At 43.9% G+C, this 71,833-nt stretch overlaps 1 protein-coding gene across 1 annotated transcript; it reads left to right on the forward strand.

Annotated features, from left to right (window-relative positions):
• Positions 1–30,266: 30,266 nt before the first annotated feature.
• On the forward strand, positions 30,267–48,802 carry MINAR1 (membrane integral NOTCH2 associated receptor 1). Its single transcript, XM_018069915.2, has 4 exons — positions 30,267–30,408; positions 37,063–39,418; positions 40,834–41,088; positions 44,930–48,802. Exons 2-4 carry the CDS (start codon positions 37,109–37,111, stop codon positions 45,125–45,127), a joined length of 2,763 nt encoding a protein of 920 aa, XP_017925404.1. The 5' UTR covers positions 30,267–30,408; positions 37,063–37,108; the 3' UTR covers positions 45,128–48,802.
• The last annotated feature ends 23,031 nt before the right edge of the window (positions 48,803–71,833 follow it).

Genomic DNA, 71,833 nt, shown 5'->3' on the forward strand with positions numbered 1-71,833 from the left:
AAGGAGTGGAACAAATTATACCATTTTGAGGGTATGTGCAATGGATGGCTTGGGACATGATTGGCTTTTGGGAAGAGGCAAAAACGAGTGAACAGCTCTTGGAGACGATTTTGTGAAGAAAATGCCCTCAACCCTCGCCCCCAGCATGGCAGTAATTCTTCTCCACCAGCACAACTGAGCAAGAATCATTATTTTCCTCTTCAGGGACGATGAGTAGAAGAGCAGCAAAAACCCTGTGTACTGTCTTCTGTCTGATTAAATTTTAGTCAGAGAACTTCCTACTGTCCACAGCCTCTCTGCCTATCACTTGCAAAATAACAGAGTACAGTGATTTGTCCAGTCTCCATTCCTCTTAATAGAGTACATCATATTAAAGGATCTAATGAGTACTGGGAGCACTTCTACATAACTCATCAGTATGCTTATGGAGTGCATTTTCCCTCACCTTTCTCCAGGGTATCTGTAAAAGTACGGATACACAGTCTGTGCTCATCATTAAACCAGAGGTAGTAAGTATTATTGCTTCTCATGGGATTGTGAAAGTATGGGCTGTGTAAACTCATTTGCACCAGCCAGAGGTTAGAGGTCTATTTCTAAACTTTGTCTTATCACTGTCTTATCACTGGAGTTAATATATGGTGATAGGTGCTGATAGCAGAATGATTGATTGACTGAGGTTAATTTGTGTGCTGACTGAGCGATATGGTAGGAAGGGAAGACATCCATCACAGGAATGTGTTCTATATATATATATGTATTGGGATCAGCTGCTCAGCTTATCAGGAGGAATAGAAATTTGAAGCTGTGTCAAACAAAACTAGAATTATTTGTGTCCCTGTCACTGCTGCTCCTTGCCTTGGCTGGGTCAGCTTGTACAGAGTGTGGGACTTGCATGGGTTGGGATGTGACGGGTCTGTGCTCGAAGGGTTTCCTGGAGTGGGATTTGTCTCATCCAAAGTGTGCAGAGCTGCTCTGTGCTGCTTGTGGTATAGGGGCTCACAGGGTCTCACCTGGTCTACCTTTGCCATGCTCCTGCATAATCAGTCACTCTGCACTAGCAGCATGCAGGATGACTCTCCAACAGCCCCAGTCCAGCTTTCCTCTGCTGTCAGAGCAAGATTATGGGTGTGGAAGCAGTGACTCCTCTTTCTGCAAAATGAGTGCTCCTCATCAGTCAAATTTGTGTGGCACATGGGCAAAAAATACCCAAAAAACTGTCTGAGGCTCCAATGATGCTGATACTGAACAACAGACTGCATTTTGCTTTGCTGTGCCCTTCTGGTAGGGAAACTGGGCAAAGCCTCATAATCCTTGGAGCTGTGATGGCATGTCCCTGGCAGCTGGAAGTTGCTGGTGGTGTCTTTTCCTTCTGCTTTTCCCTCCAAGAATTTCCAGGTCATGAACAGAAATTCTTAAAGCCACCTACTGTCTTGTAGAGAAAAACAATTCATTACTCCTACCTGGCCTATGAGTGAGTGCTACAGGAACAATTGATGCCATGATCCTTCATCCTGGGGTGTTGCTGGAGAGCTCGGCAGGACTAGTCCTTTGCTTGGGGCATCTCTGCAGAAAAGCTCACAGTGAGTTCAGCTCTTGGCGACGGAACAGAACAGCTCCTGGGTGGGAGAAGCATGGATCACGCCAGCCAGAGCTGTTTGTTCTCCATGGGAAGCAGCGTTAACAGAAATTGGAATTTACAAGACCCTGCTACACAGTTATTTAAGTGTATATTAGTCTCTCCCCTTCTCTGCCTCTTTTATGGGTTGGCGCAGTCCCTGCTCTGCTCGACTCCAGAGGAACCAGATGACCACCACCATCTGTAATAACTCTAGCAGCAATAACAGGGCTGCTGCAGTTTAGCAATTGTTAACTATGTTCTTTATTGAATTTTGTTATAGCTGTGCAATTAAGCTCAGCTTAGAACGTTACACCTAATGTGTTTATTAAGAAATCTAGTGAACCAAAACAAACATATCCATACCTGATCTGACAAACTTGTTTTCCACCAAAGTTAATTAAAGAGGAGGATTCCTCCTGACTTAAACATCTTCTTGCCTTGCACCTTAAAAACAGCTAATTTTGAGCTAATTGGATTGTTAACCATTCTCAACAGAGAACAGTTCTGACTGCAGGGGTTTCCCAAATGTGTGGGGACATAGTGGGCACCATGCAGGTTAAGCAGGACCAAGCCTGGTGCAGGGCAGCAGGACAGGGGATATTTTGATGCATAGATTGGGCTGCGAGGGGGAGGCTGGTTCCCTGAAACCAGGAGCTGAGACTTCTGAAGAAATCCCTGGGGGATTTTGGCTTGGGTGAACTCAGTGCTAATCTGGAGGTTATTGTTTTCTTATGAACTACTTTGCCTTCATCTTGGGGGAATTTTGCAGTCTGTGCAGGACTGTTCAATTTAGCAGGCAGGCTGGGTTTTGATGGCAATGACGCTTTCAGGTGGATGATATTGCAGGTACTGTGGGAAACTGTTGTGTCAAGGTGGAGCCAGTTTCACAGTGTTCAGCAAATTCTGCAAGCTCTTTAAAAAAGTGCATATGTCTAGAGAAGGAGGTTTGCAATATCTGTATTAAGGTAATAGAAGGCAGTGGGGAAGGCTTCCAGGCAAGTGTGTTCCTTCCTACTTTTTTATTCTTTTTTTTTTTTTTAACTACATCACTGTTTTAATAAAATATAAGGCTTCTAGGAAGAAGTACTGTGTCTCACTTATAGACCAGAGGATATTGATTTCCTTAAATCCTCCAAAGGGCAGATATGCCCAAAAAGGTAGTGAGTGGAGGCAGGGTTGAACGCCAGTACCTGAGCTGCACTGGCTTCCCCAGTGCTGTCAGAATGGGCACAGGAGAAATGAGGACTGTCTCCTGAGGGGACTCAACCAAAAGTTGAGGGGGGAAAACACCCTTTAGCAGCTTTTTTGGCACTGCTTTTGTGGTGGTTCCTGTGGGCCTGTGGTGGCTGAGCCCTGGGAGGTTGCCCAGGCTGTGTTGCCCTGTGGCTCAGCAGCACGAGCATCCTCTCCCTGTGCCAGCAGTGCAGCCTGTCCTCCCCCTGCACGGGGGCCTGGGGGCAGCAAACCACTGGCTGCAGGCAGGTTACAAAGAAAACTGGAGTTGTAATTGAGGGTGTTTTTCAGTGATCCCATAAGCTTTCCCGTGGCTGTGTGCTCTCTGCAGAACTGTGAGGGTCCATCTGGACTGGGCACTGGAGAGGGCACCTGGGAGAGCAGGGAGCAGCTGTGCAAGCTGCCCGTGTGTCAGAAACAAAGCCCTCTTTTCTTTTAAAGAGGGCTTTTGGTGAAAGCTACTGCAGTTTTTCAATGGTAGTATTTCCAGGTATTTCTTTATGGGGATGGACAGAAATAAAAAAATACTGATTACTAAGCTTATGTATTGTCTTTTCTCTTGATTGTCATTTCAATTAAATATCAACTCTTAGGACAAAATGCTCATACTTTCCCCAAAAGCTAATAGCAGAAGCAGAATAATTAAGAGAAATAATAAGAGACTGGATTATAAACTGTACCAGTTTTCTTGTGTATTTTTTAAATCTTGTATTTAACCTTCTGCAAATATAATTTAATTGTCTTCTATAAATTTCTGGACATCTCCATGTATGGCTAATCTTCTCAGAGGGCTTCTGAGACAGTGACTCTAATGTTTGCAAGCAAACTGTTTTCAACAGACTAGTGAACAGACACTGTCAACTCTGTCCCTTTGTTCAGCTTAATACTGCAATCTCTTTAAAAGCCATTATTGTGTCTGCTGCCTGTTAAGTAAGGGTGATTTTTTTTTTTATAGTGAGAAAACTGTTTACTTATGTTTGAATGTCATCTAAGATTAAAAACTTTATTCAATTACCTTCTGAATGCTGAGGAGCATGATCTGATGACACACAACTAGTAATGCAAACTGATTTGATTTTGTCTTGACTGAGATATTCATCACAGGAGGTGAAAAAACCAAAATATTCTTCAGCAGTAAATGAATATTCTTCTCTCTCTCATAAAAGATCAAATGCTTGTGGTATTCATATATTTTAAGCTTGTTAAGATTCAAATTGTTGATAGTCTTGTAAAGTTTTCTATTGCCCTCTGCGAGGAATAGCTGTTTATTCATTATTTCTGTAATGAAAAGTGAGGACTGGCTCATCAACGTTGATTTCCATTTCACAATGTCTGAACCTCTGGTTTCTGGGAGGGCAGAGCCATGAGTCACTGCATGGCTGAGCCTCTTTAAAACAGTTAAACCTTAAATTACATCAGGACTGGACCTTCTTCTGCCTCCTATTAGAAAGCCAACTTCTAATTTTACAAGCTGTTGCTCTTTGCAGGTGCTTCCCAGGCTGGTTCAGCACCTCCTTGCCCTGCTCCCAACCTCCTCCCTGCTCTTTTCACTGTACCCAAAGGCTGCATGACTAGCCACAGAAAGTACAATTAAACCAAATTATTTTCAGCATCCCTGGCTGAGCAATGCTCTGGAAATCCTGGTTTGACTGTACAGCTACATCTTGGCTATATTGTTCCTGTTTGGTTCCTGCAGCAGTGTATGGAGATATTAAAGCACAAAACATATTTTGAGAGGGTAGAAGACCCCGATAAGGCTGCTTGTGCAGGACTCATCCCTTCTGTAATATCTCTGATCATTTGTGTGCTGCTGGCTGTTCCTGCAAATAGCTGCTGAACCTGAGATCAGGATACTTTTGATTAGGGCATGCTGGGATGGAGACAGAATGTGCCTGCCTGATGTTTCCAAAATAGGAAACCTTCCTAGCACTGCCACATTATGGCCTTGAGATGGGAAAATTATGTATTGGCTTCTCAGGAATTTTCATATTGTTTTTTCTCTACAGCTCTTGAGTCACTTCCATTTAATAACCTTACTTAGGGTGGGTTTGGGGGAAGTTTGTGCAATGCAATGCAGCTCGATTTGAATTTTATAGCAGTTTAGTACCACTTGGTGTGCGCAGCCTTTCCGGATTTTATTTCTTTAATAGCCATACAGACATTTTCATGCTGACAAAGTATCTGCCACTTTGCCAGTATGGGGAGAATTGTGCTTGCGGTCTTGGAGCTGAGGAGTCACTGTGCCTGGGGAAAACTCGGGGCGGGAATTTGCTTCTGCAAGGCAATGAGAAGGTGCCTTTGTGGAAAGGTCTCCCAAGTGGCAACACAGCCAGCTGCAGTCCAGACCAATGTCATTCCTGTTTGGTATTGGACTTGCCTGGCACGGGCCAGGGAAGTTGTGCTTTGGGCTTTTCCACAATAGGTTGGGTTTGACTGGTGCCAGGACTATATTGATTAATAGCCATAAATAAACACTGAGTTTCCCTCACTGATGGCAGGAGAATGGTCCTGGTCCTCTCCTTTGCCAAGGGACGTATTTTTCTAAGCTACACATCAGTGCTGCTGGTCCTCATGTGGCAGGTGATTTGCCACACGTCCGTCTTTGGTGCCTCAGCAATATCCATACTGTAAAGTTGGGGGTGGTTTGTCTGGACCTCCTCTTTGTCACTACAGAGTAAACCTCACGTTGTGTAATTTGCAATGATGTGACTGAGCTTGCAGAGGAGAGACAGAGGATGGACTGAAACTATGTGAAGAAACAAAGCTGTGCTGCAGCTGTGGAGACAAATGGAAGAAACTGGATGGTTTAAAACATAAAATTTCCGTGGAACTTTCCTAAAACTAAGGACATACACCACTGTCCTTATCTACTTCAAAGGACAATAAATTGCTACATTCTCTTAAAAAAAAAAAAGCTCATTTTGCATGTAGGTTTATTAAGTACCTAAGATGTGAGAATTGAATTTTACCAACCATAGAAACCCAGCAGTGGCTTAAATTTTTAAGGTTAGTCTAAGATAAAAGATGGGAGGGTGAGAACATATCATGGAAAAACTGTTTTGTTGGCAGTCTGTTCCAAGTGGGATACAGCTATCAGATAGGGAATGCTGAGCTGGGACTCACCAGGAAGGATCTGTTGGCTATTTGTTTTCAGCCAAACACAACCTGAGGGGAATTTTGGTGGCTGGTTTATTTGGTTTTGGTTGTTTTGGGATTTTTTTTGTGCTTTTGGGAGTTTCTTGGTGGGATATTTTTTGGGGGTTTGGGAGTTTCTTAGTGTGGTTTTTTTGTGGTTTTGGGAGTTCTTTGGTGTGGGTTTTTTTGTGGGTTTGGGAGTTTTTCGGTGTGGCTTTTCTGTGCTGTGATTTTTTTGGGTTTGTTGGTTTTGTTTGTTTGGGGGCGAGGTTGTGTGTGCATGTGTGTGGTTTGGTTTTTTTTTTTTTAAACAATATTACTGACCTCAAGGTAGTAGTTTTATAGCCACTGATGGAAAGGACATGTGCATGTCTGAATAATGGCTGTCATTCAAGCTTTCCAAAATGTGAACAATGAAGTGGTGTGTTTATCCCTAGTGGGCACCTCACTCCTCTCTTTAATGTGATGTGAAGGTTTTGAGTGGCTTCTACACAGAAATTCCTGATTTGGTGTATTTTAGGACTCAATTTCTCTTTTTCATGGCTACCTTGCCATCTACTCTGAGATGGGCTGGTCTCTGCCTTTCCAACTGGGGAGCTCTCATGTCAGACCACAGAGGTTCATTAATGCCTAAATGCAGGAGTGAATTTAGAGTTGGGTTTTTTTTTTTTCTTTTTAGTCCTACTTTATTAATTCAGTCCTGGAGGTCACCCTCTGCCCCCTGTGCAGTAAAGCCCAGCCTTATTGGAGCTGGTGTCTCCCACCCATGTTACCATCAGAGTTTGCAGTTGTCCTGTCTGAGCCACAATAAAACCAACAGTGCCAGGCAAGGTTGTCCTTGAGCTCAGTCCATGAGAGCTGATCCTCCTTCAGGACTGATATCCCCTCTGGTCACCTCCTTGGTGAGTTCCTCACCTGCTATTAATTCTTGTAGTATCTCTTCTTTTTTCTGGTTCCAACCAGCAATTTCCCATGCAGTTTTATTTCCAAGTTTCTTACAGATGTCCAAATAGATTACACCAACCACATTTTTCCCGTTGAAAACCAGTTATCTTTCTACACAAAGATATTGGATTCAGTCTGGCATGAGGTTCTCTTTGTACACCCGTGATATATTTTATACAGCTTTCCATTAAATACCATATCTTTTAATTATTGTTCCCCTCATAACTTGTTCAGGAAATCTTGCACACTATTGCAGTCAGATTAATGGGCTTCTCTTAAACATAGTTTTATATTTGCTGTTTCCTAGCACACACTGCCATTTATGCCTTGATAGATTTATTTTTTTTAATTATCATTATCCTAGGGAATTACCCAATTCTCCTAACTTGAGTACGTTAAGCTCTGGCTTTTACTTCCACTTCAGATGGGTGTGATTTTCGTTTCTATTAACTCATTTGTATTAGTCATCCTACTTGTGTCCCGGCACTCAAAATCCACTTTTTGGAGTGCAAATTGAAGTTAAGTATTCATTTAGTTTTGGAACCATACAGAGTTATATTTATTTTTTTGTTCCATTCCTGCCATGCAAGAGTTCCCCCTCACTCCCCTCAGTGATGTTGCATTGAAGAGACCTCAGTCTGAAATGGTGGCCTTGTATGAGAAGCAGGGCATGCAGTGACTCTTCCCTGGTATAATCCTCCAGTTCTTGGTGATTTGCTTTGAACTTGCCAGGAGGAGCCCTGTGCCTTTTTGCCATCTGTTTTATATGCTGCACAGCATCTTGATGCTTGCTCTTGTTTGTTTGGGCAGCAGCGTTTCTATTACCCTGGGGCTGGCTCTGGATCCTGCCAAAGTCATCTAGATCCTGAAGGCTCTTGCTCAGTGTTGTTGTATTGTCACACACATCCCTTGGTTCTTTCTCACCTGCCATACTCAATTCCATATTCAATTCCCTCGAAAAGCTGAAGTTTCATTAACTCCATCACTGCCTTGAACACTCTGCTCGCAACATCCCTGGAGTGTTTCTTCACTTCCCCTCCCTGTGCTCAGGGATCTTAGCCCTGCTTTGGGTGGGGAAAAGCAGCTCTCTGCGAATCCTCCTTGGATTCACCTTGTTTGAGATGTGGGAAATTCCCAAGTCTGTTGTGACGTTAGTATCACTCTACATCTGGCATTGATTTTCTTCCTTGTATTTTGATGCCCTGCATTATTATCCATGCAGGGCTCTAAGGCCTTTGCAAGCAGTGCCCTCTGCCCACATCGATTGACCAGACCAAATGGATGAGTGACACGGTGTAGTAAAATATCTTCTTTGGGTGAATAGTTCTCAACAGATTCCTTAGGAGGCACCTGTACCATGCACACATCATGCTTCCATACTCCTTCCTACAAACCATCCCTTCAATGATGAAGAGGGAGACACCAGATGGGAGTGATAAGTTCAGAAGAGTAAGGGAATGGAAGTGACCCTGAGGAAGGCTGGTGAATAGGATGTGCTCAGGGAAGGGGGCCTGTGTCTGAGCTGGGGAGGAGGGAGGGATGACTTCAACTGGGGAAAGGGAGAGAAAACAGAGTCCTCCTGCTGGTGTTTTCTGTAGGTTGCTGTCATGGGAGGTAAAGAAGAGCTTTAGAAAATCCCAGCATCCACTGGACTACTGAGAACAGGACATTTTCTGACTGACCAGAGTTTCCCAGTCCCTATGCTTGGCCAGAAAACAAGTTTCTGTTAAATGAGGCGCTGGCACTGTGCCTCAGAGCAGAGCAAGAAATGCCTTGGGGTTTCACCAGGGAGAAGAGGAGGGAGAAAAAAGACATTCTTCCTGATCTGATATTCAGTGCTTGTTCCGTGTTTCTTAACACACTCTGGGAGATGCCATTCCCTCCACACTGCTGTTATTTGCTTTATAGTTATCATTTATTTCTATTTATGCTATCTAAACTGCTCCTGCCCTGGGCACAAGTACAAGACACATTTTAGAAAGGGAGGGGGGTAATCTAAACTGTCTGAGCTTTTTCTGAGCAGGGACTGGCCTTGAGGTGACAGTGGAGGCTTGCTGGGTCAGGCCAGGCATGGAAGTGGGATGGATCCAGAGGCAGGAGCTGAACCCTGGGGCTGCAGCCACCTCCTGTGTTCTCCCCAGTCCTGATGGAAATGCAAAGACCTTCACGACCTCTCCTTGATATGACCCTTTTCTTCTGGGATTTGCTTCTGTGTATTGATTCACAGCTCTTGCTCCCCATGAAGTGTGAGCCTCCAAAGGCTCTCTCCCCGGTGCCAGGGAGGAAATTTGCTGGTGAAGGGCAGGGATGCAACCTCTAATGATGCAATTATTGACCAAGGTGTCAGGTGTTGCAAAAACTCTTCAGAGGCCTGACCCCACTGAGAAAGAGTCCAAAATTTCCTGTCAGATGCATCTGAACACCCTGGGAAAGGGCTGGGAGCTGAGCCTGGGGAGAGATTTTATCTCCAGGAAAGACCTTTTCCTGCATGAAGGAGAATCTGCTGTTGCTGCATCTTTCTCTTTGGATGGTTTTAGCAGATGCTTTTCAGACCCAATCTAGACACAGGATTCTGTTTACTAGCAAAACTTATTTTTCTTAACAGCAGTTTAAAAAATGGTCTTGATTAATGTAGTTTGCTGCTCACAATGGCAAAAGGTTAGTGTTATTTAAGACAAGAATTTCAATTTTGTGTAAGGCTGAAATCTGCCCTGAAAGCAATGTGCTTGCCATTTTTTTCCCCTTTCATATTGGAAAACATGAGAATGCAGCCTGAAAAAGGCCAAGATCTCATTGTACTTACAGGTTTTTTCTGTGATCAGAAGCAAGTCCTTTCAGCTCAGGCAGGGAACTGCTTTATATCTAAGCCCAATTTATGTCGAGGTGGTTGTACAGTGCCCCAAAACATGTTTTTACTGGTACTTTCAAATAATTAATTGATGGGTTTGTTGATGTTATTTCATATGTTAAAATTCGTTAGGTTAAGGGAGAGCAACCAGTTTCACAGCAGTGTTAATTAGGAGAACAGGAAAGAAAATTGCAACACGTGTAAAGTCATGTTAGCCTCCTGGGGATGGATCTGTTCTCAGTAACAGCAGTATTTGTGGGGCACTTCGAGGGTTGAAGAGCCAAAATAACCACAACTGTAAGTCTTTCTGTGCTCAACAGGATGATAGTAAAATATATGATTGCGAAACATTATCTTGGAACTGCTTTTTAGTTGTTTGTTCACAACAGTTTTTCTGCATGAGGAGGGTTTTCCTATTACAGCTGGTGAGGCTATGATGAAAAGACACTTTTTATTTTAAGTAAATAAAAAAAAAGTGGCTCTAATCTAGCTCAGGGTTTTTTTGTTTTGTTTTGGTTTGTTTTTTTGGTACAGGAAAAAAATTCTCTGCCTGCTGGACCTGCTGATTGAGGATTCTGGGGAAGTGGCGCATGAGGAGGGTGGGTATACAAATTGCCTTGAAGAGGTTGTTTGGGTAGAATAACATTAAAACAAGTCCCTGAGCAAAATATTACTTAAAAACATGTAAATAAAAAATGCAGAGGGTTGCAGACTGGCTGCTACCCTGTGATGTTAGTGGTAGGCGGGAATAGCACTGTGGGTTGTAATGCTTCCCGAAGACTCCCCTCTGGACCAACCTGCCTTGGAAACATTGTTATCTTCTTACTGCTCTAAGTGCAGGGATAATTCATCTGTGTGTTTTTCTTTCCTTTTTTTTTTTTTTTTCCTCTCTCAAACTTCGCTAACCCTGCAAATTAAAAAGGGACCCATGAGTAATTAGGCTTTTCTTTTTCCTTTGTTAAGCGAATAAGTGATGGTGACAGCTGAAAAATGCAAGTGGTTTTTCTATCCGAGTCTACATACCTTGAAGGTCCCCAAGTGTAGGAGAAAATGTTCTGAGATACAGATTTTCTTGGATTCCCCACGGAATATTTTTCTCTGGCTTTTCAATTGTCTCTGTCTACACAGGTTATAAATCTAGTTCAGTAGAAGCAAGACAATTTTTAATGGAATTTTTTGTTAAAACTAATTAAACATCTGCCTCCCTCATCACCACAAACAGACAGAAGATTAACTATAAAATAATGGCCAACTTGGAATTTGAACAAGGAGTTTTGGAAGACTTAATAACTTGCATTCACCTTTTGCTTTATCAGTTACTGTGTCTTCTGTCTGTTACAGGAAACTAGTGGCAACTTAGGTGTCCTTGGTCATTTGCAAATGGTCTATAGAACAGACTTCACACTGGCAAGCATTCAAGAAATGGAAACTAATTGATTAAGACCACCAGCTCCAAGAGTGATTCCTAATTCCTTAATCATGTCTTCATCATCTGCAGTTTGCAGATGAATCTTGACTTCACGCATCACAGTTCTGTCAAAAATCACACCATCTGTTATGGAAATGCTGGGAGGCACTTGACAATTTTGGATCAGACACCTTTATTTCCTTCTGACATTTTGATGCAGGCAAGGCACCTAATTAGGTTTCGAGAGCAATCGCTGTTCCTGTGGATAACATCTTCCCACAGGAGGTGTTCACAGGGCCCTCTGCCTCATTAGGCTTTCAGTGTGGACAACAAGAAGCTCTTGGGTTTCACTGCACCTTCTTGGCTGTTCCTGCTGTTTGCTCCAAAACCCACATCAGTGGGTTTTGATGCTCTTGAGTCAAAACTCGATGTTGAGTCTTCAAAGCAGGCTGAGCTGGAAATGAGTAGCCTTCTCTGACAGATGGTCCATATCCAACACTGGCCCTGTCCATATGTCTCTGTCCCTCTCTGCTTTCACACTTCTCATGCCCACTTGCTCCTCGGGAAGGGATGGCTGATGGTCCCCTGAGCCTGAATCTGAACTGGGCTACATGTGCTTGTTTTCCCAACTAGCACCATGCTTGTCCCTTCCCCTGCTTTGAGCCATCTGCAGAAGCTGTTCCTCCAGAACACCTGGCACCTGGGGTTATGGTTTGTGGCTGGATATGAAATGCTGACTGAGTAGTGTCATCAACAGGACCCTTGTCCTGGCACTGCCTGACAAGGGAAGGGTAACTCCAGCCCCTGAGAAGTTCTTGGGCTCTTGTGATACTGGGAATGCCTTTGGAGCACAGTTAAGTTTCTTCAACCAGACTCTGTTCACCTTTTTTGTTTTCAATTGTTCAAAATTTTCATTCCTTTTATTCTGTCCTGGTTTCAGTTGTGAAAGTCTTTCAAGTGATTTTGGCAAGAAGTCCATGCGTGCACTGGCTCGATATTCTCCCATGTTTAACCTTTCGATGTAGCTTTTTTTATTTCCATTTCCTTCTTTCTTTTTCTCTTTTGGCACCTCAACCTTCATTTGTTAAAGAAAGAAACCTTTAAAACCAAATAATATTTCTTGTCTATAATGGCATGAATAAATGAATATGAGCTCTGTGATTAATGTGCCTTTATAGTGTATCATCCTAGAATGGGGGGAAAATGCTTTGTACCTGTTTTCCAGAGAGTGTGCAGCGAGCTGGAGACAGCACTCAGTATTTGGGGAGAAGGTAACAGAAATAAAAACCATGAGGATGCTGTGAATGCTGAAGGTTTTTATGAAAAAAGAAAAATAATGTAATGAGCCTTGGGCTTGCACAGAGCAGAAGGTTTTTCCCTCTCATTTGACATAGCTGTCATCTTCCGAACTAAAATTGTGGTTCCAAGCCAGGGGTGTAAGTCCTGCTGCTTCAGCACCATCATTGCCTGCTCCCACTGTGCTGGTGGATGGGTACCTGATGGCAGTGATGTCCACAGATATTTTGGTATAGAAGTGAGGCAGTGAATTAATGTGGAAATAATTTTCCCATCCCATTGGTACATCTGAGTGGCCCTATAAGCACCAAGAGGATGCTCTGGGGATATGAGGAGTGTCTCCTCCCATGACAGTTTAACTGCCCCAAGTACTTAGGCTGGTGCTTGCCCTCCAAAGGACTGATGTTTGTGAGCAAGCAAAAACAAACCAGAAAGGGGCACTTTGACACTGACAGAAACCAATAACGTGGTGCCAAACCAGAGTAGATCCAAACCCTACAAAAACAAAGGCTGGAGCCAAGATCAATGTCTCTGACATTCAGCTGCTTTTAGCACAGAAATCACATAAGATATTCACTTAGTAGGAGGAAACAAGGTTAAAATGGTTAGCTGAGAGAATAATTAGGCAATCTCCACTTTTTTTTTCTTTCTTGTTGGTATTAAACAAAAGTAAATTCAATTTTCTGGCTGTGCGGGCTATTTTCCACTGTTTGTGCCTGAGTGAGGGATTGAATATCTCTGATTTGGAGAGTCTCACAGTGTCTGTGGCAGGCAGGAGGGAGCCTCAGCAGGGGTTGGAGTACTGAGGTGCTGCTGGAGGGTCCCACTGGGGCTGCCCTTGGGGCAGGAAGGAGGAGGCTGCCTTGGAGCTGCAGACCATGGGGTTGCTTTATCTTTAGGTGCAGCTGTTATTTGTCCATAGAGGGTATTTCAGGCTGCTGGGGCACTGGGGGGCTGGACCTGCTCTTACACCAAACTCTCTTTTTGGAAGAGGACATGGAAGTATAATTTCTTAATTAGCTTGTTCCTCTGTTGTATAAATGCCTCCCACTTTTCAGAGTTGGAATGTGTCTGTACTGCAGAAGTCAGCTAGGTATGAACTGTAGATGTGAGAACCAAAACCAGTGCAATTCACTGAGCTCTGTCTGTAGACTGTGATCTTGAAACTGGGTGGATTTCCCCCTCCTCCCCACCTCCCCCTATCAAATCTAAGCTGTTATGACAATTCAAGAGGCTTTTAAATAAAGCATGGTGTGGTATATTTTACATCATACCGTTCACTTGTTATCCTGAGGGATGGTGTAGCTTTTGTACTCATTTCCTTGGCGTTGTCTGTGATGGATATAACTTGGTGAGGTCTTTGAATCTAGCAAGCCTTGACATCTAATGCAATCTGAATAATCAACAGAAGCAGATAATGAAATGCCAGTGTTGAGAGGAAAATTCCCAAAGCTTAATGTCCCAGTGCAGAGCATGGTGTACCAACAGCTTTGTAACCTGCTAATTTAATAACGGAGCCAACTGAGCCATACACATAAAGTATCTTCCAATGGGCTAGAAATCAACCTTCAGCAGCCAGTCGACTTTGTCTCTCAAAGTCTGTGAGTTTAGGTTGGCGGGTTTTCTGTAAGATTTAAAGGTTTGGGGTTAATTAGGTGAAGGGGAGCTGGATGAAGCTGGTTCGCCTAGGAAAACTCAGGAGTTTTGGTTGAGTGAGGTTTTTTTGGGTTTTGATTGTTTGTTTTTAAGGGCTGTTTTACCCACTGCCCATAGCATAGATCAGGCTGGATCCCTGATAAACATCCTGTAGCCTTAAGCATCAGCTTCTGTGAGCATTCAGGAAGGCATATAATAATATATGGCAAGAGGCACATCTCTTGTTTAATAAAATCCTGTTGTTTTGCCTAACAGCACTTCACAGAACTGCAAGTTGAAGTTTACACAGTTACCCAGATCCTCATTTTTTTTTCTTTTTTTTTTTATAAAAACCAATCTGCAAAAAGAGCTGTTAAATATTTCCTGTTCCTTTGGCATAGACAGCATTAAAAACCAGCAGCTGGATAAATATTTTAGCATTTTCTGGGGAGAAAATAGACATGGAGAAAACACTAACAAGCAAGGACAACCTTTCTGGGAATTTGGTGAAATCCAGGGCAAGTTTTGTGTCAGTTGCTTTACCAAAGGTCCCAGCAGTTCCCTTGCTCTATCTTTACCCTGCTACAAGTGGGTACCACGTAACAGGATTTGCATTTGCTGTTTGCAGTCATGGAGCCAAATCCAACTTGATTTGAACATTTTTCTGGGTTTTCCACTGTTTGAAATTCTGCTGTTAACTCAAATGTCACTTGTACAAGTGACCACAGATGAGGGATGGGAGAAAACTGCTTCTCTAAATTGGCTGGAGGCAGGTGAATGAACAGATTTCACTATGTTTATGTGGGTTTCCTTAGTTCATTTGAGTTTCTAATATGTTTAAATTAATGCATGGCAGCATTAGTTTAACATTGACTGCTGACCTGTGTAATAACCACTAGTACAGTCTCCAGTTGTTTTTCAGTATTTTCTTCTGCTCTGCTCTTCTATTGGCAACTAATCTCTTTTATGCTCCATATAAAAACATCCTTCTTCAAAATAACGTGTTTCCTTTGGAGGCATTTCAGACACATTTAAGAACAAACTTGCTCCAGTGACTTATTGCAAGCCCAGAGGAGTTCTCTAACGCCACAGCATCTTTTCTCTCTTTTTAGCAGCTGTTTTCTCATTTTTTCTCCCCGTGAAAGACAGCCTTTGTGAGACAGGCCCTCATGAGAGCTGTCATGTGATTAACACTCCCATTGCCATGGACAACTTGTGCCCACCACGTTTTTTAAGCTCTCCCACACCTTATGCTGCCTTTTCAGCCCCACACCAGCTCCTCTCACTCATGTTTTCTTACTTGCTCCCAGGCAATCTGGGTCACCTCCTCACATAGTTTAGGTCTGGATTTGGTCCACCAAATCCAGGGGGTGGGTTGCTTTGAGCAGCTGAGGATTTGGTGCCAGGCCAACCACAAGATGTAAAACACTGGCTGTGCATAAGGAGCCTTTAACATTTGGTGTCTCCTGGGCTGTGTTCTGGCACGTGCTTCTGAAAGATGGGAACGCTTAGAAAAATTCTGGATACCAGTGCTAGATGCTGTAAATATCCCTTCCAGAAGAGCCTGGGAGACTAAAGAGCCATGTCTCTGTTTTGGGGAATGGGGTGCAAGGTTCATAACTGCTATTAAACATTACCCCATAATTACCTGTTCGGGAGTCCAGGATTTGCTGGAGAAATAATTGTTTTGGCTTTGTTAACAAATGCTGCCAGCAGCATTCCTGTACACAGAAGGGCCCTGCTGGTGAAAGTGGTGATTTTTGGTTACTGGATGCCCATGTGCTCTAAGCTGTGTCCTGCTGACATGAGGAGAGCATGAAAGACCACCTAATGAGAGAAGGGGTGCTGCTGACTGCAGTAAAGGTGGGACTGTTCTTCTGCTGCTCACATTAGCTGAAAATGGGTGAGATTGCAATAAAGACAAGTTTAATCAGATTGAGAAAAGCGGTAATAACCTAGTTTTGGGCAGGTTCTGGGCTCTTTTACAGTTTTTTTTCTGCAGTTACTGCCTTATGAGAGAAAGATTGGGGGAGAGAAAAACAGATGTCCCAGATACAGCCGGCATTTCTGATAACTTGACTCCTAAAATAATCTTGCTTTATAGAAATTGATTTTGTTCTTTTTCTTTGTAAAAGAACAACAGAGAGAGAGTTCTCATTTCCACAAATCCTCTCCAAAGGAACAGTACTATATAAATCAAATTCTGGTTCAGGAGGTTTATTTTTTTTTTAATCTTTAATATTTAATTTAAGCCATCAGTTTGGACTGACACCTATTCCTCTTGAAATGGCATGGGTTTTTTATTTTCTATGAGAAACCGGTATTTTCTCTCTTAATAGACCCTTTATATCATGCTAGGGAAAGAGGAAGAAGCCACAATATTCCCCCAAGCAGTATCACACTCATGACACCTTGTTTTCTCTGCTATGGATTCAGATTAAAATAAGGTCCGTTAAGTTTTTTCTTCTCCTAAAGCCCTGACATGTCAGGAAGATTTACAGTCCATCAGAATAAAAGCAAGGGCTGGGGTGTGTGCAACTGCCTTTGATGTCATTTTTTGTAACTCTTGGTGACCACTGCATCAGTTGGAACTGTCACTGATTTGTGCCCCATTTGGGGCTTCTGAGTTGATGCTTGGAAAAGGGAGGGAGGAGGTGGGCCCTGAGGTCCTGGGACCCCCTGTGCCCCTGCCACATAGCATCTTTCATGTTTCAGAGAGAAAGTCCCCAGAGCCAGAAGAGCTTTTGATCAAATACTCTATTAATATTTTTTCTGAAGGTTTTTTTTACATAAAACAAGGTGTGTTTTAAGATCCAGCAGTAGGTGTTAAAATGAATGTGTTTCTCTTCCAGGAGTTTGTTCAATGTGCAAATAAAATCAACCCTCACGCACAGAAAACATGGAAGGTTTCAATTTAAAATTCATTGGCTTTTCTAGAGAAGCACATGGGGGGCTTTTTGCATGTGTAGTAATGTACTGAGAGAGATCCTCATCTGCATAAAACATCAGAGAGCAAATCCCAATTACGGATTCATAGACTAGCAAAGAATATATGTTATTCTTGATTCATCCTTGTGATAAGATTTATAAAGAACAGTGTTAGTCTATGTTAAAACGAATGGCTCCAACTGGCATTAATAAAATCAATAAACTTAATGGTAAAAGTGATAATATCAGCCCACAATATGATCTGAGCACTATGAAGCAACACACAAATTGGTAGCTGATGTCCAGAGGAGAGGACTGCATTTCCTATTTGCACTTGAGGGATATATGAGCTCATTTGGGTCTACAGGAGAGTCCTCATGCATGACTCAGAGAAAGAGCAATGAGAATTACGGTGCTATTGCCCCACTCATTGAAATACCAGTAAACACTAAAGCCTCTGCTTCTGAATTTGACTCATTCGTTGCTAGACCTGTTGGCACTCTCCAGTGTGATATGCAAGGACTTGAAATGTGTGCCTCAAGAGCCCTCCATCTAATTTCATTGCAGACTGCAATGAAATGTAAAAGTAAAGCCCCACATTAGCTGTGTGTCATCAGATCAGCTCTGCTGCGATAATGTAAAAGTGCTCGAGAAGATGATGTATTTGCCCTGAGAAAAAGCTGCTTGGAGAAGATGCTAAAATGTATTACCTGACAGACAAGCACCATCCAACCAGTGAGTGTGAATGTGCTGCACTGAAAGCTTCAGCCTGAGGAAATGCCTTCGTGGGGAGCTGTGCCTCTGAGGTCACAGCTGTGGCTCCAGCAAGGTGCTACAGAGCTGGGCAAAGCCATCCCTGGTGTCAGTGCAGATCTTCTCTCTGATGCTGACAACCATGAACTTTTGCCTCTTGTAAGGCTAGAGCAGGATAATTCAACTGAACACTACGATCAAAATGAAATGATGAAATTATCAAAGTACTGATGAGTTGTGACATTGACTTTCTGTGCCTCAGTTTCCTTCATATAGGTATCCTGGTACACTATGATTAGGCATGGCATTTTCTGAGTCTGTTTATAATGCTACTGTGTAAGTATAGACAACGGTTATTTTCTGTGATTTAAAAACGTGCTCTGCTGCTAGCACAAGGACTGAGTCCAGAATTGTGGTCTCTGATCCCCATTAATGTTAAAAATCCTATCATTCTGGGCTCTTCTTTGTATGAATCCTTCTGCTGCCTTTGCGTGCCTATGCCTGTCAGCAGAGGCACAGGACAGCAATCAGCAGGTTAGTCCTGCAGTGACAGAAGGTCCCAAGGTGTCTGTGTGGATGTCAACAGATTTTGGCTGCATCTGTCCCAGTCCTCTGCATGGCTGCCCGATGCTGGTGTCCAGGGCAGGATGTTCTGTGGCACTCTTGGCCTGCGACCGGGAAAATGCAGCCGTGGTGAAAACCTCACCACTTAAAAACCAGAAAGTATGAAACTCTTGGAAACACTGCAGATGGTATGGGCTGAATGGAGGCTTGAAGACCTCTGTGATGTCAGAAATACCAGACTGGCCTGTCTGGTGTCTGCTTGGTGTGAGAACCCAGACCTGTGAGGATGGCTTGGGAGCAGAGTGCTATCATTCCACCAAAATATGCCATATAAACCTGCTCAGCAACTGGGCAAGGTTGTGAGGAAAGAGGGAAAGTTTATTCTCTGTGCTTCTGTGGCTATTTCAAAAATTCACTTCTCTGAAGAAGTTTTTTTTTAGTCTAAATTTATTCTCCATCAATTTACATCTATTTGTTCTTGTGCCAATATTCTTCCTCAGCTTAAATAGCTCTTCTCTCTCCCCTGTGTTTACCCCCTTGATGTATTTATAGAAAATAATCACAGCCCCTCTCAGGCTTCATTTTGCAAAGCTAAATGAAGCAGCTTGTCCAGTATCCTCTTACAACACTCGCTCATCCCAGTTAGTTCTTGTTCTGAATTGGGCATTGCTGAGCACGGGAGACTGTGCAGGGCAGGGTATTCCCAGCAAGGTTGTGCTCATCCTTCCCAATGATGTTTATCTGTGCCCTGAAAATGTGCCAACACCCCTCTGCAGTACAGAGCTACTCATCATTTCCCTTTGCTTGTCTCTGATCACAGTGTGTCAAATGCTCATAAGCATCCCGTGCTAGACTAATGCTTCACTTTTCCCCTTCCTCCCAACTGATGAGCTCCCAGGTGCTCACAGATATTCTTGCTGGTCCTTCAGTACAGAATCAATGTCTTTGTGTTTGACCCATCCCTTGGCCTCTCATTCTGTGCAGTACTCAGGTTTTCTCTAAGAATGTTTCCCAGCTTTCTGTCTAATGCCACTGAAGGCATTAGTGCCTTTCTGCTCTGTCCAGGAGTAATTAATGTAAAGCATAATGGAAATGCATCCCAGTCATGGAGGAATTCCTCTAGTAACCTCCCCCAGCCTGCTCATCCTCCTTTGGAAATGGTATGTCAGTATCCTACTGGGTGGGTGGGGAAGTAGCTAGCAGTTGTGAATTAATCCAAATAATTTCCAGTGAACTTAATTTTCCATGTCAGCTGTTTTGCTGAAGTCCTGATAGGTTATATGTGCTGCTTTAAAAAATGAGGATTTTTATCAGAGAAAGATAATGGTGTCTCTGAGTGTGATTTATCTTGGTGCATTTTCTCCTGCCATCATTTGCTTCCAGAGCCCTTTCCTTCAACACGTATTAAAAAGCCTCACTTGCCTGTGAAATCAAACTGAAGAACCCATAGCTGTCCAGATTGCTTGTTTGTACTTCTAAAAAAATTGGAATATCATATTTTCTTATTATATCTGATTGCACAGATTTATTAAATAAATCCTTGCCTTGTAGCTATCTTACATCCAGATTTTCAAACCTGTGCAGGGAGGACGCTGGTTCTTTCTTTGATGAAATCTCTTGAAAACAAACCAACAAATGAATCCCAGTCACCATGCATTTAATAACAGGTGCAGTCCTTGGAGACTCTCATTTTTCAAGCTCTGTATAGGTAGCATGGCTTCAGGCTGCAGCACTGTCTCTCAGTGCATTTACACACCCTGCCACCTGCAAAGACTTGTTCAGATATACAAAGCATTTGGCAAAGAATGGCTGCAGAAAGGTTTGCAATGAGCTCTGTTATCTCTAACAGGTTTGTCATTAAAGTGGAATATCCTATACAGACACTCCAACTTCTATCATTCCTCAGAAATGGCAAGCTAAGGTGGTAGTAACTGAACTAGTATGATAGATGGCTGTGTTATAATTGAATTAGTTGGGAAGCATTGACCTTTTTGATGTATAATGTCTCTGAATGTGAACAACAAATACAAACTAATGCTTTTATGACTTTGCTGGGTGAGTCTAGTCATCAGACTCGTGATAAATAAGACATTGCACACTCTAGTCAATGGAAAACATGTTTGCAGCTCCTGTGCTTGTATTTCTGTACTCTGTGAAATCAGCTCTGTTGGCACATGTTACTCAGGTGTGGCTTTTATATTATGAGCTGGACCCAAATGTGAATTCAAGTCCTCAGAGGACCTTATACTTGCTGGATAATGATAAGCCCAGCAGCTACTGCTTGGTGTTAATTGTTTGCTCCCTTACTGCGTGGCCAGATTAGCTGACAACGACCTGAGGAGATTTCTGCTGTTTCTGCAGCACCTCTCCTTGTCAAAATAGTTGTAGATCAATAGCTGTTACCTCCACAAGCCATAGCGAAGTGAAGTTGGATGGGAAATGCAATTAGAAGAGAGGAAGCTATTTTCAAAGAATTCATGTGGTTTGTTCTTGCGTTTCTACACCCTGGTCCTTCTAGCTCTAGAGCAGAAAATGAAATTTTCCTGCTTTTTATTCAGTTTGGGTTTGACAGAAAAATCACTATTGCTCTAACCTGGGACATTTTATTAGTGTTTATCTGACTGTGATGAATTCACATATTGCTACTTGCCACTGGAGCCAAAATAAATGATCTCCAGTGGACAGGGTGCATGGGGTACTGATGGATGTCTGATCTGCCTCTTCAAATCCAGCCCAGGTAAGGAAAGCTTGTCTTGAAAACCATCTGTTCACTGTCTCACGCAAAGTGAACTGATGGTCTCAGCCTACATACTGACACCTCCAAAGCAGCATGTCCTTGGTGCAGGAAGATTGCTCACTACCCCTTGTGCCTACGTGTAAGTGTAGGTAATTCCTGGTGGCTTTGGTTTTCTCCACCTTGCTCTCTGTTTTGTGCAGTTTTCCGGTACTTTCTTGCACTCAAGGATCTCCAAACCCATTTCCAGATCTGAGACTCACCCACAGCCTGAATAAGAGCCTGCAGCTATAGCAGCTTCTCATAGTTACTATTGATTTAGGTAAAAGCATAAATGTTGCATTCTTCCAGTTTGTGTGTCTGTCTCTCGCCTCAGGCTCTTTCTTTTCCTCTGTGGGATCAATTACCTTCTGATCCTTGGATGCAGAGTCTGGCATGCCCTGCTGGAGCACAGAAGTAGGGGCACTGCCATGACAATTTGGATCAAAAGAATCCCTCCAATGCAAGACCTTGTCACCAGGAGGGCCAGCAGCAGACATTTTAGGGAGCACTGCAGAAATGCATAGTCATGGCTTAATTTTCATCTAAGAAAACAGCATATAGTAGAGCCTCCAAAGTGAGGTCAGAGTAAGCCATGAAAGAGCAAAAACAGACCAATCAGTTTTCAGCAGAAATTAAACTTGTCTCATCTCTGCTTTTGTACATCACTGCCCCCCTCTCTATCTTTGGATACCTCCCAAAACTCATCTATGCTTCTGATGCTTATCAGATCAAGTCTAGATAGTATCAATGTCTATAAGAGATTTAAAAAACCATTTTAGCTCTTGATCTTTGGTGATTCTTGGTGATGGTGAAGTTTACAGTACTGATACTGAAAAAGGTCTGCTATACCACCTCCTCTGGCTCTCTGCATAAGTGTTGGATGCAATGCAGATATTTTAAAATTTTGTCCTGCAAATTCAGGAGCGAGTTCTGGCTGGGTTTGATACAAATGTTCAATTGTGGCAAAGGGAGAAACCATCTCAAAAAGCATCTCAAGGGCAGCTCAGATAGGGGTGAGAAGGAAAAGCAGTGTAAACCCTGTTCTCTCCCTATGCATGTAGGTGGGAGGCAACAGCTGCATCTCCCAGCTTCAGCAGGGAGGTGAAAACAGGGTGCATGGCATCACTGCCTGTGAGGTGTAGCTCACAGGGCATGTACAACCTTTTGGTCCACAGAAGTTGTATATCCTTGACCTTGAAAACTACTGGTTCTTGGTATCTTCTTGCACTGAGCAATCCTGCTCAGCTCCAGCCCAGCTGTGAACAGATGCAGCTTCTCAGCATGAGGCACATGCTGCAGTGCTGTGTCTTCCCTGGGGTGCTGCTCCTTGGACTTGCCTCTGTACCTTCAGGCAAGACTTTCCTGAGTCCTCCTGGATTTGATGCACACAAGCAGGTCGGATATGGCACACCTCGTGGGTTCTCCCTGGTACAGAGCAGAAGAGCAATCACTTCTAGTATTCTATCTTTCCCAGGTGCTAAACAAATTATGTCAAAACTGCCATGTAAAATGTGGTTCTACATGGTCCCCATTGCTAAAGCAATTACAGAAGAGCTGGGCTGCAGCATGTGCATAATCCCCCAGACATCACAGGGAAAGAGTAAAGACTTAGAATAACTCACACAGGGAGCAAACCTTGCAAACCTAATTAAATGCAATAGAGATATAGAAGGAAGAGAAATTCGTTTTCTCTACGACCTGCCCATGGTCAATGGGAGAAAAGATTAAATGCTAGAAAGGTTTCAATCTATTTGTTGTGGTTAAAGAGCCTTGTACAGGATGTGTCACAAGCAGTTCACTGTCTTCATAATGTAATTTAAGTTACTGTGATCCATATGGGTCATTCATCTGCTGTTTTTCCCAGCATGGGGAAGCATGACTTTCTGGCTTATAAACGCATCTTGTTATCATGCAATACCTCATGTGAATGATCGAGTGACACAGGGAAGGAATACAAGAGAATGGGAATACATGAAGACACTGTTCCCTTACTCTCTAGTGGCAGTCAGATGGTGTCACACCGCCTGCTACAGCCTTACCAGCTACTGGAGAAATCCCAGGACTGCTGAGATCAATGAGCTTTTTGCTGACAATTTCAAATGGAGGGAGTGATTTAACCCCCAACCAGGCCCAAAGACACAACCTGATGTGTTCTGCTGCCTGGATTTTTGAATTGCTGCCAGTGAATTTAGCATCAGATTGAGGTACAAGGTGGCCTGGAGAAGCCAGCAAGGAGTGACTTATCCATAGAGACATTCTGAACTACTCTCCACTCTGGGAGCACAAAAAACATACATAGCTTCAAATGATTTTAAAGCAGAAAAACTCAGCTCAGAGGGAAGGATACTAGGAGCAGTGAACAATTTAGAGATTTGAGTAGAAACATGTGAAAGAGCTCCTTTAGAGCTTCCATAAATCCCCTCCCACAGGCCTGGTATGTGGGAGGTCGGGAGAAGGTCCCCTCTCAGGGAAGCTGACCTTGGCCCCCACACAGCAGTTGCTGTTGCAAAAGTTCCTTTTTGACTCTTCACTTTGCATGGGCCCCGACAGAACATATTGCTCCATCCCTGAAAGCCTTGGAGCATCTGGTTAATACATGATCCTTATTCCCGCAGTGAAGATCCAGGAAATGGATATAAATAAAAACAGGGCTGATGAAGCCAAGGTTAAGTGGAGGTGCATTCCTGCCCACCATCAGACATGAACAAGCTGGACTTAGGACTATTACCACAATGAGGTACTGTTTCCTAGAGCAAAACTGACAGAGGAGGTGGGAAACTAGAGCTTAGAACAAGCAAGACAGAAATACTGAGAGAGGAAAAGGCAAAAAGGTGCAACATTTGATCAGCTGGAGAAGGAGTCAGAATTAAGCCTCTCCATCACAGCGATGGTTACATTCCTCCAACCCATCTGGCAGAAATGAGAACTTGTTCTTTCACTCAACAACGATTTGCAAAGACTCTTCCTTCGTTTTCCAGACTGCAACGCTGAAATTAGGATGAATAGCTCCATCCTGTAGGACACTTCCAGGCATTTCTTGGCAAGACACACTGTATTGATGCTGTGGGGGATACAAACCTGAGAGGATTCTGGGCTGCAGATGTTGCAGCCAAGTGTCCAGAGGTGTTTAAAGGTGGGGGGATATTCTGCATTACATATGTTTCAACCCAACAAGGGGATCAAGCACCAGACAAACCACCAAAGGCAATGATATTTCTTCATTCCTGCATTTTTTTTTCAGTAGAGACTGCAGGCTTTTCTGGAAGATACTTTTTAATCAAATGTTAACTGCTGAGCTAAACACAGCGGTTATTGAGTGAAATGCTATGGGCTACGTTATTCTGCAGACTGATGAGCTAATAGTCTCTGCTGGCCTTAAAATCTGGATGGACATTTTAAGGGGATTCTATAAAAAGGCCATCCCAATAAATAATTACTCAGGGCGGTAAAAGCTAAGGCATTTGTGAATTCCTTGGTGACCACAAGAAACTTGAAGAATGTTCAACATATTACCTAAGAGCCAGTGAGCACAATCGGACATTCATCGATACGACTGGAAAGTCTCCTCTGGCTTCAGTGGACATTTGGTCAGGTCACAGTTGTGGAAATGGCACGAGGGCTAAAGCCAGCAGGGGGGCAGAGCTGTGCCACTCTCCATCACAGAGCACCGCTGCATGAAAGATATCTTCCTTCAGGTTTTAACTCACATGGGAAGGTTATTTTGATTTTCATTTAGAAAACCTTGATGGGCTTGGGGACTTGGGGATGAGCCAGTAACCAACAGAGAGACAGGTTGCACAGAAAATTCACCTGAACGTGCAAGAAATCAGCATGTACTTTGCACAGCTTGGAAATACCTTCACCTCTCTGGAACTCGGTATGGAAGGTAACACCTTCCCAAGAGCTCCCACAGAACAAAGATGTCTCCAGCCCTGACCTGAGACCCTACACAGCCCATTGTTGAGCTGTGCTCATGGAAGTCTTGCAAAGTAGCAGGTGGTTACCTGTCACACTTGCTGCTGCCTTCACCTGTGAGATCAAGAGGAAGCAGTGCCGAAACAGCCGGAGTGATGGCTGAGTGCAGAGAAACGTGAGCCCACTGGCTCCATCTGCCCAGCCTTCCAGCACTCTGCAAGAAGCTCACTCCCTCCCGGGGGCTCCAGTCAAAAAGCAGACCCTGATTATTTTTTTCTCCTCACTTTTGACCTAAAATCCCCTGCACCTGTGCTTTTGTGCGTGTTCACTCCAGAAAGGGAGCTTGTCTATGCTGCTACCTGAGAAGTGTCTGAATCTTGCCCCCTTTGCTCATGGTTAGCAGAGCATTCACAAAGGCCCAAACCGAAAATGAAGGCTCATTTAGGAAAATATTGGTCACGAATATAAAGAATAAAATTATCCTGGTTTTGAGTTAGTTGGCTAAACAAACTTAAATGTCATGTTTCTTCTCTCTGATGCATTAGCCTGTGGCCACTATAACCAACGGTGTTTTTCTACATGGTGTTAAAAGTGCATTTTACAAATGCTCAAAAATGTGGTATGGTGGTGGGGGGGTGTATTTCTCATAAGCATTTGTGCCAGCAAAAGCCAGTTGTTCCCACGCCCACTGGAAAGAAATTCAATATAGCAAAGGGAAGCTCATTAAAAAATTTAGACCAATATTCACAAAAATATTTTATCTTATCCATCCCACTCCACAGTTACTTTTCTTTTTGTTTGTAAATACTTTGGGGGAAAAATATCACTTCTGCCTAGAACTGCTGTCAAGTGTACTGCTTTGAAGAATTTGGCATATTCTCCAGTCAGCACATCTGGTATGGGTGGATGCTCTTCAACAGACTGATTTTTTTTTTTGGTTGTTGTTATATTTCAAGTGATCCTGTGCCAAAACCCGTTTAGCTGAACAAGAAGTTTGCCCATTATCAATCACTCACTGATAACTGCTGCCAACTCAAAGATGCATCTTTCCAGGCACAGCCTGTGTGCACACTGGCTGCAGGAACCAGCTTCAGCAATATTGAGACCCTACTGAGATTTCAGAGGAAGTGCAAATAAGGAGTACTTGATAAAAATAGCAACCTGCAGGCTCTGTACTGCTAAGTGCTATTTAACTACGCAGAAAGTTTTGGTATTTGTCTTTAAGCTAGGAAAGAATCTAATGTTTCACCCAGGCTATGACAGAGGGGAAGAAAGAGCGCCCTGGCTTGTCCGGCTGTTCTCCCAGAAGCTGCCTTGCTCCTCCAAATCCTGGTTAAACACTTCAGGGAGCACAACAGACTCAGAGAGTCTTGTCTGTTTGGAGTATAACTGTACTCCCAGCATGGGCTTTGCTTTGGGCTTTAGATTTTCTCTTTCTCTTAAAAGCAAACCCAGAAGAGACTGAGGGCTTGCTATTGGCACCTTCAAAATGTAAACCAGTCTCTGTTCTACAAGTGATATTGATGAAGGATTAGTTTTTCTACGTTTTAATACCATTAGACTGCTACCAGCTGTTTCAGAAATGTCCATGCTGAAGAAGGTGCTAGGTATGGTCATGTCCCAGTTAAAATGAAATTTGTTTTCTTTTACCTCTTAGCAAAAAAGATTCACCAGGAAATGGTTGGGGGTTCCTGAGGGCAGCTAAAACACCAAGTTAGCTGAAGGGTTTTTTGGTATGTTGAGCTCTTGCTTTTCTAATGGCAGAAATTTACCCACAGGTTTCAATAAGGAAGGTGAAGAACAGACTTGGTGCCTAAAGACTTTTTAGTGCTTTAAAAGGAGCCCTTGGAGCAGCCCCTTTGCTGTCAATGGGACAAGCAGTTTAGCTTAAGTTATGAACACTCACATAGGTCTTTGTAAGGCAGAGTGTGTAGCAGCTGTGTGGTGCTACAGCCACATGGTATGAGATAAGGCACAGTGAGAGCCCTCGGCTCAGGCTTGCCGAGGTTTGTGCCTGTTTGTTGGATTGCTCTAGAGGGGTTGCAACAGAAAGAAAATTTTGCAAGAGGCTCTGGATAAGACATGAGTGGAAAAAATCTGCCCTCCATGGGGAGTTATCCACATGGAGAGCAAATGAGAAAGTTTCAGAGAAATACCTGGAGAGTGTTGCAGTGATGAAAATCAGATTTTCTTTCCTAGACCTTACCCTGAATATTAACTTCTCCTTCAGAATCTGCCAACTTCAGTGTTTTGAGCCATGTGGAGTTACTCCTGTGCACAAACAGCACTGTTGCTGCTGTGAGAGGGGACAGTGGCAACATGTTCATTTTTGTGTAGCTGTAATTAGCATCACACATGAATGGAGAACATGCTCTGGCCTGGCAAGCAAATTGGGCAAAAATATGTTTATGTTAGGACTATGTTACATGGGGAAGAGACTATGAGGAGCAGGGCAGTGTTTCTGCAGTACTGTGATGCCAGACAAGATAGGAAAGGTAGTGTGCATGTCCTGAAGAGCCCTGGCTTAAGGAGACATCTCCTATGTCCAGTTAGTCACCTGCTTAATGTGGAAGGAGTCACTGAAGCAGAGGCAAAGGAAGATGGGAGCCCTGGGGGAAAGTGGAAGCTATGGAGGAGCCAGACAAGGTAAATGTGCCAGCTGCTGGAGGAAAGAGGAGATGAAAGGGAAAAGAAGAGTGAAGAACAAAGCAGAGATGTCAAGGAAAGGTGGGGAGGGGAAACAGGAGATGATGGCACTAAAATTAGACAGGGAAGCGGGACAGGGAGAGCTGATCTGGTGCTCTCCCCTTGGACGAAATTCCCACTGAAGCTGCTTTCAAATCTGGCCTGGGGAGGGAGGAGAACTGGAAAAGAGAAAAGATGGGGTGTCACTGCAGCACCCCAAGCTGCTCAGAGAGGATTTCTCTGGCCCCAAGAGGAGCCAGCTCTGCTGTCCCCAGGCACTATTTCAACCCCCACACCCCCTGAGCATCATCTTCACCCTGGGAGACACCACCCAGTGTGAAATCAATGTCTTGTCTTTATGAATCTGCACTGCGTTTAACTGTTTCAAACCAATTTTTGCAGGTGATTCCTAATTATATGCTACTAGTCACAGCCCACAAAAAGCTAATGAAACCCTTGCCATCAATTAAATGTAATTTCTGCATGTTGAGGCGGAAGCGAGGAAGGCAAAAGATGAAGTCAAACTTTACCCTGGCTACAGCTATGGGAGCCAACTCTGGAAACCTCTCAGAACCTGAACGAAATCAAGATCAGCTAGATCTGAACTAGGGCTAAGAAATGTTTTCTATTTATTCTCTGGTGTGTGCAATTCTGAAGGGTACAGAGAGCTCTTCTGCCCGTTCTAACGACCTGAAGGCATCTGGTATAGGAAGTGGTGTAGGGCTGAAAGAATCCAGCCATGCAATTTGCAACTAAATGGTTACTTATAGTATAAAAAAATCTGACAAAAAGCATGGAGAACGGGGCCCAAGGACACTGCCTCTTTCAGTGTTGTTAAGTAGTGGTAAGCATAAAAGCAGTGTAAATGTGTTTTTCTTTCATTTGCAAAGATGTATGTTTATCTTCTTTTTCTGTCCTAGTTGCTATATGCACTAAGTGTCTTTAGAGATGCTATATATATGCTGAATAACACACAATATTCTTCAAAGTCACTGGAAGAACTTGCACATCAGTTGGTTTCAGACAAAAACACCCTCCTGACCCCTTGTTTCTTCCAGGAAAGGAGGGAGGTCTGTTCTCAAGGTTGTCAGGGTAAGTAACACACGTAGTTTTATGCCAGTTTGTCCATAGTGGTCTGATGGCTGTGGTGTGTTTGGGAATACAGCCCTTCGAATTAGTTCATCTAAGAAAGAAAAGCTGATAGTCCACTCCCCATGAGAGGAAAAAGTCAAGCCTTTGATATCTTGCTGCTTTATTCACCCAGCAACACCTCTATTAAAAACTCTCTGCAGTATTTCTGGAATGCATGACAAGCAGGGCAGCAGCAAGGGAAGGAGCAGTGCTCTGATGTAAGGTAGGCTCTTGCCTGCCCAGGCTGGGAGCGTGTGTGTCTTGGTGCTGCACGTGCATCACAGCACACCTGAGGGGGGGACTCCCACGTTTGCAGCCCACGCAGCCCCTTGTGCTGTCATCCTACACCAGCAGACCCCATTCCTGTGAGGACCACCCCCACCTGCCTGAGGGGAGTCCAGATACCACGGGCAGCTGTGCAGCACATGGACTGTGCGTTGGTGGCCTTTGCGCCCTGAGGGCGGTGGGCGTGCAAGGGCGGGCACTGGGGTTCCATCATAGAATTGTTTAGGTTGGAAAAGACCTCTAAGATCATCAAGTCCAACTGTTAATCCAGCATTGCCAAGTCCACTACTAAACTATGTCCCTAAGTACCACATGAAGTACCTCCAGGGACGGTGACTCTACCACTTCCCTGGGCAACCTGTTCCAGCCTTCACCTTCAGTGAAGAAATTTTTCCTAATATCCAGACTAAACTTCCTTCACCTTTCAGTGAAGAAATTTTTCCCAGTATTTAATCTAAACTTCTCCGGTGCAACTTGAGGCCGTTTCCTCTTGTCCTGTCACTTGATACCTGGGAGAAGAGACCGACCCCCCGCCTGGCTGCAACCTCCTTTCAGGTAGTTGTAAAGAGCGATAAGGTCCCCTTGTCCCTCCTTTTCTCCGGGCTGAATACCCCCAGCTCCCTCAGCTGCTCCTGATCAGACTGATGCTCTCGATGTCCCCTGCTGGGAAGAGGCTCCTTTGCCACTGGACATCCCCTTCCCTGCACGCCCTTGCACCAGCCTGCGGGCGCTGTCCCCTCTTCCCGGACCGGGGTGCAGGGAAATGGCAGTGAAGGGGGAGCCGGGCGCTGTCCCCCGCCCCGCGGAGCGCCGGAACTCACACTAATAATCGCAATAATAATGATAACTGTTTAAGACAGCGGGGGCAACGCCCCTCCCGGGCCCCGCCGCGCCCCGTCCCTGCGGGCCCGGGACCGGCGCTGCCGCAGCGCCCGGGCTGGTCGGGGCAGCCCCGCCGCGGCTGCGGGCGCGGGGGGCGGTGCGGGGAGGATCGGCCAGTGCAGCCCCCTCCCTCCCTCTTCCCGTCTCCCCTCCTTCTCTTCGCTCTCTCCTCCCCTCCCTCCCCTCGGTCCCTCCTCCCATGCCAACCTGCTGCCGCCTTTGTCAGCGCAGCCCGGCGCTATGGCATCCTGCCGGGGCTTCAGGCTCGGGCTCTTCCTCCTCCTCCTCCTGGCCGGGAAGCGGCTGCTGCAGCGGCCAGAGCCAACCGTGACGGCCGCGCTGCCCCGGCCAGAAGCAGGCGGAGCCCCCAGGTGAGCCCCAGGTGAGGGAGGGGTGGGCTGGCAGAAAGGGGTGGCGAGGACAAGCGCCCCCCGCTCCCCAGCGCCAGGGATGCTCTGGGCACCAGGGGTGCTGGGAAGCGGGTTCAGCACCGGCTCACCCCTGCCGGGCTGGGAGAACGAGGGGTAAGTGCAGACAAGAGACCTCCCGCAGCCCCTGTGGTCCCCACCGGTGCCCCAGGTCCCACCTCTTTGTCAGGCTCCCCGGGAAAGGGGGGACTCCAAAATCTTAAAACTCTTATCTGTGACTTTGGCAGCTCCCCTTCAGTCCAACACAACTGGACCTGCCCGAGGGCAGCTGGAGGGGAGCAAGTGGGTGACCACCGGGCTGGGCCCCGGGGCCCCCAAGCCCCAAGCAGGAAGCCTGGAAGAATGGGGAGCGCCAGAGATGGGGAGCTGGAACCACCAGGGCTAGGGAGCAGTCAGGTCCAGAGTGACAGTGAGGTTGTTATAGGTTTGCTATGCAAAAATCCAGGTTGCCCACAAATGGGGTAAATTGCTCATATTTAATTCAATTAGAGCTTTTTGTGTCTGTCAGTGTTTTGCAATGGTGTCTCCTTATGCAGAAATTTCCGGGAAAAATGTGACTTGGATGTGGTCTAATAATGTATTGGGAGGACAGTATTTGTGTGTCTGTATGGGCCAAGAGTTGGCAAAGAATAACCAAGAGTGTATGATGCAGTAATAATTCAAGTAATTTATTGCACAGTTTTAGAATGATTGTTTGCACTTTTCCAGATCATAGAAATGCCTTAACCTGGATTGCATAACTGAACCATGCTAATAATCAGCTTAATGTTACTGTGCAAGAAAAATCAATGACAAACCTGGTTTGACTTGAGCCCTCATACGTCTGTGACGGTTTGGTGCCTTTACCCACAAGTTCCCCGTTAATTTATGCACTCAGATCTTTTAAAAACTGCTGAATTCTGGGCGGCTGGGTTGGCTGAAGTGTTGTGCAGAGTCCTTTAACAGCAGAGCCTGCCTCTCTGTTAAGGAGCTGGGTTTGTAAAGCGCGGTTTTCTAGGGCTCATTCACACAAGATAAGAGCCAGAAAATAGCAACTTCTTCCAGCGCTAGTCCCAGCGACTCCCCGGTGAACCGCGGGTGAGGTTGGCGGTGGGATGCTCGGGAGTGTGCAAAGCGAGCGTCGTTCCTGTGCAGAACAGCAGCGAGCCACTGGCGAGAGCGGGTGCACCAGCACCATTGAGCTCCCAGGCTGCAGGCGTTCGTTCCCCTCGGTTCTGAAGGAGTGAATAAAACCCACATCAGCAAGGCAGGGAGCCAGAACCAACTCCTACCTGCCCCAGGGACCGGAGCCCACCCTGCTCCTGCACGGAGCGGTCCGGAGGAGCCAACCTGTGTCAGGCTCCTCGGGAGGACTTTGCAATGAAAGGTGGAGAGAAACAATTGCCATCGCGCGGCCAGGGCTCTGAAGTGCGCTTTTTAGTTTTCTTTTTAATGAGCGGTAGAAGGCTGGAGGGGGGAGGAGGAGGAATAAGGTGTGCGGAGACGGGCATTGTTTCCCTGAGTGCTGGCTCCCGTGTGTGTGCACGATGGAAGCCAGATGGGGCTCGAGGTTCCTTCATCAGAAATTTCTTAATGTTTTGACGGAGAAATGGATTCGCGAATATGGGAAAAAACAAAAACTGAATTCCATCTCAATGGGTTATATGTTTCATGCGAGGCGAGCGTTGCCTGCCTTGTTTTATAGTATCTGGTGTTGGGAAGACAGTCTGAATGATTTATGAGCTCAAGTTAATAGTAAAACAGCATATCACAGGCTCTGTATTAATGTTCTCCTGTGCTGAAGTAGCTGGCTCTTTCTGAGGGAATTTATGCGAGGATCACTCGCTCTGTCTGCCATCACCGTAATGGCATTCTGGGGTGGCCCGTTAGTCACCGTGGGGGGAAGCAAAACAAGGATGCTGCTTCCCTCTCGGCTAGCAAATCAAAGGGAGAGGGGAAATGATGACTCCAGCAGTCACATCTGTGTATTAGCTGCACCTGCTGTGGATATTGGGAAATGGGGAGAGCAAATGTCAGAGGCACAAAGAACAGGGAAGGAAATGAAGGAGGAAATAAGAGAGGAAGATAATGTGGTCTGTCTGCCAGTGGCCGTGATTCAGACTCGTGCAAGGCACCTTGGCACCTTGCAGCTGCTCAGGGAAGTCGAGTGGTGGGACTTTATCTTGAATCCTGTGCTGGGGTTTGTCTGCCCCACTGTGCACTGCCCTTAGCCCATTTGATGGGGCAGGATTTGGGCTGAAGGTGTCATGGGGAAAGCAGCCAGGGCAACTGGGGAGCAGTACCAATTTCATGAATTCCTGTGGGTGGTGAATTCATAGGGTAGTCAGGAGGTGAGGGGACCACCCCCCCCAGTACTGATTTGGGATGTGGTGAGAAGAAAAAGTGCATTCTGGCTTTTCTACAGGGAAGCAAGCTGCATGAAAGAGTCTGCAGGTTCCCCTGGTCTGGAGAACCACAGGGGAGAGGTTTTACAGAGGCTTGATTCCTAAAGACACCAGAAAATAGAACAGTATATTCCCTTTGTGCAGCAGAAAGCTCCACTGGGGATGGAGGTTGCAATCGTAATATTCTTGGACTTCTCCAGAGGCTGAAGATAGTGGGTTAATGGTAAGATGAGAGCTCAGTTCATTGCTCTTGGTGCAGGGCAAAAAGACATTGATTTGTGGTAAGTCTGGAGCTCATCTGTGTGCAAGGAGAGTCAGACCCCATCGACTGGCCATGCAATATGATGCTGTACAAGTCCATGCTGGGATATAATTGTGCTATTAGAGCAGCGAATGTCGAATCTTGAGAAGCTGAGTCAAAGTAACCCTCCCAGTGTTAATATAACAAAACCATTAAGGATGAAATATTAAGTGGCTCCTTTGGTCAGAGATGGTCTTGCTGAAGATAAATAAGCTAGATCCTGTCCCTGTGTCTGGTTAGCTCCGTGTCTCTGGAGACCAAAGTCAGTTTGAGGGGGGATGTTGGAGGCTGTGTGTAGCTGCTGGTAGTGAGAGTAAGGCACAAGGACCTCAGTGGAATTGAGGCCATCTGAGGAGACCCTGTGCTGCTGCTCTTGCTGAGGGTGCTTTCATTCACCTAGCTGCTTTTGACTGATTTGTGACCCTGTACCCTCCTTAAAAGATCTTTCTGTGCTTATTTCAGAGCTCTGCATTTATGTGCTACGTCCAGGTCTATTCTGGTCCTGCTTTGAGAGATAATGAATGAATGTGGACATAACAGCTGAGACGGTGCATGGCCAAGTGCTTGGCACCTGGGATGTGGCAGCTCCTGGGGTGACTTGCCAAGAGGCACCTGTCTCTGTCGCAGGCTGTTAGGAGACTTGACAAGAGACAGAGGAGCTTAATGTGCCACAAAAAATTTTGGCACGAGGTTTTTACGTCCCTGGCCCAGGAAACAAGATTTCAAGGCCCTTATATATTATCCTTATGGAGTGGTACATCCTATTCTTCACAGCCTGAATCTGTTGATGATGCTCCACTAGCAATGTTTCTGATGCTCTGGCACAAGGGAGCACCCATTTCCATGCACAGGCTGAAGCCCAGAGGTACCTTTCACACCTAAAGATCTCTCACACCAGAAAGCTGTTTGTGAAAAGCCAAGGGTTAAAGAGGAAATTATTCCAACTCCTAGCTAGCTTTCTTTTCCTCAAGGCCTACATCTGATTTTGCAACCTGCCTTTTCATTTCCCACCTCCTGTAGCTGAGGCGCAGTTGAACGAACTGGTCGAATTCCCACCCCAGAATGTTCAGCTCTCTCCTGGTCACCCCCTGTCTCAAAACCTGTGTCACCTCCCTGTATTCTCACTTCTTTATAGCTGACTGCCACCTCCCAGGCTTCAGTCTGGGAGCACAGGATCTGAACTGAGCTAAGCCAGGTCTAGTAGAGCTCTTCTGCTTGGGATCTGTGCTTCACATCTGCTTGGGTGTGGGCTGGGGTCCTCAATCAAAGGCTCCTTGTTGGTGCTAAATAAAAACAGTGTGAGGCTGGGGGTATGCAGAAGGGCTTCCACTCAACTTAATGAATATGTCAGCACTCAGCAGCTTTGAAAATCAGGCTGCACCTAAGTTTTACCAGATGCATAGAGTTTAGAAACCTGAATTGAAGTTAAAACCTCTGATACTAAGAATGCCTTGGTACAAAGCAAAAAAATTCAAGAAACTGTACCCAGAATATCCTCACTGGGATGAGAGAGTAGACACAGAAGGGTGGGGAACAAAATGGTTTGACAGTTTACAAAAATACATTATCACAAATTGGCTACTTGTGTGTTTTTGCAGGAGTGTGAAGGAGGAGAAGGCAGGGCACTGACAGGCCAGTGCAGGGAGCTAGAGTGTGCATCAGGCTCTGAAAATGCACATCCAGGTGAGGGTTTTTGCAGGAAGCTGTGAAGTTACAAACGGGAGGAGATAGTTGCTTTTGCTGGTATTCAGCCTGGAGATGACAAAAAGACATATTTTCACTCTTGTCCTAGGTGGCAGATTTATAACATGCAGAAAATTGACTTGTGATGCCAGTCCCCTGGCAGCTGGGAATGTCTCTGAGTCCCATATGTGAAGTTTACTCTGTGAGGGATTGGTGGCCTTAGTGGCACGTAGCATGATTTGGACCTTGGAAGCATCATTATCTAATGGTGACACATCAGAGAAATACAAAGGCAGGCTGTGGGAAAGGCTGTGCCTTGGAGCACATACTGCTCATAGAGAGAAAAGGGATACAACCACCCTCCTTCAGCCTTTAGCATTACTTTTTGGAGCTGAGCACAGAACAGTAAAACGTTTTTTTGTCTTTTGTCAGCTGGCAGAAGAGTTGTGCTGCTATGCATAATACAGGAGCTTTAAAAGCAAAGATGCATGCAGCAGAGGTGTTGGAAAATCCCTGTAGCCATTGATTTCCAAGAGTCATGTTTACAATCACAGAAACACATTTAGGTTGCTGCTGCTCAGCTTCTGATCACACGCTGTAGAAAGATGCCTCTTAAATAAACATCCAAGTCTGTATGGAGACTTGTTTCATGCTCTTATGGGCAACTGGGTGGTCTCTCTGGAAGATGCTACTGTGGTGTTTGCTGTGAAAGCTGAAGTACTCTGGCTTCTGACACTGATAGTGATTGCCAGTATGTAATGTCAGGGCAAGATGAAAGGCTACAAGAGACAAAACAGAAAAAGGACCCCTGTATTCCTGGAGCGGTGCTCAGGAGTCCTGAGGTTTTTGGCTGGGAGGTGACTTTTTAAATGAGTAATAATAAACCTTGAAAGGTTGACTTCTGTGCTTTGCCACTTGGGTGGATATTCTGCACTTGATGGAGATGGAGAGGCTAATTCCAGGTGTCATCTAAGGGTGGGAGTAAATGGGAGAATATACCATACCTTTTGGGGAAGGGAAAATATTTTTGTCATTCCTATCAGTAAGAATAACAGACTGAGTGACCAAACATATTAATTGGCAGACTGCATCATCCCATGCTCTGTCTTTTCTAGCACCCAACCGCAGAGACACCGACAAGGATATTCACAATAGACAGATGAAAAATTACCACCATCCTTTCCTAATCCATAATAGCTATAGGTTGGTTTCAACTCTGAAAGTGCAGAGGTTTATATCCTTCCCAAGATGTTTGCTGGTGTTAGCTGTGCTTGTCCAAGCTATTCCTATTATCCACATAAATGTGCAGCTTTTGCTCTCCACCTCTACCCTGTCATTTTGGGATGGTGAATGGAGATGCACCCTCAGGTTTCTCTGGGAGCACATTGCTGAAGAGGATGTTCTCTGTTCTTGCTATTTCTCAGTCTTCAAATCCACCCAGATTGGCAGCCAGCCCTCTAGCATCTGCTGGATTGGTTTCAAGGTTCAGTGGGATTTTTTTTTTTTGTTTAACTCTTTCTGTTCCTTGCTAAATTTTGCACTTTAGAGCTGAAGTTGGGGCTCACACAGACTTTTCATGTGGGACCTGGCAACTTTTCCATTCCTGAATCATAACTTTGGAAAAAGTATTTCTGGGAAAAAACGTCAAGGTATCCGAAGGAGATAATTCATAGTAGAGGAGAAAATAATGATTTAAAATAATCAAGATGGTAATTACATGCTCAGATAACTTCTAAACATGTCAGAAGTTTATTGTCAGAAAGTCTTCCCAAGAGCCATTTGCATTCAGATATGAAAACAGCTGGGGTTGTCATGGTGCAGTAGATCACCTCTGGTTAGGCCAGGGCTAGAACTATTGCCAGGCAATTTGATGTCTGTGCTTTGAACCTCTCACATGTTGGTAAGAAATTCTGTGAAAGCCCCATAGCAAGCAGATTGGGATTGTCTATCTGCTCTTAGTTCAGCCCCTCCAAAACTTCTGCTGTTTATTCACTTAGTTGCTTTAGTAAATATGGACATAAATGAGCCTCCTTGGATAAAACCCTGACTCCATTTGAGTATTGATTTCATCGATCCAAGGATTACAGCCTGGAGTTCGGAACAAGAGGATGGGTTATAAAAGCAAGCCCTGGACTGCATGGCTAGGGAGCCAGGCCCCATCTGGGGCTGAGTTACAAGGTCCTGGGTATTATCTGTGAGTGACTTACAATCTTTTTTGTGTTGCTGTAGAAGTGGAACGCAGTTTCCAGGCTAAACAACAAAATACGCGTAAGCCATGGAGTCCAACCAGGAATCCTCACTCTTCCTGGTGAAGATACTGGAGGAGCTGGACACAAAGCAGAATACTGTTTCTTACCAGGATCTCTGCAAGTCCCTGTGTGCAAGGTTTGATTTATCCCAGTTGGCCAAGCTCAGAAGCGTGCTGTTTTACACTGCTTGCCTGGATCCTAATTTCCCAGCGACTTTGTTCAAAGACAAAATGAGATGCACTGTAAACAATCAGCAATCAAAGAAAATCATGGTTGCAGCAGATATAGTAACAATATTCAACCTCATACAAATGAACGGGGGAGTGGCCAAGGAGAAGCTTCCAGTTGCAAGGCATAAAGTGAAGAAGAAAGAGTCCTTTGAGTCCTGTAGGTCTGACACAGAAATCTGCAATATGGCAGACTGTGTGCCTGACTGCATGCCCAACTGCGAGCTGAACGACCAGGAGTTCAGCCGGGGCTTTCCAGTCAGAAGGTCTTCAAAATGCAGAAAGATGGACTGCAAAGACTGCCAGCAGTTTGTCCCCTCATCAGAACCCAACTTTTTGCTTGGCGTTAGTAAGGACATGAAGGGCCGGGCTGCCTCTCTGGACAGGCTGCAGGCACTGGCGTCCTACTCCATCGCCACTTCCCCACCGTGTGAGATGCAGAGTACATATTTCCCCATGAACATTGAAAATGAATCTATTTCAGACCAGGATTCCTTGCCTATAAGTGCAAGCATAAAGGAAACTTTCATTTCAAATGATGAGCCTTTCATGATGCAGTCGTGTGTCCAGAAAAGAAATATATTCAAAGAAGATTTTCATAATCTGATTACAATATCTCCCAATTTAATACCATCCAACAAAACGCCAGAAGATGGACACAGAGAGCCTCAAAACAGGAAAGAAAGCTCTAAGCAGACTTTCTTTAACCACAGCTTTGAAATGCCATACAGCAGCCAGTACCTGAATCCAGTTTATTCTCCTATGCCAGACAAAAGGCGAGTGAAGCATGAAAGTTTAGATGATCTTCAAGCTTCAACATATTTTGGCCCAACTACTGTTCTTGGACCCCAGGACACCAAAAAGTGGACTGGAAAGCCAACCAAGCAGACTGCCTGGCCAGCTAAAAGCTGGAGTTTAAATACTGAGGAGGTCCCTGACTTTGAACGATCTTTTTTTAATAGGAAACAGTCTGAAGAGAAACCACGATACCAGGCTTCCAGCAACCCATCTCCAAACTTTCCTTCAGTTGACAGACATCAGTCCTACCTAAATGCAAAGGATCAGCAACCAATTATGCAGGCAAACTACGCTGTGAAACCCAACGGGCATAAACCTAAGGAGATTCCTTCCATTCTAGATGTTGAGAAACATGAGCCAGTCAAAAAGTTTAAGGATAAAAGCATTAATTGTACTTCTGTCCAGATCTTAAGCATTGACAGGACCATGAGTGTTGGGACACAAACGGAGCAGCAAGTTCTGGACCACAAGAAATGCAAGGATTTGTGTGCAGCTGGCCAAGCCAAGTACAGTGAACGGCACTCTCTTAAGCAGTCGGATGATGACTCTGAAATTGTGAGTGATGACATCAGTGACATTTTCCGGTTTTTGGATGACATGAGCATCAGCGGCTCCACGGGAGTGATGCAGTCTTCATGCTACAACAGCACTGGTTCCTTGTCTCAGGTGCATAAATCAGACTGTGAGAGCTCACCTGAGCACAATTTGACTAAGATCTCCAATGGGAGTGCCTGTAACAAATTGGATAAAGTGGTCCGGGCAGACATCAGTAACACAGATGATGAACTGAAAACGAGTGTCTGCAAATTGGTCTTGAGGATTGGCGAAATAGAGAAGAAACTGGAATCTCTCTCAGGTGTCCGAGAAGAAATCTCTCAAGTCCTGGGAAAATTAAGCAAGCTGGATCAAAAAATCCAGCAGCCAGAGAAGGTCAGTGTACAAATAGATCTCAATTCTCTGACAAGTGATGCCGCGTCAGATGAGAGTAACTCCCCGCAGATATTTCAGTGCCACAATACTCCTCATGGAGGCAAACTGGAGAACAATCCAGAATGGTGCTGTTCAGACGCCAGTGGAAGTAATAGTGAGAGTCTTCGAGTAAAAGCCTTAAAAAAAAGTTTGTTTACTAGGAGGTCATCGAGATCCTTAACAGAAGAAAACAGTGCAACCGAATCCAAAATAGCAAGTATTTCAAACTCTCCCCGAGACTGGAGAGCTATTACTTACACCAACAAAGTTGGCATTACGGAGGAGGAAATGAAAGAGAGAGATGGAGGAGAAAATAAGGATTGGCACAGGAAACCTAAAGAGGTAATTTCAACTTTAACTCACATAATAAGCACTTAAAAAAAATCTAGTTATGAATGTGTTCCATAGTCATCCCATGCCTTGGGGTGTGACAATACTTTGCCCTGCCATGTTATGTCTGTCTTTATTGTTACCATAATTGAGTGATTTTACACCTATATGTACTTGTTGGCAGCTGCAAAATGATCAAGTTGCTCCTTAAAAGCTTTGTTTTTTTGGAAAGGGAAGGGGGTAATGTGGGTCACATGTGGAGGATGATGGTATTCTTCATCATCAGTGGCAATATAAGAGGCCTGATAATTATCTTGGTGAAAAGAGTGTGGGGAAAATTGATGTTCTCTAGTGGTTGTTTTAGAAGGGATATTTTGAAATTGAATTGTGACGGCTTTTGTCAGAGTAGTATGTACATATTTAAAAACCAACAAAATGGATTCGTGAATTCAAATCCCTCAAGAAAAGAATGCTCATATGTGTGCTGTGAGATGCTCATTGTGGTTATGTTCTCTCTGTCTGACTTTGACGGTCATTTAAATGAATCTTAAGCCTTCCCTTGTGGAACTGCAGCATAGCCATGGTTTTGGTCTTGTTGGTCAGAAAAACTCTGCCCATCCTTCCCACAATTGCCCACTGCCCCTGTGCTTGTTCCTGTTTCATGAACAGTGAGGAGAGTTGGGGGTCCTGCAGCACCCTTGTCATTTGGGCCCACACGATGGGCATACTGTACCTCCTTATGATGGAAAATGAGGGCAGAGAAAGGTTGAGGGTTGAGAAGGGAGAGGAAGAGGTTTGATGGAAATAAGTGCAGTGAGGTGAACAAGAAACCATAAACCATGGGCTCTTACTAGACTGAAGAAGGGGAAGGTTACCCTTAGTAAGCCCAAACCCTGGGTTTTCTGTACATTGCTCTTCTCAGGATGTCATTTGATTTTGAAAGTCCCTTCCTCACTCCTGCAGTGGACTGTGGCTGACACTGGATGGTACCATGGATGGGGCAGTGTCAAGGGTGTGCTAGCTGGGGCCCTCCCTCAAGACTGCTTCATGTTAAGATTTGATCTGGAAACAGAAACCTGGAAGCCTGCATGTGTCTCACAGCCTTTGCAGATCAGCTTGGCTTCTCTGGATGTCAGGGCCATTTTCAGAATAGTTTTATGATTTGTAAACCGTATAAACCCTAAATTTGCTCTTCTACATCAGCATTGTGTTCATATTATACTGAATGTGGAATGATGTCTGTAAAATACCACTTGGTCTGGTTGTGAGAAGAAGGTGGGCAAATGGATTAAGGCCATCCAAAACCTTTGTCCTTACTGGTAAATTTTTTATCATGTGGTGATTCTGAAAGGAATATCTCTGTCCTTTGTGTTTAACTCCCTCATAGTCCTGTTTTTTCTCTCAAATTCTTTTGAACCCTATTGCAGGCAGACAGGCAATACGAAATCCCACAGCCACATAGACTCTCTAAACAACCAAAAGATGCTTTCTTGATTGAGCAAGTCTTTAGTCCTCATCCCTACCCTGCATCACTCAAGTCACACATGAAAAGCAACCCCCTGTACACAGACATGAGGCTGACGGAGCTGGCTGAAGTGAAACGCGCCCAGCCGTCATGGACCATAGAGGAATACACGAGGAATTCGGGGGATAAAGGCAAGATTGCAGCGTTGGATCTACAAGTGAGTCCCATTTGTTTGATTTGAATAGCTTGATTGCAAATGGATGTTGCCACAATATGCATCTAAGGAGGGATTTGGATAGCTCAGGAAGGAGCTATGCAGTGTTGAGCCTCTAATCGTGCTGATCCCTATCCATCCTGGCCAGAGACAATGAAGAATGTGGATGTTTCATTGCAGAATGGTGATCCTTGACAGGTTGGTGCTCCCAGCTAAGTCTGCAGTGGAGAGATGTCTGCTAAGCCACTGTGGTTTTAGTAGGTCTAAAGAAGAGTTGAGGTATAAAGGACCGTGGAGGTGATTTGGCCCCTAACTGCAGCAAGGCAGAGTGGTGCAGAAACTGGAATCACTGCTTTTTCTTCTTTGTTCTGTCTGAATTATTCACAGAAAATTGAGGTGTTAGAGTTTTTTCATTTCACTAGGAATATGAGATATAAAATGCTTGTAGAAGATGTTCAGTACTATGACTAGTTTTGAAACCCATCACCATTGCAGCTTTGAAGTGGCTGTTGGAAACCAGACAGTCAACTAAAGCATTGTTTGCATTTTGGTTCAGCTTGTAAGTGTGCAGAATCTTGTGCAACAAGCACAGCAGAGCAACTTACTGGGAGACAAACTAAAATTTTGGATTCAAATTTTTCCAAACTGTTTTGTATTTGAAATCATGAACCTGATATAAAATGAGCACCCACATTGGATACCTGTCTAGCCTAATAAACACAAGACCTTTTCTAGGAAGGAAGGTATTTGAGCACAGGTTTAAAGAGGAAGCCTGAGGAATGACATCCAAATGTGTAAAGACCAAATAAATGTTGCATTATTTGGTCTTGAAACCCAAAATGCGTCACATAATGAAATCCACTCTGATGCACAGATCACTGTGTATCATTTTGACAGTAGAATGTAGAACCAATGGGGAATCTGGTGCTGACTTCAGACATTTTGGTCTCCTTGCACGTGTGTGCATGTCCCAGAGCAGAGCAGGCTACCCCAGTTAGCTACAGGCTCGGCAGCAGTTGGGGTGCACTGACCTACAGCTCAGGGTGTGTCAGCCCTGCAGTCGTTCTGTGTCCAGCAGTCTGTGGGGTGCAGCCACCCTCAGGGAGGGAGCCTGCTTGTCTCCACAGCTTGTCTGCCAGGGAAAGTGGCATGCAAGAGCCTTAGACTTGCTGCTCCATGCCAGCTCTCAATGGCTCAGTGCTGAGGTACCTAACCCAGCTCCAAACCCATCAGACTAAGCCCTAGGAAAGCATCATGATACTGTGAGAAAGACAGGATCCATGCCATGCCTCAGGACCTCTAGTTGGCTGGTTTGGAGTTAAAACCATTACCCACACAGTGCTGTAGTGCAACTCCTATGAGTGTTTGTGCAGAAATTTCTGCCCAAAAAATTCGCCTTCTCGCTCAGCTCATGCAAACTTCCCTGTCCTCACCAGCCCCTGCTCCTTGCTGTGGTTAAAGTGCCCTCGGAGAGAAACCAAGCATCACAGGGACCAGGCTGCATCTTGCCTCAGCTGCCTGCTGCTTTTTGGGTCTTAAAAGCTTTAGAGGGCTTATTAAATTCCTAACCCTGGTATTGCACACTGCTTGCTAGAGTAGGAGTAGGCTGGCAGAAGTTCCTCTGCAGCAGTCACAAAGCATCCCTTACCTGCTGCACGAGGCAGTAAAGGAGGTGATATCTGGGAGCAAAGCTCCCTTGGGAGAAGTGTTTTCCATCTACTCCTCATAGGACTGTTTCGTTCTGTGTGAGCAGCCCTGCGTGACTATGAGCAAACCAGAGAAAGCTGCTTATTGCCATCATTTATCTTTAGGATAAAGGTGATAGAACTTTACTGGTTTGATTCTCTCCCTCCAAAGAGACTGTCAGAATTGCATCTACCCCGCAAAGCCCATGTCTAGACTTTGTAATAGAGCTTACTGGCAAACTTAAAAAATAGACACAGACTGATGAGTGGGTTTTTTTCCCAGTGATTAAGTTTATTAGAACTGAAAGTAAATACATTATGCCTTAATGAACATTCCTACGTCTGGCAATGAAATGGGAAAGGAAGCTGATTAACAGTAATGGGCCTTTTTAATAATGCACCTTCCTTCTGAAGCAGTTAAAAGGTCAATGCCAATGCAGAGGGGTCCAAAACTGCAATTTCCTTGAAGCATAGTATGGCTATTTTTGGGATTTTTCTACCTTTGTTTACTTAAAATTTCTCCTGGTGCTTGACAGTCTGCGGGGTTTTTCTCCTAAAAAAGAAATTGCAAAACTAGTCAGGCCAAAGCTTGTCCCAGGTGTGGGCTCTGTGTGAGATTCATTGCTTTGCTCTGTGTATGATGATCCACTGGGATGAAACAGTGTCAGGCTGTTTTCTCATGCCTTCAGAGATGAGATTGCTGATTTTTTTCAGAAGACTGGAACAGGTCATTCAGACCCCAAATGGTGCAATCCCTGATGTGGCTGATGGTCTCTGTTTCAGCATACTAACACTGTCATAGCGGCCTCCATTAAACGATAATAAAACCATTGCTCAGTTTTCGTTGTTTATTTCTGGGGTAGCTACAAAATCACTTCTTGTAGTAGTTCTGTACATAAAGCAAACACTGCTATCAGGCAAAGCAAAGTTTCAGCCAGTAGCTCATGGCCACAAAAATCTGAATTAGTCAATTAAAGGCTTACTCAAATCCCTCTCAAGTCAGCTGGAGTTTCTTTGCAGGGTCCAAAAAGCTTTGGATGAGGACTGTTACATGCACAGAAATGGTGTGTGTTAGGATATTCTCACTGTAACATTTTTATGTGGAATCTTTTTCATTTTTAAAAAAGAAATAGCCTTTTGGAACCCCAGAGACAGGAGACAGCTTTGAGGAAATGCTGTCATTTTTCAGAATGTTCTTTTTGCTTTATTTCTCTCTTCTGGTAAGTGCAATATAATACCTAGTGTTTGAGTTTCCCCAATTTTCCCCCCATTTTCCTCTAACACAAAGGTTAAAGGGAAAAAACAAGCAAGGTGAAAATGCAAAGCTTGAAGAGCTCATAAAAACTTAGGAATAAAAAACTAAAATAAATAAATAAATCATTCAGATGGAGATACTGATAAGTGCAGGCTGCCTTTCATTTTTGTGGCCATTTGAGATTCCCTTCACTTTTTTTCTGTGTTTTTTTTTTTTTTTTTTTTTTTTTTTTTTTTGTCAGCTGCATGGAATGGGAGGGCAAAGTCTTCGTGGAAACTCCCTTGGAATCCCACTCTGTGAGGTGCTCAGCACCCACTGCCTGTGGTTGAAGGGCTGGAATGAAGGGCTGGTATCCCCGGGCATTGCCATTCCAGAGGGGGTTCTGCAAATTGCCCCTCCAGCAGGACTGGGTGCTGGATGGGGCTGGACAGTCACACCCTGCAAGCAAGTCATGGTAGCAAAATTAGGGTTATCTTTACAAAACATAGTGCATGAGGAGCATATGTTAAGAGCCCTTCCCATCAGCTGAGCTTTAATAATTTACAAATTATTAACAGTAACAGGCTGGTACTTGCTGACATCTCTGCTGTCTAGCAGATTAAAGAGATTTTATTTAAATGCCATCCGAGATGACGAAGTTTCCGGCAAATCAGAGGTATGTGAGGGATTTTGCAGCAGAATCTTACTGTTGCAGGAGTTTATTTTTTGCAGTATTTTGTTACCACTTTTGTCAGCTTTGTGGAATTGGGACCAGGAGTTGAAGGGATGTGAGAAGTGGCAATAACCCACTTTATCCTGGCAGCAGATCCAGATGCAGTTGGGAGGCCTTCAGGAACATCTGCTTTGTTTATTTTATTAATGACAGATCCCAGACAATTAACAACTGTTTCCTTTTGATTTTTAGACTCAAGAATCTTTAAACCCAAACAACTTAGAATACTGGATGGAAGACATTTATACTCCAGGCTATGATTCCTTATTAAAACGGAAAGAAGCCGAGTTCAGAAGAGCAAAGGTTTGCAAGATCGCTGCCCTGATCACAGCAGCAGCTTGTACTGTTATTCTGGTCATTGTAGTTCCCATTTGCACAATGAAATCCTGAACCTGTGGACAGACCCGTGACTCCCAGCCACGTGTATCTCAGATAGCTCACGCTGTGTTTCAACTGGCTGATGGCAAAACTGTAAGGAATTTGCTAAGGAACAATGTTCTGAGGATATACTGATGGAGAGTGCTGTAAATGAAGGCAAACCACAAAACAGATAGAGAAACATTTTTGGAAAAGTCTTATTTTAAATAACAGACTGTGTGGTGAAGTTAATGGGAACTTGGTTCAATTTTTATGCATTTTTAAAAGTGCAATATTTTTTTTTCCTAAAGAAATGATATTATGTTTTACAGAATCAGAGACTGATGAGAATCCAGGTGAAAGAGGAAGGTTATCTGAGCTATGTTGCATTTAATGGAGGTGTGGGTACATGGAGGTAGCACTGTATAGAAGGGAATGTTCTATATGCATTACATCAGGGAGCTAGGAAAGTCTTAAAGCTCTCTACAATGTAGAAAACTCTGAATGTATTGTATTTATTTTATAGTATTTATGTATTTCATGGTCATTTGATTGAAAGCAGACTGTGTAGCTGTGAACAGAGTTCATTCCTATGTTCAGATTAAAAAGGGCTCTTTGTATTTGGTCTTGCCCTAAGACCCACTCTATCATCACTGAGTACTTAGATAAGTGCAATGTGCTGCAGACCAAAAAGATTATGTTTTAAAGCAATCACAAGAGGTTTCAGTTGCTTCTGTTGAATAACATTTGCATAGAGCTGGCAAGCTTGCCTTGCCAAAAGGGTATTCTTTACCTCTGCAGACAGTGAAATTGTCTCAATTTCACTCCTGCCAGCAAGCAAAGCTGGCAAATCAAAGCAACACTCTGTTAAAGTTCTTGGAGATGTAATCTGAACAGTTATAATTTTTTTCTCAAAGTCTTTGTGCCTTTTTTTAGACTGTAGATTAAATAGTACTGTTTTATTTTTTACTATTTTAAGCCCATAACATAATTCACAGCATAATGGGTACTAATGGAGGTTCTTTTCCCACAAGCCTTCTATACAGTTCCGAGTGCTCCTCAAGCAACAGGGCTGGTGGTTACTGAGCACTTATATTAAGGGCACAATTTTTCAGCATTAGTAGAAACTTGCTGTTGATGCAATGCATTTGGCACGGGGAGATCTTTTGCTTCCCTCTTGCTGATGTATTTAAGAATAATGGTTGACTCTGCTGGACAGCAAGAAGTCTGTATCCCATTGGAAATGTCCATTTGATACTTTATCCCAAATGCAAATAGCAGGTTTGATGGAATTCTCAGGCTAGGACAGAAATTGCCTGTCATGGTTAGTGAAAGCAAATACCCAGACAGTATTACTCTTCTGTCAAGTATAGATGGGAGGGGAAAAAAAAAAAGTATTTTCAGGAAATAATGTGATCTTGCTGGTCCTCTAAGGGAAAGGAAATTCTTTTAGTGAATGCTTTTTTTATGTAGGATAATTTGGTTTCTTCAGAAGCAGCCTCCCTACACGATGACACAGCAGCTGGGAGAGCTTTGGATGCTCCTTTCTCTGGCTCTCTGGGATGTGCTGCACTCACTGTTTGTTTCTGGCTGGTTTAAAAAAAGTATTGAGGAGAGGGTGTGTGGGAGGCAAAGGCTTTGTTGTGACTTTAGATGTGTGTCAGTTCTTTCCTGCAGCTGGAGAGCTGTTTATGTGCTGCTCGCGTGCTGTTTTATTTCGGGATAGGTGATCCCTGGGACTGTTGATCTGTCAGAAAAATAGGTGTAAGCACAGGGTCAGGTGTCCCATCAGCAAACAGAGAACAAGAGTAAGCCCCCAGACAACATCTGTGCCTGCCTGGCCTGAATCCTGACCCAAATTCTGTAGATTTGGCCCATTCTTATTACCAAGATAATTTCTCTTTCCTCCCAGATGCTGCAGGATAGAGTCACAGCAGGGAGGGAGCAATTCACACTGTCTATTTTAGGCTGCCTTTGGTTATGGTATGATTCAGAATACCTGAGTACAGGAGCTCAGGATCCATATGTAGTAAATATAGACAGGTAGAGAAACCCCTGGGGACAATTCAGAGCTGCCAGCAAGATATCTAATATTAGACATGTGAAAATGCTCTGGGGGACACTGCAGTTTACCTTATGCACAATTTAGGTTGATTGTATATATTAAAAAAAAACTGTTCCTGGTTCCAGGTAATGTCATAAAGCCCTTTGACACCCCTCCTTGGCCAGTGACAGGAGCACAGGGTGCTGTTGGAAGGAGCAGCGTGGCCCCAGGGGGGATGGCAGACCCCCTTCTGCCCACATGAGTGGTGAAAGCCCCTGGGAGTGGCAGGATGAGAAGGGATGGACGCTGGGCAGATCCCCTGCCTTCACCAACCCCTCTTGCACTAGGCACGAGTGGTCTGACCCTGCTGCCCCCAGCCCCAAATCAGCAGCGCTTTCTCTAGGGCATCTCAGCAATCTGATTTTAGAAAATCTCTGACTATCAAAGGGGAGATATGAGAAAGATGCAGAAGATGTTGCTGATCACAGGTTTTATCCATGCAGGGATTTTTAATTTGTCTGTGCAACTCATCCAGCTGGCACCAGATGAGTGTTTGCATAAGAAATACCCAGAATCCTGGGAAGGGTTTTACAGGTTATGGAGCCGTGGGTGACATGAAGCTGGCCCAACCCAAGCACTCAGCATCCCAAGCATCCATGCTGCTCCTAATTTACTGAGGTGCTTTTGCCCATCCTTACTTTGCACAAGCAGCCAGTGGCACCCACCTCCATTGGGGCAGTGGTTTCCTTACACACCAGACCACAGTTTGTCATGGATTTCCACTTGGGGTTTGATTTGGCTCCTGCAGCCTCTGGGAACATTTCCATGGTGCCAGGAGCCTCAGGGAAGCTGGGGGATCCCAGTTCCCTGCCTCCCTGCTCTGCAAATACCTCTGTGAGCTGTTCTCCTCCACTCCCTGGCTGCCTCTGCAGGCAGCTGCTTGGCACCATGGGATGTGCATCCCTAGCCATTCCCAGTGGGGTTTGATCTGGCACAGAGCCCTTCTTAAAATAGGCATGGAGATGGAGTGATGGGATGCTGCTACTGGAGGAAAGCAGCTGGGGAAGGAGGGACCCTGTGGTTCTGAACAGAGTGTACAAACTGGGTGAAATCCTGACATATTAACCTGCAAGAATATTGTGATCAATCTTGTGAACCAGTTACCAACTAGAATACACTGTATACTATATGATAGACTTTTGTATAAAAAAAATTAAAGCTATAGGTACATTGTAATCCTTGGTGTGATTGAAAAAAGTGTCCTAGATTGTATTACTTAATTAAAATAATGATGAGCATATTGAACTGTTTTTCGTATTTATGCCTTATAAACTTGATATATTACACATGATAAAATGAAACTGCAAGAACTATAAGAAAAGATACTCCATTTTGGGGGCAAATCCCATTTGCTTTTTCTAAAAAAAGAGTCCTGCTTGAAATGAGCTTAATAAATCATGTGTGCAGAAGAGCAAGAGGAGGATATGTCCCCAAATGACTTTTTAGGATTTGTTTTTTTTTAATGGGGCTTTGGTTAATGTACTATGTAATAATTTTATTTTATAATGTTACTGTACAATGTTGCCTTTTGGTTCATTTAAATATTACACCAAATAAACTTGAAAATTACAGCATCCTAAGTTTTAATGAAACAGTTATAATAATTTATTACTCCATTGCTTTTCCTCTTGTTTTTTTTTTTTCCCAGGGACATCAAGATAGCCATGGGATGCAAGTGTCTCAGTGTTAGATAACTAAGCAGGCTATCTAGTTCTTGGCAGAATTGCTAATGGATTTCTCACTTGTGAAATAATAAGATGGCAGAAGATAATGAAAAACAAGTTTGTTGGGTTTCTTTTAAAAGCTCCTTTGCATCACATTGTCTGGTCTTCTGAGAGATTAGCTCCTGACACTAATACATAATTTTATAGGTTATTTCACGACTGAGGTTTGCCATATCAACTGTTTTAACAAGGTCATGACTAATATTTTGGTATCTGTTTCACTTACATGTTTGTGCAACCACTGTCTCTTTTAAGTCAGTACCATGTGTAAGTATTTATAGTCACCTGTGAACAGGCAAACAGTTTACTTAGGATGTCTGTATGAATTTAATTTGTTGCTTTTGACTTGTTAATTGCAAAATCTGGTTGTCTTAAAATGCCAAGTGTTGAAACACAGGTAGACCTGAGCCTACCACCAAAGGTAATCCAACATGAGAGGTTGCAGAGGGCAGCCGTGCAAGAGGACATATATAAACAATGAGCAATGACATGAAAACATAATAATGTGAGATCTTGATTTCCTCCTCTCTGCTGCATAAACACCTTCAATGTGTTGCTTTAGCAGTTTTGGTCAGGATGGGGAGTGCTGAGTGCTCTCTGCAGGGCCAGAACACCAGCTCCAACCTCAGGTGCTCACATGGTGTGAGTCAGGCTGCAAACCATCACAGGTCCCCTTGGGAGGGACTGTGAGTCACAATTTAGGATTGGTTTCAGTTTTGGAGATGGTAGCCTGGGTTTGCATTAATTTCAGGTTTTTCTCTTGTACCCATCAAATGCAGAAGCTTACAGGTAGAAGTGCTCTTTCGATTTTTACGTTACAGCATGAATCCAGGAACAGGAACATTCATAAAAATGCTAAGTGGGATCAGGCTCATGCCAAAAAATGCTAAACACTCTGGCACAGTATTCCTCAGTCATGAAGCTGCCTATATCAGATATATGGATCTCATCTGGGTCATCACTGTGCTAGAAGATGGAGCAGCTGCCAGGTTTCTGTCTGCTGAATAAGTCACTGAGTCTCAAGGTAGAAGAAAGCTCCTACACTCCATGCTGTATTGGTGACCAAGACCCAGCCTCATGAGCTCTGCTGCTTTGAATGTATCTCTCACAGCTATCAATTGTACTGCTTGAATAAATTCTTTATTTCAGATCTAGATCTGGTGAATGACTCTGTGTGTTGCACAAATGAGTCACAAGCCAAATACTGGATTTTGGGGCTCTATACTGCCCTTTAAGGTGCTCCTGTGTCTCCATCCCACTGAATCTGCACATGGAAGAAGAGAAAGGAGGCAGTACCCTGAGCATAGCAGAGTGCTCCTATTGAAAGGAAAGGTCAGTTGTGTTTGTGTGCACTTTGGGATAAGGCAAGCACTTGTAGAAGTAATTATGAAGATGAGGTACTTCCTTTAATTTTATTTTTTCTTTGCTGTCTTTTCAGGAAAGAGCACTGTATCCTGTGAAGTGCTGCTCTGTTAGTTCTACAACAAACTTGGCTACTTCGGATGTCTTCTGAGACCATGGACCACTCGGTATGTTACATAAATCTGTGATGTTCACTTAGACACTGGAGCAAAATGTTCAAACAAGGCAGAAGTGGGCTGTCAGCAGCCAAACTCCTCCCATCAGTAAGTTTCCTTTGGTTTTATTTACGTTCTTCAATATAGTACCCACCATGTGTAGGAGAGCCATGAAGCTCTTCCAAAAGCAACAGTACATCTAAACCTTCCCAATAGCAGTAAACTGAGATTTTCAAGGAAGACTAGGTCGTGGTCCTGGATGAGCCCAGCACAAGAAAACAACTGTGGTTGGCTTGTGTGTGGCACACAAAGCACTGCTGGTCCTGTCGGATGTGAGGAGATGTGAAAAGCTCTCTTCTGGACCAGGGAAGTTTTCTACAAGCCTTAATACAGTATAAGGTAGAGGAAATGGTGGGTGTCTGGAGACATAGCTTCTGCTGAGGCTGGAGGCTTTTGAAGTTAAGAGCTTTGTGGCAGCAATTTCCCATCCCCAATGCTGCTTCTCCCTGCCCTCCTGCACCCTGGGTCTGTGGATTTTGGGATATTCCTCTGAGGCACTAAGCAGCTCTCTAGACGTACAGTGCAGGCTCATATTTTGCCTTTTCTCGAAGTTAACCAGGTTTCCTTAGTAAAAAGAGGGAATTTTCTGCCAGACATTGATGCTTTGGCCTCAGCTAAAAAAAAAAAGCCCTTGGGGTCTGAGTTCTCCTTGTCCCACTGGAAAGGCTGACAGCACTTAAAGAAATGTGACCTGGCCCTTCCTCTCATCACCCCCAAAGCATCCTGAGACCACCCTGGATATGGCAGGGTTATGAAGACAAGCCCCATTTGCTTTCACGTTGGGCTTTGTAGAAGTCACACTTGCCTGCCAATCTCTACACTCAGGGGGTTGAAAACTGGTTTCATTTATTAAGGATGAAAATAAATGGGTGAACTCCTCGGGTGGGAACATGCAGTTCTGTTTGCTGGTACTTTAAGAAAAACGTCAAATCCTGCTATTCATGACAAAATTGCTCTCTTTTCCCTGCTTATTTTGAGCTTGTATACAGTGTGCTGTGTTGTCCCCTAGCACGTTGTGAGGCTCCAGCCTGTGTCCACAACAGCAGGTGTCCCCCTGGAAGGGAGGGGGGAAGGGAATTATGTATGATGAAAAGAGTGACTAGAGAAATGCTAGCTATTCTCTCTGTCTCTGGAAATAATGGGGAATATGGTCCCTGTTGAAAAGCTTTGCTGTAAATTCTGCTCTAGTGACAAACGAATCTCTGCTTGTGTTGAAAAATCCTCCTGATCTGCCGTCCTGCCAGGCTGCCACGCTTCCAGCAATAACACAGATCTGCCTTGTGCTGTGTGTTTTTCCTCATGTGACGGGGAGGGAAGAGGAAAGAACCAAGGAGGCTGAGTCATTTTTCTTCTTTCCTTGTCTCGGTAATGAAATATTGCTGTTGAACTTTACCCTGCTTTTCCTGTTACTAATTTTATTTTATTTTTTGGTCTTTTTTTTTTTTGCAATGGTTACCATTTAAGAGGCTCATAAAGTTGCAGTAGTAAAATTTATTACTGCATAGCAAATGTGTGCATATGCATTAATATTGTTCAAGTCCAGTATCTTGTGGCTGCAAAATTAATATTAAGGTGCAGTTTCTAGTTTGACTAATGGCTGTTCAACTAAGCAGGGCTCGTGCTTTGTTCACCTTATCGCTCTTAATCCCTTGAAACAGACCTCCATGGAAGAATTTGCCAGGTAAACATTAAAAAAAGGGTACATGCACAACACAAAAATATGTATTTTTTTATATATATTTATGCAATTAGAGCCTTCAAAATTTTGTCCCTGTGAATTGGTTCAGCTGGGTTTCAGCACCTTTGCAAAGCACATAGTTCCAAGGTTCAAAAGCAAATATCTCTGAATGCAGTGGATTAAAACTGTGCCTCTTGACTGTGACTCTGCTCTGAAGAGGCTGAACTGGATGTTGGTGTTACCCCGTGAGTTACACCCTGCATTGTTTTGGAGTCAGTGAACAATAACTGTTCAGTAAACAATAAATTAATTGACATTATCTACATTTAGACTTTCATTTTCTTGCTATGCAAAAAAAATCACTTTTTGTGAGAAGGATGGATTAGTATTGTAGCCTTTTTACCAACTTAAAGAGAGTTGCTGATCTGGTATTCCAGGTTGAAGACCTAATAACATAATGGCATAAGACAACGATGATGAGGACTTGCTCAGGTGCTGGTTGAAGAGAAGAGGTTAGAGGAATATTTTTAGGGTGCTGAGACAGGAATTGAGATGGTATCTGTCAGCACTTGTTTTCTTCTTCAGAGCTTTTTCTGACAGCCAGAAGAAAGCTCAATGCTTGTGATCCTGATGTTTGGGATCTGGTAGTGCAATACCATATCCATATGGTAGTGTTAGGGGTAAAACCCAATCCCTTGGGGCTCAAAAGGAAAGTATGAAGTGTTGAGCAGCTGAGATGTACCTGAGATCTGCCTGCCTAGAGCTGAGCTCTAGGGCAAGCAAATGTCTGGTCAGCTCCAAGTCACACTGGTGAGCCCACTGGTCCCACAAAGTGGGCTCCAACCACAGCAGATCCTGGGCTCATGTCCAACAGTCACTTGGCAAAGTGATCAGTGACAGCAGCCTCAAAGATCTGATGGAAGACAAAAATATCCATTTGTGGATGGGAGCATCTGCACTGTCTTAGCCTTTAGAAGCAAGAGCCTTTTGGGGGAGGCTATGACACTTTTTTGTCTCTGCTGGAAGAGGTGAGCTGACAAAAGTAAGGTATCCCTGGGCTGGAAAAAGCAGTGCAGTGGGAAAGATAATCTCATGTGAAAGCTCTCAAGGCAGTGCCGTATGTCTTCCATGTTTTGGGACTAGTCGCTTGATCTCTGCAGGCTTTAGTTTTGTGCCAGTTATTCACTGTCTCTCTTCAGGTGTTTTCTTGGAACAGAGCTTGTCCCTCGCTGTGGGATCATGAGGTGCCCAGGAAAAGAGTGGTTAGACATAGGCTCAGAAATCTTACAAGCATCATCTTGTTGCTCATGATGGCATTACCAGTATCATAAATAGTTAAAGGCAGATCAGTCATCACATTTGTAACTGGTGGTAATCAGTGATACAACACCAGGGAGATGTTTGGCTCAGCTTGTCAAAAGTGTTTGGGGAATATAACAGGAGAGAGAAAAGCAGGGGAAGCACGATGCCCTGCTTAGAGCATGGGGAGCGTGGGGAAAGTGGTATTAGTGCTGCAGAAGATGGGCAGACAGTGAGCATCTGCTCTGGACCACCAGGATCAGAGCACAGCAGGACTGAGAAATTCTTGGACTAGTTATCAAGGAATTGGGAAACTCCAGGATACTGTACTCATGGGGGATTTTTACTACCCAGACATCTGCTGGGTAACAAATGCAGCTAATCACAGTGATAATGTACAACCCTAATTCACTATAAATTCTCTCCCATATGTTTAGAATTGTACTTACAGTAGGAAAGGACGGATAGTTATTCATGAATCAAGGTGAACTGAGTTGCTGCTGCAGAGCCAGCCAGATATTGTGAAAAATAATGTGTGTCAGACTTTTACAGAATCCTTCCGAAAGCATGACTGTATTTCAGGTATTTTAAGACAGAAAACCAAGTTCTTGTAATTACTGATTGCTTTTAAATGTGCCAATTGAACTACTCCTTTCTTCATAACCTTTTTTGACCTTGAAGCACGAGTTCACAAGTGGAGTTGATGAAGAATTATCCTCCAGATGAAATACAAATTCAATTCTGCTCATAAGGAGGTGAAAAAGGGTTAAGAAAAAAGTAAGAAAGGAACCATGATAATGGTTGCTTAGCTCAGTGGTAGCACATGAAAGAATGGTGTTTTATTGATATACTTCTATGGCCTTTCTTCTGTTGCAGGCAATAATTTTGCCCTCTAACTCACCATGGACCCAGAAGAGCACTGTGAGCTCAAATATATCTCATATTGAGGGGGGAAGGAGGTGGCTTGGCCACCGGAGTTCAGGGCTGAGCACAGTTAGTTAGTGATGAATTATAGTGCCTTTTCCTCCTGTTAGCAATCCCTGCTCCCTGGCTGTGCTTGCCCCCGCGCTGCCTCATCGGCGGGTTTATTTTGGTGAGGAAACCTATGCTGAGCTCTGGCTTTGGCCACGCAGGGCTTGGGGATTTGCATAATGGCATTACTGCTTATTCCTCAATTACAGTCTTTGAATATGCAAATCTGTTGATGCTGGTTACTGTAATCCCCCTGCCCTGGCTGGTCCCCAGCTGGGGAAGTCTTTGAGCCATTTACTGGCAATGAGGGCTTTCCTCCTTGGTTTCTTATTTCCAGCTGTGGGTAAAGGGGAAAACTCCTCAACCAGCTACCTGAAATAGAGGGAGAGCAAAATTCAGAAAAAGGAAATATCTTTTTTAAAAATGAGCTTGAATGCCTTATCCCCTGTCATTTTCCCTGCAGGAGCTTATGTTCATACTGCTGGTGAGAGATGGGATGGGTCAGCTTGCTCCATCCCACAGACTGCAGCAGGGGTTGTCTTTGCAGCAACTGTCCCCCACTCCAGTCTGCCCTAGCTGCTTCCCACTTGAAATTTGGTTTCAAAGCAAAAGAACTGAGATGACAACCAGCAGTTTTGAAGGTTGTCTGTCTGCTCGCTTCTCTTTGTGGTCTGCTGGCTCCAGTGGAGCTGGGTCAGTGTAAAGCCAAAGAGGAATTCAGCAGAGGACTTGCTTGGGTGGAGAGATGGGGAAACCTCAGCTCACAGCACCTGAGCACCTCTCCCAGAAGAAGGTTTGGTGAATTGCAATGATTAACCATCTGCTGATCTGTACATCCATGTCCAGAGCTGGAGCTCTTCTTACTAAAACATTACTTGAGTAACCTTCCCCATTTCTACTTCCAATTTTTTTTTTCTAGTGGTATTTTCAACAAGTCTTGGGTTTTTTCCCTGTATCTTTTTAAATAAGGGGGAGAGTTTTTTTCAAAATTTTATTTTCAAATAAGAGAGAGCGCAACTGCTTTATTTTCAGGAAGAAATAGGTTAAACAGGAAAATCAATGCCTTTTGAGTGGCAAGGGTGAAATCCTGGAGCCATTAAAGTCCTACTTCCCACGACTTGTGAAGAGACAGTATTTTACCCAAAACACCCTGCAGTTCATCCTCACTCAGTCAGCAGAGGCTGTCCTCAGATCCAGCCACCAGGAATTGTACTTTCCTTACAGCTTCAGTGCTCTCTGCTATCACCACGTGACCTTTTAGCATTCACAACAGCTCATATTCTTCTTTCCTCAGCCATGGACCTGCCAACTCCATCTCCACAGGCAGCATTTGTTGAGAAAACCGGTTATTTTGTGTCTGAGTTGATCATGATGCTGTGAGAACGTCACTGTCACATAAGTCAAAATGTCCTGGGAGCGGGGTATCTAGACAGATTTGAGAGAAACACTTTTGCCTATGCATGGGTACGTATCCCATGCCATTATGTGTTAAGGGATATGATTTATTTCAGAAAAAAAAAAAAAGAGAAAAAGAAAACCCAGGCAAATGTAGAACCAATGATTTACAGGAAACAAGACTGTCTGGAACATAAATACAGATAAGCAGCATATTTGTTGCTGATGGTGCTATGTTCCCTGGGAGAATAAAGCCATTTTGTAACTATTTGTCTGTGTCTTGAGCTTGCACACATTTTGTCTCAGAGTTTTTCATTTCTAATGAGGTTTCCTGTGCTGAATATTTTTCTCAAATCAACAAAAATGGTTTGACATCCATTTGTAAAAGGCTTCATTGTAATGTATTGTTACATCCTGTACCCAAATCAGTTTCTTCTGTTCCCTGGATTTCTCCAGTATTCCTTTATCAGCCAGATGTGGGGGAAGACACCTGCAAATAAAGATGTATGTTGTATTAGGGCCTGCTGCTGAAAATGCCCTGAGTGTTCCTGAACTCTGACTTGCTTGTTGTGCTCCTTTCCTGGAAGATTAGTATAATCTGAAACACTTGGAAAGAAATTGTTCTTCACATGTTTTTGACCCTTTAAGTGACTAATACTTTTGGAGGTATTCGTCTTGTTTTCACTGCAGGTATTTCTGCTGTACCATAAAAGTAATGAAAAAATGGCCAGAGAAAGGAATTTTCATCTTATTCTATGATAAACTAGTATATGAGAATTATTTTTCACTGTGTACAAATGAACTGTATCTTTTTTAGGTAAATTAGAATCATGGAAGGGAAAGAACCTCCTGGGAACTGAAGAGCTATGTTTAGGGCAAGTAAAGGACAGCATTGCATTTATTATTTTGTCATCATGTATCTCTACTCTGGAAGAATTTCTCTACAAACCTTTAGGAATAAGAGGGTAATCTAGTGCCTGGACTTATTCAGTATTTAGCTTGTATGAGGAAATCAGTGGGAAGAGATGTGTTTATTATGCTGATGTTTGCAGGAAGCTGAGATGATACTGCTAAAACTCTTCAAGCACGTAAAGTGCCACAGCTAAAGAACTATTTATATTTCAGAAAAGGTGCAGATAAAATATAACCATTCAGAAACACTGCAAAGAAGGAACATACAACAATTTTTGTGTTGTGGTGCAATATTGTGTTGTAGAGCAAGAACCAGTCCAGCAAAGAACAGGACTTGAGAGATGTCACTCCATGGCCAAAGTGTCCCACCTCTCTTCTTGTCCTGACCCAGCTTTCTTGTAGTAAAAACCAGTAGTCACTGTGATACTTAAAATGCAAGGATTTCCCTACACATTGTCAGCCTATGAAGCTGTCCAGCCTTTCTGCCTGAATGTTGTTTTATTCAAGTTTCCCCCAGTAACAGTGGGTTATCTTTCCTACTCTTATCAGTTTGCCATAAGTTGTAACTGGTGGAACAGAATAAAATTCTTCAAGCATAAGTTCTGCCGCAGTGATCTGATTTACTTAAATATGTGATCAAACGAAAATGCAGCTTCTGAAGAACACTTTAGAACAAGAGCAGAATCTGGCAACTTGTGAGATGCCCTCAATGACTATAGTCTTACCAGAGACTTTGATCACAGCTTCCTTCACCTCTTTTCATGCTGCTTACAAAGTTACTCTATGTAAAAATGTAGTGTGTGATTTACTTCAACCAAATTCATTCTGAAGGCAGGAAATGGTCAATCTCTGAGCTTTAGTCATGTGTAGATCTTGAATGATCGTGGAGCAGTTCATGTGGAGAGGATGTCCCAGGTGCCTGACAGTAGGGCCACACCACTGACTCTAATGAAGTCGAAAGGTGACCTTCTGCATTCAGGTTTCATTATTTCAGAATTGGAGATGAATTTTCCCCAAAATTGTATGGTATAGGGAGTACCTCGGCGCTAACCTTCCCACCAGCCCTGTCTGCACACCTACATTTTGAGCCATTTGGAAGTCTCATGGGCCAGGAGCCATACCCTGAAGCAGGAAAATCTTCTCCAGGGGAGCTGTGGTGGTTACTGAAGCAATTCAGCCTTCATTTGGTCCATAAGAGGCTGTTCCCACCGCTGCTGAAATGCAGATACTGCTCAGTTGCTGCTCTGCGACTGCTGTGTTACATTGCAGTATTTCAAGAGGAAAAGTGGAGAATGACTTTTCTGTTTGAAGCCATATGAGGGGATTCAGCCAGACAGCATGTAATTACCCTAGCTGGAGCCAGGCCAAGGCAGAGGATCTGTGGCTCTCTGTCTGCAGGCTTATTTTCAGCTCTTCAGATGAGAGATTGGGATGGAATATGTCGAAATTAATGAAACAAAGTTAGTTTCTCCCTGGACATCTCCTCCATCATGCCCACATTAGACACAAATAACTCACTGATATGGTCTGCCCTGGACTGCCCTTCAAAGGCTCAGCTTACAAGCCCAAATGAAAGAGCAGCTGGAAACAAGGAGCCTTTCCTATTCATTCAGGTGAGTTGTGAAGTGGGTAATGAAAATGCTATTGTTTTCCAGTGTGACCAAAACAGGTCATTTGGGAAAATAGATTCTGCCCATGACTCTTCCTCTTACAATAGAATCTGTGGCCCTAATCCAGTAAAGCACTTTAGTGTGTGCTTAACTGGAAATTTGTGAGCGGCCCTGCGAGGGATCAGCTCTCGTGCTGACGTTAAATGTGAGGAGTGGGAGTTGGCAGGTGGGCAGTGTGATTGCCCAGGGGCCCTGCCTTATTATCTGTGATTATACGGGCTTAGCGCTTGGCTGGACCCGGGCCCGTTTGAACAAAGGAGCGGGATTAGCAGGCGTGCAAACAGGGAGCAAAGCCAGGGGGTTCCAGCAGTGCTGAACACAACTTTGTTACTCTGACAGAATGTATAAAAGTGAATGAAAGGGCTATATGATTGCTGTTGCCATTCTGTTAATTAGGCTGAACTCATGCTTCATTAGTGCTACAATATGCCTCCTTCTTAACAAAGCCCTATTGGGTGTATGGAGCCACTTTACTATTAGTAAAATGAAGCCTTATCAGAAAGCCCTGTAATTCATTTTGTAAGACAAGTCGTGACATATATTGTGTTGAAATTGCACTGAAGAGATAGATTACTTGCTTAACACTTGCTTTTCCTAATGAACAGGAAAAGATGTTTCCAAAACTAAGTTATTTATTGTAATGGGAGCTCTTCTGACCTCATACCTAATTACATCACATAGTCCCTTAGCAGTGTTTCAAGTAGTTCCTAAATAATACAAATTGAACTAATCTGCTTTTGCTCTTGCACATTCTCCCAGTGACACTGTGAAAATACCATCAGGCATTTAGATCCTTGTTTCTTGCTGTCATTGTGGCGAAGATTTTTGCGTGTAACCAGTACAGTATCCCTGCAGCAGGAATGCAGCAAAAGCACTAGCACAACCCACATTCCCTGCTTGCAGCAGTATAAAGCAGTACTGATTAAGCAACACAGTGAAAACTGCTGTACCTTGGGCAGAACATGGTGTTTGTAGTAGTGTTATGACAGATGCTGACCTGGTGGTGATTTTTCTATGGATTCACTGTACTGGGAAGGGATTTTGGATTAAACCAGGGCACAGATCCATATTGGTCTCAGCTGGAGAGCTGACTGAAGTCAGTCCTGCCTACCAGACATCTCCAATTTCTTAGTGCTTTTCTGTGGCTCCCTTCAGCACATTAGGATATGTTACAACTAACACACCAAAAAAAAAAAATTCCCAAAGAGTTTTTGCTGACCTTAGTTTGACTCATCCATCTAGTGTGGCATATGGAAGATTTCCACAGGTCAGTCAGCACCAGAGGAGTGTTCGGTCATGGGTGGAGAGGGAAAGAGCAAATGGGTGAGAAAGTGGGTGTAGGGAGGAGTGACTTAACTGGATCTACCACCGAGGGCACAAAACTTAGTTGTGTCCACAAAGGTGTGAATTTGAGACAGAATAATTTCACAACCTGGGTAACTAATTGCTAGTGACTGTGGGGGATGCAGGGGCAGACTGTGTTACGTGCTCAAGTGATTGTTTCTCACAATGACTCTCTTCCACAGGCTGAAGTCAAATGGCAAATGTTGGCTGCATTTCAGTACAGAGGACAAATATGGTCCCCCGGAAGGTCCTTGTTTGATGGATCCCTTCTGGGACTCCCAGTGGCAGCACCGCTCTCTGCCGTGGCTAAAAGCATCTGTGTCTGGGACAGCAGGTCGTGCATGGTAGAGTTAGATTCAACTCCACCCTAGCTCCCAGATCTTCCTGCCTAAATTATCTGAATTTGCTATTACTGGTAAGCTCAGGGAAGGGTGATGTGCAGCAGCATCTTTTTATTTTCGTATTTCCTCCTTGTACCGTTCTTTAGCTTTACTGTAAACTTCCATGCTTACTCATGTCTTCCTACAGTAAACGTAAAAACAGTCCCCTCTCTCCATTTCCAATGCTATACCCTGCAGACCTGGAATGACCCTATATGAGAGAGTCATAACAGCACAGTCTAATGGAGAAGAAAAATGGCAATGAGGTAATGTACCAAAAACAGTTGTCTGAAAGAGCATCTCTGAAATGCTTGGCAATTCTGTTTGCTTTTGCAGCTCAGGTTACTTGGATTGTCATCCAACTCCAGGGCTAAGGGCATTTCTTGGTGTAACCCCATGAAACCCATGGATTTTATCCCAGGGTGGCTGCAGTCACAGGTGAGTGCCATGGATGATGGGCACAGCCTCACGCTCATGTGCCAGCTGCTGCGTGATTGCACATCCCCAATGGAATCAGCACCAGCCCTGAGATTCCAGGGGAGCTGTGTAGGGTCACACTACATCAGATTTGCCACAGAGCTCTGAAATCAGCACTGTGGTATGAAATTTAGAACAATGACAATTGGGAACCAGAACTGGTTTTGCAGAAGGATTAGTATTTACAGCTAAAATAGAAATATCTTATTCTTACAGGCATGGAAAATTCTGTACTATGATAAATTTGGAAAGACCCTGTAAGATTTTGTTCCAAGATGGAATAATGCCTTAGAGCCACCATCACCATGAGCCAAAGTTGTTGGTTTTCATCAGTTTAGTTTGAACCTGGATCAGATCCCTTGCTCTGCTTTGCCATGGAGCTGTAGAGATGCTGGGCTTATAAGCAGTGATGGGACAGGATGAAGCAGAGCAGGACAGGAATGGCTGTTCTGGTGGCAGAAACAGCTTACATGGATTTAAAGTGATCACAGAGCTGTCATTCAAGGTAGGTGATTGCTCATGTTCTCATCTGCTTGTGGTCAAGGACAAACAACTATGTGGTTGCTTCACCAAGTGGTTTCCTAAGCTCATTTTTGTGTAAGTTACATATATAACCAAAAGTGAACAAAGAAAACTGATGTGTCAAATAACAAGAAATTGTGGGGCTAAGCATATATAGGCCATAAGAACATCTAATTTTCCTTTCTTCTCACTGCATTTTTAAATGTGAATATGAAATAAATGGCCCACTGTCAGTGGTCTCCCACAGAATGACTTCATCAGCAGTACAAGATGCAATCCACTTGCAAATGTCTAATCAGGTGATTCTGTGGGGGTTTTTTAAACAGCCTTTCTGAAGTGAGATTAACATTTTTAAAAAGTGGTTGATCAAAATTTAACGTTGTGGAGCACAGACTCCCCTTCTACTTCCCCGTGCTTGTGAACTGAGTTTGCAGGTATGGTGGGTGTCATGCAGTACTGGATATATTTTGTTTCACCTGTCATATGCCTTAACTCATCACAATGTTTTGCATCTGGGTCAGCTGTATTTTTATCAAGCATTAACATGCATAAGGGTTTGCCAGTACTTAATGAAATGCTACTGAAAACTGCATTCTTCCACCTCTTCATTGAAGCAGATTTTATTGTGTTTGAACTGTGTTTGAACTGAAGGTACACTCATGTGAAAATTGTTATATTCATAACCCACACCCAAGCAATAACAAAGAGCTCAGCTAATGAAAATCACTCAAAGGAAATCACTGCCCACCCGTTCTAAGAACAATTAGAAAGATTATTCCAGCATCCCTAATGCTGCCACACTGCTGTTGTACTGTTAAGCACCTCTTCCCTTTGGAAGACTAAGGTAAGGAATCTGACATATTGTGTAATAAACGGTGCTGGGAAAAAAGCATTTATGGTGCTATTACCACCATAAATTCCTACAGCAGAGGACAACACTTGGACAGTGTAAATATATAAGATTTCCCTGTGAGTATCCCATTCAAATGAGCACAAGAGGAGAAGATTTGGGGCCAGTCATAACTGGATTGGAGAATTCAAACCATCTTTTCAGATAAAGGCTGGCAAAACACTTTCCCAGTGGGTCTCTCTCCAGAGGACATCTCAGTGTGGCTTCCTAATGCTCTATAGGTCAAGGATCATCTGGAAGATGTTTCTCCAGAGAGAGAAGAAAACATCCTTTCTGGCAGTACACCAGGAAATTCAGATGCTGTAACACCACAACAGATGGAGTCACTGCCAGAGAAGAAATACTGTGTTGCTGTGTGGCATAAGCATGGCAGTGTGGGCAAATCCTGTGCTGCTGGGACACCATGATGTTCCACTGGCTTTGGAGATGTACAGCAAATTATACCAGTTGGGAATCTGGCTTTGTTGTGGATATTTCAGCTTTTAAAATGTGTTTGTTCTTCCCTTTTTTCTCTCCTCTGGTGTGTCTGTTGACAGAAAGGTTTCTCTTGGGATTTATTTTTCCCACTGCATTAGAAAGTGGGCCTGAGCTTTAATGATGCAGAGCTGTGTGCCTGAGTTTCTTAGTAAGTGGCAAAGGTGTTAAAAACTGAGGCTCTAGTATTTATTGATAATGAGAAACCATCAGAACTGATCTGAATATTTGTCTGATACTAGTTTTTTGTTAAAAATAGCCAACTTTTTAACTATATGAAAAATTAGTTTTACCAAAGCATTGCTTCTCATTGCAAAAAATACACCAATCCCTCAAACAGCATTAGAGATATAATTCAATGACTTCTGCAAATGAAAAATGTTCATAATCATTTTGGTAAATATTTCATCTAATATAAATACAAATCCATTTTAAACTGCAAACATATGCAAAGGCAGGTGAGGTTTATTTCTATCAGTTCACCACACAAAGAGCTGCTGCATTTTTCAAGTGAATCTTTCTTCTGCCCACATCTGGGGGCTAAAAGGAAGGAGAGAGAAGAGGGTGAGCTTTTTTCTCCAATAGTCACGACTAAATCATTGAACAATTACTTTTTTGCTCTTTACAGCAGGGTTTTATTATGCAGTGTGATTCACATGCTGCACTATGAGGGGAAAAGTGCCCCAACCCAAATAGCTAGGAACAGAAAATAGAAGTACTAATCTTAACTACCCCTGTGTTGAAACAAGAGGATTTGTGGAGCACAGCAGGAAAAACTGAGCTAAACCCCCATTCTTTGCTCTCCAGCCATACATACAATTTGTTCTCCTAACACATTCTGATGCATTAGTTTGGCCATGTTAATTCCTTTGAAATATATTTCAACTCACTGTACTTCCAAAATCACAAAATGGTTGATTTATGTTTACATGCTCATGTGTTTTTGGAAAGAGAGGACATTTCCCCTTTCGGCTTTGCAGCATTCACTAATCACATACTTCAGATTTCTTATTTGAGTTGCTAATAAAAGTTTATGAACCTCTGACTTGTGTGATTGCAGTCAGGAAACATCTTTCTTCAACATGAGTGGTGTTTGCTTTTGTCAAGCCAGAAAACAGAGAAACTCCCTCTAATTCCCTCCACAGATAATTTTTATCTTTCAGAGGATGTTGCAAAAATCCCTGTGCTTGCAGGACACTGCTGAGCTCTTGGTTCTGTAAGTGGCTGTTGAAAACATCTCTGAACAGCTTCGTCCCTGCTCTTCTAAGAGGTATCTCCTTATCCCAAGTCCTGCATAAAGCCAGGAAGAAGCCAGTATCGCCCGTGTTCTTCCTTGCAGGGCAGAGTGGGAGAGTGGTATGGACTTCCTCTCAGACAGAAGTTGTTGTGTAACACAGCAGTAGGACCAACAGCCTGGCTTGTTAGCATGAAACTCCCAGCAAAGCTCGGAAAGTGAAATCCTGGTCACCAGGGACTTTTTACCAATAACTTCAGCAGACTCAGGATATCACCCCCCACCCTCTCCAGCAGTGCGAGACACAGGGTCCTGCTGACCTGGTGCTTTGCTCAGCACCTTCAGTTCAGGGTTGAAATCAATCATTTAGCTTTAAATTTGGCTTTAGTCCTTCCTTGAGATTTCCTGGAAAACCTTAGACAAGCAGATAGTGTCTATGTGATTTGTAACCCAGAAGAGGAACAGACACACCTTTCCCATGGGAGTGGGAGAACATCGCTGCTGCAGGGGACACCTCCTTCCATCTCCCTGTGGGTGTGGGAATCTGGGGAGCAGGGCCACCGAGGGGCAGCTTCAGTTTGCAAAATATAAATAATACCCAGCCTGCAGGCCCTTGCTTGGATCTGATCCTTGCCACTAGTGAGGCACTGCAGGCTCTGCAGAGCCGGTGCTGTCTTCAGAACTCCCAGATCCAATCTGCTACTTTTCCCTTTGGTACTTCACACCATTACAGCTGGACTCCAGATGTACTCTAAGATCTTGCTTTAAGTATTCCCTGAAGATGTACACAGCTTTTCCATTTCTTAAATATTAATGAAAAGATTAGCATCATTATTTATTTGGTTGATATTCTCTCCCTGATATGCACGTGCCTGAGTAGACACACATATATGAGCCAGACTTTTTTTTTCTCTTCTGAGCAGGGCAGCATCATTAATGTTCTCACCCCCTGATCCTACAAGGGGTTTAAGCAAGAGATCACTCACATAACTGAAGTTTTGTTTAAGATATAAACTTCAAAACAGTTTCTACTACCTTAATGTGGTAGTGCTTTTCTGATGATTGGACCAGGATGAGAGAGACCAAGTGGAATAGGAGGATCTAAAAGGGATATCACATTCATTAAGAGGGGATGGTCAAAGAGGAAGATGTGTAACATGAAATTCATGATTGAGGCATTGGGAAGGTTGGGGTTGGAAGAGACTTTGGTACAGGAAGTCACAGGCTGCTCTGGGCTGGAGCAGAGCACTGGTTTGGGCAGGACACACAAGTCAAGGTGGTGTTTCATAAATGAAAACACATGCAGGGCTGTCTCCCAGCACACAGCACTGAGCTGTGCCCTCTGTGTTGTGTTGATCTGCAGCAGCTGAGGCTGCTTGACCCAGCATGGTGGAAGAAGGATGGGAGCACTGCTCCTGGGATGAGGAGCTCCTCGGGATCTCTCCTGCTGCAGCTGCAGGGTAAGTCCCTGCTTTGGCCAGGGTTTTATTTTTTTTCTCTTCTTGTCCAGAAAGATAAAGATGTAAGCAGATTCCTCAAGCCTCAGTGATCATTGGTGATGGTGCAATCTTTACTGTGAGGAAAAGCATTTCTGCATTTCCCACCTTGGTGAATGTCAAAATGTTTGCAGATCAGAAAAAAGCTTATGAGAGCATGAATCTCTCTGCTGCTCTTCCCCCTAGTTAAAAGGAGAGGCAGCTTGTATCCTCAGTTGTTCCTCTGATCGTACCAAGTCAGCCAACTACTGCAATAACAAAAAATGTCATTTCTTGCATGATAAATAGGGATGTTTTATCCTAGAAAGGATGCCCAAGTGAAAACTTGCCGGTAAGATGACCCAGGCTCGCTACCTATCAAAGTCAAGCTTGCTGGCAGGCCTCTCATGGATTGCAGAAATAATCTAAAAGCAGAGCAAAAGCTCAGCCTGTACCTGAGATTGTCAAACCTGATGTTAACAGCAAAGCTGACAACTCGCTTATCTTAGAAAATCACTTGTGAGGGTTTTGCATTTTGTCGGAGTCTCCTCAGTGGTTTAGAAAAATAAATATAGATGTACTGAAGAGGAGAGGTTTGCTTAGGCAGCATCCTACGCTGCGTGGAGCCTCAGCATAAGATGATTCTTTTTGAGGTTTATGGACTTCTCCTCTGCACATAATGATGGCTGCAATGAAAGGAGAATGCCTGGAAAGAGAGCAATAATAATCCAGTGCCTGGGAAAGGTGGTCCAATAAGCAAGGTTAGTCTCACAAAGTGAATCTTGGCAAGATCACAGTGTTATATTTCAGATGCAGAGGGTGTGTGGGGGATAAATTGAGAGGGAAAGTAATGAGCAGAAGGAAAAAATTTCACCCCAGAAAGGCTTGCGGTGTCCTTGCTCACCTATGAATGGATAACTCATCTTTCTCTGCTAAATCCTGGGTGTCTAAATGGCATGGTCAGTGCATGGTTCATTCTCAGTAACCACACACAGGGAATTCCAGCTGGAACAAAAGCAGCCAAGAATCACAGGGCAGCAGTGCTGGTGATAACCATTGAGCTAGCAGACTTCACCAAGTGTGAGGCCGTGTTTGCATAAATCCAACTGGACCCAGACTCCAAAGAGATGCAGAAGTGTCTCCTGCAAAACTAGATGGGTAATGGGAGGTACCAAAAAGATGCTAAAATACTCAGAGATGTTAAGACACTTAAAATAATATTAAAATAATTTTTTTAAAAGTTGACAATTTGTAAGAGTAGCTCAAAACTTCTCTCTGCAATGTCAGAAATATTGTGAAACCTGAAATTGCAGGAAACTCCCTCAGGTTTGCTCACTTTTATAAATTCTGACCTTTGACTCAGCTGCCCAGACACTGTTTGGATTTTACATTGGTTTACCTCATAATTGGATGAAGCTCAGCAGTTACAGCTGAGTTTATGGGTTCAATCAAATCATCATTTATATGAACTCAGAAACTAACCATGAAAAACTTACTGCCAGTTCATGGCAGTCCAAAACCCAGTAAAAAAATTCTCAGGAGAATTGCTGAAGTGGCATCTTGTAAAGGTGCCCACAGGAAAGTGTTAAATATCTATGGTACTTTTGACATGATCCAGCTATTGCATCCCTTGTCCCTGTCCCTGCCTCTGGCTTCCAGCAGTCCACATCACAGCAGTAATCACTTCCTGCTCCAAACTGCTCTCTGAATTTCCTTAGCTTGCACTAAGCTTGATCTATTTTTTCCCAGGCAGTGCAATAATTTAGTCTCCTGGGGAAAGGCTGCATGAGTAGCCTTGTGTTCATGTATAAAACTTACTTTTCCTTGAAAACTTGTTTCTCTACTCTCATCTGTGCAAGTAGCACAGCAGGATGTTTACCTCCCAAAAGCCTCCTGCCTCCAGTTTTCCATAGCAAGCCTGCCTCAGCTCTCCCTTGTCTTTGATTTCTGCCTGGCTTACTTAGGTGTGCAGGTTATCTGAAGACTCGAGGGAAAGGGAAAATGTGAAAATACCGTAAATGGCCCCAACTTGTGATTAAGTTTTTGATTACCGTGTCTCACTGGCTGTAGTTTGTCCGTAAGCAGTTGCTATTTAAATTGTACTGTTTGTTATTTGGATGTACCTACAGAAGACTTCAGTCACCTGGTTTTTTTTTTTCTAAATTTAAATAATTTGAAAGATATCTCTGGGTCAAATATGGCTTTTGCGTTTGTACTCTGTATGGTGATAAAGCCTTTCAGTATTTGCATTGCTTGCTTGCAGCTAATGCTATGCCCCCGGAGGTTCTCTTAGCAGAAAGAGCATTTTCTGTAGAAGAGCCATATGTGTAGAAAAGATAAGATTTGCAATTGCATATTTAAAATAAAATACACAGGTCAAACAAACAGTTGGTCTAACTCCTGTTCTCAGTGAGCTCTGAGCCTGTGGCCAGGCTCAGCTCAGAGCATTTATGGAAGCATGGCACCCATTACAGCACTGGTGGCTGAGCTGTTATTAAGCAATTAGTAGGAAATAGCCCAGGTGAGAGACAAGGATCATAGGAAAATCTTTGGAAGCTTATTCTGTACAGTGAGTTTTTCCAAGTTAACCTTTTCACTGGGTTACTGTGCCTGAAGGAACAGACTCTGTGGCTGCTGCAAGTTTCTCTGTGGCTGGTGCAAGTTTTAAATGAGCTGGTGAATTTTATATTGGAAAAGTGCATTAAAAAGTTGCTGTTGCTCTGTTCTCATCCTTATTTTTCATGCTTGGGGCCAGGTAGTTAGGGAGGTGAGTGGTGGGTTACCACCCATACGGAGACTCTGGCATCGCACGTAGCAACACATGTGCCAGCCACCTTGGGAGTGGGATGTGGGGCTGGGGTGGCCTCAGACAGCTGAGTGCAGTGCCCTGGGGGTCTGCAGCGTCTCCCACCTGAGCACGGGAGATGTCACAGGGCTGTGACCTTGGGAAGGTCGAGGAGAGATCTGCTGGCAGCCTGGATCTGGTATAACTGTGTCTGCCATTTGGATTGCCCTGTCTTAAAATTACTGTTCCACGTGTCACTGGTCAGAGGGCTTAATAGACTTACAGAGATTTTCTTCATAGTAACTTACTGACTTGTGAATCACCTGAGCATCTCTGAGCTGAGCTCCAGGGCCAGAGATGGCTCAGCTGCCCATGGACACACCAGTTAGCGTGAGGATTCATAATGCAAAAGCCGTATGAATTTTTGAGATGGTGAGGTGATAAAAGTTTGGCTGAAGTTTTCAGTCCACTTCATGAATTTGAATTACCCTTGAAAAAGAATTGGAAACCAGAGGTCCAGCCCTCTTAGAGGGTGTCTGGAAATTGTGACATCAAGGTTGCTGGAGGACAGATTTATGTGTTTTCGTCATATGCCCCATTTCTCTTGTGCTGTTCTTTAGCCAGCTCATTTGCTGAGATCCTTCTGATTTAGGATATAGATTGTGCATTCTCCTCCCAGTCACTCCCCTGCTGACAGTGACATGTTTTTTGAGAGAATACCTGGGAACACAAATCCATCAGGAATTTCAATGAGAGTGGCTTGTTTGGAAAACAGTAGCTCTAAGTTTTGTACATCTGGTTCCTTACAAATGCACATTTTTCTGTGTTACAAAAGACAGTGCTTCTCTGGAGAGGTATTCTTGTATCCTCTGTCTGAGCTCTGTGCTCTGAAAGAGGCAGGATGAAATCTAAGCCCCTCTCAAGTGAGGCGAGTCTTGCTGTTAATTGTTACAATTTAATTTCTACTCCTCTCTCCAGGCCAGTAAGATGGTAATGTGTTTATGGCCCCTTCCCTATGATCTGTTTTCTCTGCTCTTTTCTATCTCAGGACATTAAATTCAGCGATGCTGCTGCTCATTTTCTCAGATGAGAGGTGATAGCTGTATATTGATTTATTTATTTTTTTTTATAAACTCAGGAAATGAGTGGTACGAATTAATTGAGCTATGCAGTGATCAAGGAATGTTAAATACTCCAGGCACTGTGTGCAAGTGATTTCTTGGCAAAGAGCTGGTCAAATTTAGCCTTAATTGCTGGGTTAATAAGGTTGCTGTTGACAGCCTGGGATCCTTGGTGCTCTGTGCAGCTCCTCTAATCCATGGATGAGGAGAGATTCCCTTGAGAGTGGTCCACAGACTGCCAGAGACCTGCCTGGGTGATCCAATAGGAAATGCTGGAGAGGGATGTTTCTGTAACCTCTTTGTTTGCTGGTGCCTTAAGCTCCTAATCTAGGGTGCTTATCTTGCTCTGTTTGGGGTCTCCTTCCAGCCCCAGGTCCTGAACAATGGAACTGGCTGGTGCCAAAGGAGGCAGAGGTGCTCCTCTTGGTTGCAGTTAGTGCTGTGTCTGAACCTCAGCCCGGGATGGCAAAGACCAAGGGACAAGTCCCCACGTGATTGAGGAGGTTCGAACTCCCCTCTCCCAGCCCGCTTTTTGGGTGACAGAGAGACCTCTGGGCTCACTTTTTAGTAACTGTTGTGTGCTCTGGTGTAGGTGTCTTGGGACTGCTGGTGTTCCCTCCATGGCACAGGGCTGGGGGGCTGTGGGTGAGATGCCCAGGCTGAGCCTCTCCGATGGGAGGAAGGCTCTGAGCTGCCCTGCCAGGATGCCATCAGCCTGCAACCAACACAGGGGCAAAACATAGGGTAGGAAGGAGTTTGGTGTGTTTATTGAGGGCAGCTTTGAGAACAGTCACTCTGAATTCAAGCACCCAAACTGTCCCCACCTACTGCTTGGGCTGTCAACCCCTTTCACAGGTCTAACAAGGGAAGAGGTGTGTGCTGAGACAACTGCCAGACACCATGCTCATCCCTCATGCTGATTTGAGGGAAAAAAGTATGTTAGGGAGAGCTTCTTCCCTAATTCATTTTCAGTTAATGGGTAAAAATAGCTGGCACAGCTTGAATAGTGCAGTGTGTGTAGTTCGGGAAAGTCTCAAGTCACAGTGGGGAGAGTTAAACTGCACTTAGTTAGTCTTGTTAATCTGATTTATTATAAGCAAAGGCACTCCAAGCAAAACAACAACCCCTTAGATTTTTTAAAGATATCTGACAACTGTTTTGCAGAGGCAGATTATAACATTTAAGAATATTAAAAAAGCATATATAATTGCCTCCTAGGAGAGGCATTGTGCAGTGGAAGTCAAGAGAGTAGAAAATGGCAGATTTGATGAATAACAGTAAAGAAAAGCTGAACTCTCAGAAACAATATTAGGGAAGTGTGATGTCTCAAGAATATTTTCACACTGGCAAAATTTTACACAAATCTTTAGGGAGTAAATCACTTGTTTTCAAACTCAGAGACAGAATTTATCCAACAAGAATCTTCTCACTTTCTTGAGCAGTAAATATTGGACCTTGCCCCCCAAGTTTGTATTTTAGAGTTCAATGGACAGGTAAATATGTCAGATCTTAATATGAAAGATAGGGGAGAGGATTTGGCCACTGGAAATTATTTTATTTTACTATTATTTTATTTTTAAAATTCCACTTGATCCTGAAATTTGGCAGAAATTTAATTTAACATTAAAGAATGTAATCAGGATACTAAAAAAAAAAATAAATTCATGTATCTTAGAAGTACAATACATAGAAAATTAGTCTGAGATGGGAAGAAACATAACTCTCTGAGTGTGTATCTGTGGGATGCAGCTATTGTGCTCTGCTCTGCTGCAGCCTCATCCTGAGGCTTTACTTTTGACTTGATGGCAGTAGGAGTCCTTGGGACACTACTGCAGGGGGAGCACAACTATTAATGGGATTAAAAAGATCCACTACATATGAAATGGGAGATGCCCGAGGTCTTTCCTTCTAGCTGTTTGCCCAAAGAGAGGGTCTGTGGAAAAATTTCCTTCGCCTGACATCAAATCAATTTCCCCAGCACTTAATATATGCAGTTTTTCACCCATTAACTTTCAGAGAGTCTGTTTAACGCTGTGGGTTTGGCACTTGCTAATTCTTCAAAGGCCTTGAAACTAAATAGGCTACTCTGTCAGTGACATGTGGAACTGTTAGAAAGATGGATGTGTTAAAGCCCTATAGCATCCACACACTGTAGCTGTGGCTGCCAAGTAGCTCTTTGAGAAGGCAGCAGAGCTGTGTGGGTGGAAAGCCCTTTTCCATGGGAGCAAGGTGCCCTGTGGGGCTTCTGCAGACCTTCAGGGGCTGCCAGCCTCATGCTGGAGAAGAATTTCTCCTAGAAACCCTTTCCCAGCTTTAGCTGTGAGGCTTTCAGGTAGAACACCCTCCTGGCTGGCAGGATGAGGACTGGGAGCTGCCAAGCCTGACGCAAAAGCCCCCTTGCATGGGGCAGTGTGGGGACCTCAGACCCCCCGTCCAGCTCTGGCTCTTTCACATGTGGTGGGTGAAGTGACCAGTCCCAGGGTGATGATTTTCATTTTCACCTTGAGAAAGCTGTTACTAAGGGTTGAGATGGCATGTGGGTTTTCGTTTTGTGGTTTCCCTTTGTTTGTTTAAAATATGAACTTCTCTTCCTTCCATTCTTAGATTAACTTTGCAACCTTTTTCTGAGGCTGAGGGAGCTGGACCTTATGGACACCAGTTGTACTTGATAATGCTTTGAATATCT

This window comes from Manacus vitellinus, unplaced genomic scaffold, assembly GCF_001715985.3.
Source record: "Manacus vitellinus isolate BGI_N305 unplaced genomic scaffold, ASM171598v3 scaffold_16_pilon, whole genome shotgun sequence".
Taxonomy (NCBI): domain Eukaryota; kingdom Metazoa; phylum Chordata; class Aves; order Passeriformes; family Pipridae; genus Manacus; species Manacus vitellinus.

Coding starts and splice junctions, on each gene's coding strand:
- MINAR1 (XM_018069915.2), top strand. CDS start 37,109: ATGGAGTCCAACCAGGAATCCTCACTCTTCCTGGTGAAGATACTGGAG. Junction 39,419..40,833: donor GGCACAGGAAACCTAAAGAG/GTAATTTCAACT, acceptor ACCCTATTGCAG/GCAGACAGGCAATACGAAAT. Junction 41,089..44,929: donor TTGCAGCGTTGGATCTACAA/GTGAGTCCCATT, acceptor TTTGATTTTTAG/ACTCAAGAATCTTTAAACCC.